Here is a 58,265-nt window from a genome sequence, read left to right as displayed (position 1 = left end):
CCCGTTTGAATACTCATTTCATCTCTCCTCATCTCATCTCATCTAATTTCAACTAATAATCTCACTACTATTCACAAACCATCTCAACTTATATGATCATCTCATATCACTATCTAAACGGGTCCTAAATGTAATCATTGCAAATGTCTTTTTAGTATTTGTTAAAAAAAACTTCGTTACACTTTTTTTTTTTTGAAGAGACGAGGTCACATGTCCATGAGTGACCCCTTTCCAAATTTATTAAAAGCTCTCACTTATGGTGGAGGAAGACCGTGGTAACATGGTAAATTCCAATAAAAACCAAAAAATCAACAAACTTAAATCAAAGAATGACAAACCAGAAAAAAACCAGCATAAATCAACACTCTAATCAACAGACCAGAAACAATCTGCTCCAGATGAAGGAAAAACCGCTACAGCCCTCATCTTAGGCGTACATAAGTCAGAGACCATTTATCAAGACACAACAAACCCTTAAGTCTTCGAGAAAGATGACTATGAGCCCGAAGATCCATACACGAATTATAGGCTCCTTCTTTGCCAAAATAATCCGCCACCATATTACATTCTCGAAAAACATGGCAAATACTAGCATTAACATTTTGAAAAAGATCAATAACCTCTTTCCAAAAATCCCATAAATACCAATGAGAACATGCCCCACGTTGAATCCATGAAACCACCATCAAGCAATCTATCTCCACCATAATTCCCGTAAGCCCCAATTCATTACATAACTTTAGACCATCCCTTGAAGCCCAGAATTCAGCAACTATATTCGTCTGATGTTGATAGTGGTGAGAAAATCCTGCCACAAAATCACCTCTATGATCCCGAATCACACCACCCCCCCCCCATCCAGTCCAGGATTCCCCAACGAACATCCATCTGTATTTAGCTTCCAATACCCACGCGCTGGGTGTTTCCAAGCAAAAGCTCTAGCGGAGTCCGAGTAATAATCGGACACCTAATACTCTGCAGCATGCTTTGGTCCCGATATGAACATGCCTTAAGCTTCAACGGCTTCAAAAAAAATATTCTGAATCTGAATTAAAATCGCCGACACAATCTTATCCCAAGAAACAATCTGATCCTCCATAGAAATCTTACATCTAAACAACCATAAACCCCAAAGAACCAGACACGGCATAATCCCACATATAATCCCCAGTTGAGAAGAACTATTAGCTTTCGACCACCACAAAGAAGCACGATCATAAATACTTTGCCCACTTCTATAATTAACCTTTAATCTTTTCGAGAAGAATTCCCAAACTTTTTCTGCCAAGAAACCAGCGCCAAATAAATGCTCCTCTGTCTGAACCTCACGTCCATCCATACAACAATAACATCTCGATGCTAGATGAATACCAACTTTTTTAAGATTCCCATCAACCTGCAGCGCATGATTCCAAAATTTTCAAGCAATATAAGAAACTTTACTAGGAAGACCTCTAAACCAAGTCCATTTTGTCCACTGGGGCTTTATCGAGACAAATCTCAAAATATGCCACGCTCCTTTAGTCGAAAAATGTCCATCAGCCGACGGAGACCAAATAAATCTATCTATACCCTGTTTCAGCCGAACATCAGTTTGAAGAATTTCATTACACAAATCCTCCCCTACCAAGCTTAACAAACAAGGGATATTCCAGCCAAGTGGAGTAAGCAACTCACAAATTTGAAGCAAAGGAGAGTCACGCACTTGCACTTTATCTGCAATCACACCAGATGGAAGCCAAGGCTTAAACCAGAAATTGACTTTACCTTCCCTTAATTTCCATAAACCGTGTTTAAAAAGCAATGGAATTCTAGCAATCACACTCCTCCAAAAAGAAGACCCATGAGGAGACTGAGAAGTTTCAAAAAGGGACATATTCTTCAAATAACGACTTTTAAAAAAATTTGCCCAAAGCGAATCATTGCCAACCAATTTCCATGCAAATTTAAGCAAAAGCGAATCCTGCACTTCCTTAAGACACCTCACTCCCAAACCACCTTCCATTGTCGGCCTACATATTTTCCTCCAAGACACCCAAGCTCTTTTTTTCCTCCCATCCTTAGATCCTCATACAAATTCTGATAAAATACCTTAAAACTCTCTAAACACCAATAAAGGAATTTTCAGCACCGATAGAACATGAATCAACACACTATTAAGGACATGCTTCAAGAGCACCAACCTTCCACCAGACGAAAGAAGATTTCTCTTCCAACCTGCAACTTTCTTCCGAACTTTCCCAACTAACGGCTTCAACATAGATACAGAAAGCCTTCCTTTATGCAACGGAACACCAAGATAAAGAACAAGGAAAACTTCCCTCATTAAAACCCAAAATCTGCAGCAACTGATTTTTCCTCGCATAGTTTAATTTGTTAGAGCAAAACAAACTTGATTTTTCTGCATTCATCTTTTGTCCTGAAACCACCTCATATAACTTCAATGTTTTCTGTAGCCCCCACATGGAACGAGTATCACCTCTCAAAAATAGCAACAAATCATCCGCATAGAGAAGATGTGAAATCTTTAAACAAGAAGACGACAAGTGATAAGGCTTAATAGTATCCAAAACAAATTGTGATTCCAATAATCTAGAAAGGATATCTTCTGATAAAATAAAAAGATAAGGGGAGAGCAGGTCACCTTGTCGAATACCACGCGAAGCCTTAAAAATCCTTTGGAAACACCATTCAACATAATAGAAAATGAAGGAGAGGAAATACACTGGAGAATAAGATCACACCACCTTGTCGAAAAGCCGAAACCCTTCAACACTCATAGAAGAAAACACCAATTAACCCGATCATACGCTTTCTCCATATCAATCTTACAAATCACATTTCTACCATGAACTTTTTTATCCAACCCCATCACCAATTCTTGAGCAATGGAAATGTTCTAAAAAATACTACGATTACTTAAGAAAGCTGATTGTGCCGGAGAGATCAACTTACTTAAAATAAAAGACATTCGATTTACCAAAATCTTGGAAAAAATCTTATACACCACACAACATAAGCTAATAGGCCGGAATTTAGTGAAAATATCCGGTTTCTCCACTTTTGGAATAAGCACTAAGTTTGTAGCATCATAGAAAGTGGGCAAAGCGTAACCATCAAAGAAGTCCATCGCCGCCTTCCACACATCCATATGAACAATATTCCAAGCCACTTTGAAAAAACAGCCGAAAAACCATCCGGTCCAGGACAACTATCATCCAAAATGGAATCAAGCGCCACTTTAACCTCCTCCAAAGAAGGAGGCTAAATAAGAGTTGCATTCTCCTCTTCCGATACCAATTTAGGAATGAGGGAAAAAACATTCTCATCCCTGACCACTGGCTCGGAAGACAAAAGCTTCTGATAGAAATTAATAGCGCCATCATGAATCTCCCCAGGAGATTGTAGAGAAGATCCATCATGTAGAACTAAAGAAGTTAGGAGATTCCTTTTCTTCTTTTGCAGAATACTCACATGAAAGAACCGCGTATTTGCATCACCCTCCTTCAGCCATTTAATACGCGATTTCTGCCTCCACAAAATCTCTTCTCTATCTACCTATTGCTGATCTTCCGCAGTCATAGAATAATTATTAGAAACTTCATTCTCCAACCCAACCAGTTGGTCTTCAACCATTTGAAGTTCCTTTTCCACCCGCCCAAAAGTTGACACATTCCATATTTTAAGGGCATATTTAAGCTTAGATAAATTTCTGGCCATCCTAAGCAAGGCATTACAATTCATATTAGAATCCCACACCCTCATTACTAGCGGGATGAAGTCATCATGAGAAGCCCACATTCTTTGAAACCGAAACTAACTTGGACCCAAGAAACTCCTTTCTTGCAGCAACTGAAAACACATAGGACTATGATCAGAGGAAGTCCGAGGAAGATACTTCATAGTAGCATTCTGAAATCTGTGCATGAACTCTGGATTAACAAGAATACGATCCAGCCTAGCCCAAATATGTCGTCGCCCCGATTGCCCATTGCACCATGAAAATTTAGATCCCGTAAAAGGAACCTCTAACAAACCACAATTATGAATAAAGGAATTAAAATCTTGCTTAGCTCTAGCAGCCCGATATGCACCTCCCACCTTCTCGCCATCCTCCCGAATAATATTAAAATCACCTGCCAAAAACCATGGCTGCCCTTCACTATCTAAACTACTAATATCTTTCCACAAATCCAACCGCATCCTCCTAAAACAACTTGCATACACAAAAGTAGCCAATATACGGTTACCCCCACTTGAAAACCAACCTGATAACATCTGATTAGAAACCAAATCTACAGAAAATTAAATGTCCTCATCCCAAAAAAGCCAGATTTTACCACCCACATCTACATTCAAAGTACAGTTAAAAAGCTTCATACGACGTGCCCAAACTTGCATCTTTTTAACATCCAAAAAAGGTTCCATAATTGCTACAATACGTGGTTTAAACTGCTTCATGATACGGGATAAACGACTATGAAAAGTACGCATACCCCTAATATTCCACGCAAGAATGCTAAACATAACTTAACGCTATTTTTTAGAGCGGGTAGTGACCCCGCACCTCACCCAACCTTTCAAGTTTCCAGCCTTCAAAACTTCTCGAATTGTTACCCCCATCTCCGGATCCGACTCATAATCCTTTCGAGCAATTTCCCCATCCTCAATCATGCATTCAGAGTCAGACAGAACCACATCAATGTGCACATTCGAATTCTCAGCATTTTCCCCCTCTAACTCATCAACAACATGTTGCGCAACACGACCCAACTCATATTCCAAAATTTCGTCCACCATTTTTAAGGAGCTACGTGGAGATTGACGTTTTTGAGCTAAATTCAAATAAGCTTCCCGAGGTATTACAGCCCCTGCATCCTCCACATAATTTTCAACAAGACCCTCCTTATTAACACCATCTATAACGTCATGCCCTTCCCCAAAATTCCTCAAGAGACTGTCACTGGAAGCATACAGAACTTGATCACAAATCACCCTGAAATTTTGCCTCGTTTTATTGTTTTTCAAGATTTCTTCCCCTCGTTTATTTCGTTTTTCTTGTTGATCCACTTTACGCCTCTCCACCTGAGACCATATAAACTTAGACTTCTTCAAATTCACATGAACTCCCTCCTCTCTTACCGTAGCTTTTTTCTTACAATTAGTCTCAGTGTGCCCCTGAGTATGACAGTAAAGACAAAAAGCAGGGAGCGTCTCAAAAATAACCTCCTTGTATCGACTACCAGGTTCACCAGGGGAACCAATCCAAAATCCCTTTTGGATCGGTTGAGAGATGTCCATCACAACATAACATCTAGCCCCTTCCGCCCGAGAGACACATGCCATGGCATTGTCTCTCCTCAAAAACTTTCCATAACCCCCAGTAAGAATTTTCAGCATCAAAACGTGATAAAAATTTGGGGGTAACCCCGGCAAGAACATCCACACTGGAACATTCACAGGTTCAATATTCTCATCAAAATCAGGGGACCAATGAAAAATGCGATAGGGCACACCTTCAATGTCGAAAAACTCCCGTGCCATAGCTGTGCAAAAATCTTCCTCATTGGTCAGTCGCACCATCACATTAGCCGCTTTCCTCATCCCGCCCACCACTGGCTGCGTCATTAAACCCTAACGCATCTTGATAAACTTCCGAATATGGTCCAGGGAGGGACTCTTCGCAGAAATTTCAGAACCACTGTAAACCGAAATGGACAGGCGGAGCGTTCGATTTCCTCTGGAGAGAAATGAAAGAACATTTCTCCATTTCTCCATTTTTAAAGCCAGGTCGACACATAGGAATAGCAACCTCAGGGAGAGGCTTCGGAGACTCCACAACAATATCAACAAAGGAAGGGCGAGCTGCCAGAGGTTGAGCGTCCAGCGGAGCCTCCTGAGAGGCCATGCGGCCAGGCAAGGGAACACGCGATCGCAAAATAGAGAGAAAAAAGAAACCTAGTATTTTTCGAAGTACAGTTACCATTTCTTTGGTTGCAACAATAAATGAAGTTGCTAGTATTTTTCATGAAAAATTTCGTTGCAATTACTATCTAATCATATTTTGTAGCAGCTATTAGTTGTTGGCAAAACTTGTTATTTGTAACGAGTTAAAGAAATTTTTATTTACAACGATGAAAAAATCATTGGAAATACCTACTATTTACAACAAAATTATAATTGTCACAAAAATCTTCGTTGCAAATGGATTAGGATTGTTCATCCGGGTTCTGGCCTAGAAACTCGGACTAGAACCTAGGTTTTAAACTTGGACTAGAACTTGGACTGTGTTAGCCCGGATCAGACCCAGGTTGGAACCCGGATGAATCCAAACTTTTTAAAACCTGAATTCTGGGTTCCGAGTTGAACTTGGTTTTTTTTCTTCTTCAGTTTCAATGTTTTGAATATTTTGATGTTTCAGATGTACAACTTATCTTCATTGTCCATTGTCCCAAATGAAAACGTTTGACTCTAGTCCATTGTCCATTAACTCTAGTCTCTAGCTCTCTGCAAACTCTCTGCCCAATGTGCCCATACTGCATTCATTGGGGCATTGTACACTAGTCTCTAGCACTTTGCAAACTCTAGTCCATTGGCGCATTATACCTGTTTTGGGAAGGAAAAAACCCGCATGGTGTTGTTTCCAAGTAATGACTCTTGAATCTTAATGGCCTCTCATGGTACCATAAAAGATTGATTTACAGGGTGACATTACATTATATAGAGAGAGTTACAGATTGTTTAATCAGACGATTTAGACTAATTCAGAGCTCCTGCGCACAATATCTTTATTTCACTTTCATCCTACCTATATTTAAGAATAATCCAAACCATTGTAATTAAAAAAAAAAAAATACCGGGTTCAACCTATATAATATTGAACCAAAAAAAAAAAATCAAAACATTCAAATTGGAAAAAAAAGGTACTGGGTGTACCAGCGTTTTGCAATCCGGGTTCCAACCCAGATTTGTTCCGGGCTGGAATTTGGAACCTGGATCCGATTTTCCAGATTCCAGACCGGACTAGGAAAAAACCCAGGTTGGATGAACAATCCTAAAATGAACATATCTAGATGATATTGCAATACAGTGCGATACCAATATGATTTTCAAACTATGGGGGAAAGTTTACCAATCATATTGCATGCAATCAGTATTCATCTTACAATTAGTTTATTAATTTGTACACAAATGAATGCTAGTTTTTGCAATTAACTCTTATTTAATTAAAAGAAAAATGATAAATTAACAAACATTACTTTTCGCAACACTTTACATAATAATATTTTAAAATGAGAGATATTTTTATAAAATATTATATAAAAGTAACATCATTAATTTACAAACTTTATTTTACAACGTTGTATAATGTATTGTGTTGGGAACCAACAAAAATACCATTTTTTTAAAATTCTAAGGCTCAATATAAAAACAATGGTTTTTAATAATGGGTTTTAAGGTTATTAAAATGTCCCAATGTAATAGCAGGGATGGATCGCCAAAATGTATGCTAGGGGGCTTTGGCTGGCTGGCCAAAATTGTAAACACAGATTTTTATAAGATATTTTTAGGTCCCGTTTGGAATTTAGACAACTCAATTCAGTCTAATTTTAAGCTGAGTCTAACATCCAAACACATAACTCTCAAATCACTAAATACATCTCAACTCAAAACCTTTTTAGACATGGGACACCATAACTTTTTTTAACTTCTCATAAATATATCTAAATTCATCTTGACATCTAAACACATCTAAATTACTTATCTTTGGTGGCTGCACAAAACTCACTACTATTCATAAAGAACTCAATTCATCTTAACTTAGTTTAATATCCAAACAGGTTAGTCTCTCTAAGAATCAAGTTTTCTCTAAATTAAAGATCTTTTCATTATAATCTTGCATCCAAACTAAATTTTCTGATTCCTTCCTGGTGATAATCGGATACATATCCAACGAGCCCATTAAGCAACTAGCTAGGAAGACAAAAAATGGCAACTAGACAAGAGAGATTGATCATGAGTAGGGGTGTCAAATCGTGTTAACGGATCGTATTCGTGTCGTGTCAAGGCATGCATATTATACTATATAGGCCAACTCGTTTTGATTTGTTAGTGAATACTACAAAACAAAATAGGTTAACACGACTCAACACATTTCAACCCGTTTATGTAAAGGGGTTGAACAAATTCGAAATTAACTCGTTTGACCTGATTTTAAGTTTAGTATAATTTTATATAAATGTTAAAAACACATTAATATCTATAAAAATTATAAAACTAACTACAAGTCCAAAATTACAATCTAAACAATAAAAATATCAAAATTAAAATTTCAACAATTTTACTTTTAGATATAAGGGTATAATTGTAACTTTAACTTTTTTAACGGGTCAAAACGGGTTAACCCGTTACTAATCTGTTAAGCAATCGTGTCTTAAAGGGTTAACCCGTTTTGACCCAAACCCGTTAAGATTAAACTCAAATCCGTTATTATCGTGTCGTGTTCGTGTTGAGTTAACGGGTCATGTCACATATTGTCACTCCTAATTATGAATGCATACATGCATGCATGCATACAATCATTGTGATACTATTGCATTACAGCTCATGATCCTCTTTCATCCTTCTCAATTAAATAATGTTCATTAATATATATATTTGGTCGATCATCCCTAAGCTAGAGGTATGGCTACAAAGTTGAAATTACTCCTGCAAAATATCAGCACGCATGGTGCAGTAGTACGTACGTACGTAGAAGGAATTAATTAATAACTTAATTCTTTCCAACGTTACCATAACAATAATGCATCATTTGGAGACAGGAGGAGGATGATTACTCAATTCCATCATTTTGCCCTGTCAAAATTACCACTAGTATAAATTAATTTTTTGTATATTTTTTATTTTATTTTTTTAAATATTAAAAAAATACATAAATGCACTAACAATAACATTTTTAACCATTTAAATAAAAATTAAAATACACTGGTGATAACTTTGAGGGGTCAAAATGATGGACTGACTAGCATTATTCTTTGGAGCTGACATGAGGCTACTGATTATGCAGCATGGATCCTGATGATGATTTGTGGAGCATAGTACTGATTGCCAAGCCGGCCAAATACTGTCCACAATGTGCTACAAATTAATATTAACGCACATCGATTTGCTGACTAAAGAAGTTCCTTAGACTACAACCATGCATGCATGCCGGCAAATGCATGCGCCATATGTACAATAATATTGATTATGACAAAGTTAATATTGAGTGTTGAAGATGCCGCCATGCACCCATTTCCAATATCTGTCTGTTTAGATTTCAGACGGCCAACTAGTACTGCATTCTTCTAACACTTTCTGGTTTAATGTACACATGTCATGAGTACCGCCATATTCTTCTCATCATGTTCATGATATATATTCAGAATTTCAGTCAGTATTTGCGTGCAAGACTCCAACTTCCTTAATTTTCACGTACGTACACTTCTTACTTCTCACATACATGCAGCATGTGGGTTTCCAGTATCTTCTTTTTATTCCTTCTGTTTTTCTTCATTTTTATTCATAACTAATAAGCAAAACCACAGAATTCAATTCGCTAGCTTGGGCTGATATATATGATATCGTTTTATTTCATCCCTCCCTTCCGGCCTATATAATATGTATCAAGCATATATATGGGCAAACGAGATCTTCTCAGTCTCTGAAGGCAGATCATGGGCATTGGCCTGTCTCATCGACAAGGACGTTCACAAAAGGCAGAAGTTTTCGTGGGACTAGTTCACTTCCAGAAAGTTTAGACTACAAAAACAATGCATTCCTGACTCTGTTCTTCATTGAGCGGCCTGATTAACCATGCATGTTGATGTTTTTTCCAGGAATTAATTTCTGCATGATTTACATCATGATGTACAACTAGCTAGCTGGGCATAATGCATGGATTTCCTTTGATGACAGGATGGATTATCAGTATCTAGCTAGCCGATGATAAAGAACTTTTTCATGAGACATTTTCAAGTAGTTTAATTTAATAAAGCTAGCATCTCCATTCATTTGGATTAATTTGGCTCATAGGTTTTCTTATATGAAGTTTATTGTCATTTGCTTGGACCGTAATTCCAATTTTCAAGTTGATGGCCTGCATATTAATTGATTTTACACAACATCTGCTAGCCGTGTAGCTAGCGTACGTAATTGAGATCGAGGATGCTTATAAAACTCTTATTATAATCAAGAAAATGAACCCAAGAAAATTTATAAAATTAAGAAACAATCTCAAATTATATGATTAAGCATTGCATGACGTACTAGTACTAGAAGTACTTCTCTCTCTGAGAGTTTGTATCATATGGTGATCATCATGTATATATTATCTGATCAAGATCATGTATATATATATATATGTTTATAAATCTCATTTTTAATGATAAGATAGAAGAGCCGAAATACAATATATACCTTTATGAACTTACTTAATTAATTAAAAGAAAATGCTAGATCTCTCGCTGGGGCTCCTGTTGGGGTCTAGCAATGTATTTCTATATGTTTTTAAAAATTTTTTTATTATATAAATTTTTTTAACAATTTTAAATATTTTAAAAAATTAAAAAAATCATAATATTATTAAAAAGTATTTTCTTAATTTTAATTTTACTTCATAATTAAGGAAGTATTTTTTAATAATTTTTTTTTTTTACTTTCTGATTAAGGAAGTATTTTTTTAATAATTTTCTAAATTTATTTTATTTTTTTAAAATATTTAAAAATATTAAAAAATCTATATAAAAAATAACTTAAAAAGAAAATATACGTAAAACAATACTACACCCGGAGCTCCAGCGAGAAACGTAGCATTGTCTTTAATTAAATAAAAAACCAAAATTTAGGTCTGGTCGTACGTCGATCAATCGGGCCGTCTCAGCCTTGGTTTTGTTTCAGAGGGAAACACGGGGGAGTACTTGAAGGGTTAACTCCAATTGATATATAGCTTTGAAAATGATGATATACTATATATTAACGGAAGTCAAATATATATAAAAAACTTGTTAATAATTTTTCATGGTAATTAGTACTTTAATTAATTAGCAGCACCTGCATGGCATTGCATGCCTATTGAATAATAATGTTGGAAAATAGCATATCATCGTATTTAGTGTAATCGTTTTAAAAAAATAATAAAATATAAAATTTATATAAAAAGAAATTAATTAATTTTTTAATGACAAACTTTACTTATTTTTAAAACGATTGCACAATATTTTTAAACTTCAATACGTAGAAGTGCATGGCTGACTTTATGATCATACCTGATGCCATTGAATTGAAATTGCCAAACGATTAAAGATCATCAGCAACCTTGAAACTAGCTAGCTAGCCTGCAGATCACTGTAATATTATATGTGATTAAATTAGACTAAAGACAATGTTATACAAAGGAAAGTTCTTAGTTTTCACATCATCATCATCATGCGTGCAGATTATTGTAATAGAAAAATTATATTCATTATTCGCATATTACACATTATATATAATTTTTTAATTTTTAATTTATTTCTCTTATTAAATTTATGATATATATATATATGATAAGTAGAATAATTTAATTAGCTTAAAAAAATAAAAAAAAAATAGTACGTAAAGATGATGAATAACAAAAACTGTAATATTCCGTGAGACATGAAGAATAGCGATCCATGTGGTAATATTCCGTGAGGCTAGTCCTCATGTTTTTCCTCCCTGCCAAGAAAAATCACTACAATTACTTGAATTATTCAGAAAACCATCAAATTATGAACTCATTTCCTTAATTACCAATTAAAGTCACTGGGGACCATGATTCATGGGGCTTGATGGGACCAATTAAAGTCTCTGGGACCATGTTTCAGTAGATAATTTGAGGAAAGTGGGAGGGAGCCAGAGCAGATAAGTTTTTTTTTTTTTTTCCTTCTAAGTGTCATTATTTAATACTTAGTTGTCACGTCATGTCCTGATCGTGGATGAATGATTACCAAGAGACAGATTCCAACGTTTTGCTAGGGCATACCAGCCATGCATAACCTGACCTTTTCAAACCCAAACGCACTAGGCCTGCATTCTGGAATCTGGACAATAGAATTTATCCAAAATTCAAGAGATAAGTTATATTTACAGGTCAATTAAGAGAATATACCTTCTCGATTTGGCATGATTTGATTTATATGTAATTTTAATTTTAAATTTTATTAGTAAAAATTATTTTTTATGTTCTACTTGTGAGCCAATCATTTGATGCCACATCAAGTAATATTAATACAAAGATGATAATTAAATAAAATTTTTTGGCCAGGGATTCATTTTTGCATATCATATCATATTGGAAATGGTTTTGGCTACAAATGGCTTAAATTGAGAATGCTAGACTATTTCCCAGCATCTGTTGTTAGGACAGCAGGTTGTCATGCATTGAGGACGATTCTTCTACATGCTATTCAAGCTCTATCTTTACTCTATATATAAACAGAGTGAATGCAAGGATGGCTTCACATCTGAAACTCCTTGAAGTAGTTCAGTTTGGTATATTTCTTCTTTGAACTTGAGAAAATTCATAGAAAAGAAAAAAACGAAAATGGAGATAATGGCCAAGTACCCCATTTTTGTATTGAGCTTGCTAGCCTTGGTTTGTGCTCTTGCCTTTGCATCTGAGCCTAGTCCTTTGCAGGACTTCTGCGTTGCAGACCCTACTAGCCCAGGTTGCAGTCCAACTCTCACGTTCTTAGTTTTAATCTGCATTATAAAATTTTATTCTTCTTCTATAGTAATTTGTATTAGAATCTCACAACTTGTTTTATCATCATGGCAGCTCTAGTCAACGGCCGTGCCTGCCTGGACTCTAAGCTTGCACAGGCCGACCATTTCTTCCTCAGTGGACTAAACAAAGCTGGCAACACATCTAATGCTCTTGGCTCTGTTGTAACCCCAGTGACAGTGGGTCAAATTCCTGGACTGAACACATTTGGCATAGCACTGGCTCGCCTAGACTATGCACCCTGGGGACTCATCCCTCCTCACTCACACCCTCGGGCGACCGAGATTCTGACAGTCCTTAAAGGCAGCCTCTATGTTGGTTTTGTGACATCTAATCCTGAGAACAGGCTCTTCTCGAAGGTCCTCAAGAAGGGTGATGTGTTTGTCTTTCCAGTGGGACTTGTTCACTTCCAACAAAATGTGGGTAATGGAAAGGCCATCTCCCTCTCTGCTTTGAGCAGCCAAAACCCTGGTGTCATTACTGTTGCTAGTGCTGTTTTCGGATCAAAACCGCCCATTGGGGATGATATTCTCGCCAAGGCTTTCCAGGTGGACCAGTCTGCAATCAATCGTTTTCGAGCACAGTTCTAGCCGTCGAGTTGATCAATACTCGGAACTTCTCAGTTACCATAATGCTCTGCATCTGTTTTCATTCTGCTATTTTAGAGGAGTTATGAAATTTACTTGTCCAAGTCTATGTCGAGTTTCATCGATGAAGATTGCATCATATGTTGTTTGCCATGTCTCCAGTGGAATCTATTTAAATGAAACATTATTTTTTTATGTCTCTATCTTGACGTACAGAAACTTGTTTGACATCTAATGAAAATGTTCTGGAATCAAGCAACTGTAATTTGACAACGAAGTTATATCGTGAACAGAAATTTCGCAACCAAGTGATTTAGAACTAATTGCATGAGCTGGAATTTGACACAGAATCGGCATAAGACAAGCACAAGCCACGCTAGAAACCGTGTGCGAGCAACAGAAAGAGCGTTTCAATCAACTGTATCCAGACATCGCTGAAGTGAGACTGGATTATTTCATAATTCCCTGAGAAAAGTGTATTACTTTGACACATGCTTGAAACTGATGAAATCACACCTTCATTCAGTTGGGATTTCATGCACCATTAATTTGGATGATTTGGGCGGGGCTCTAAAAGCTATTACTATTACTAATTTGCTCTTGCTTTAGATGCCCAAATCTGAGCATCTCAAAAAAGTGTGTTTGATCTATTCAAATATTAGTAATGGGGATGCTTCACCTAACTCAAAAACAGCAATACAGAAGTTTATTTTGTGTTCTTTGAGATGAAACATACAAGCATAATACGTTGTAGTGTAAATATTATTAGATATTGATTCTACCATGCTCTGAATGATCATGATCATGATTTAAATACTTCCTTGAGGAAAATGTATGCGAAACTTATTCATATGATAAATTTCATGAGTGAATTGTCAAACCTAGATATTTTAATAGGTCTGAATCTTCTGTCACCATGTATGTATATCATAGAAGTTCTATTTGAGCATATAGATCTACAAATAAATTCTAAATGAACCCAAAGAATATTTTTAAAATTCTGTCGGTAGTTTACTGCATGGGGAGCTTGAACAGACCCTCTTGCCACTAAGCCATAGGTGTTGGTTTACACTTTACTGGGTGGGGGAAGCCGCTTACTAGAAGTCAACAGATCTCAAAGTTGAAATTTCTTCCCAAGAACCAGCAAAAGGCAGGATGATAACACTACCCATTAACATTACTATTACTCATTACCGAATAAGTTTTTATTTATATATATATATATATAAGTAGAAATATTATATATATCAAAAGAGTAACCAAGTACAAGGAGTGGTTTAGATTTAGATATGAGTTAAGATGATTTGTGAATAGTAAAATAAAAATTAAATTGTTTATTATATTTTGTATGAGAATTTAAAAAAATTATTTTGAAATTTGAAAAAGTTGAATTGTTTATTATATTTTGTGTGAGAATTTGAGAAAGTTGTAATGATAAGATGAGATGAATTAATGTGAATTTTGAAATCAAACGAGACCTTATGTATACAAGAGAACACCTTACTCATAATAGAAAACTCCTAATAACCCAAAAAACTTGTGAAAAACAACAAAAAATACACCAAGAATACCTTCCCGTAGAACTAAAACTCTACCCAAAAACCTCAACCCTTTCCGCGTCTTCACAATGCCTTCCCTCTAGATGAGCTACCATCCTTAGAGTCTTAGTTGATTTCCGAAAAAAAAATGTTGTAACTCCCTATTTTTCTTCAAACTTGATTTGGTTTCAAGCGCATGGCTTGCCTCCGTCGCAATAATTAGTTCTTCTAATTGGTCTTTTCACATCCTCCATGTTCGGTAAGTTATTGGTTGGTTATTCAGAAGTTGGCCATTTCAGAGAGTAAAGAATCTTTCTTATGAGAGAAAGCAGCCAGGCATTGGTTCTACGGAATCAAGGACAGTGTAAGAAGAATCAAATGCAGAAGAGGTAAAGAAACAAGCCACAGAGCTGAGAAGAAGAACTGAAACAGTGCCCAAGGAAATAAAAGGTGCAGAATAGCCCCAGATGCCACTTCCTTCAGAAAAATGTGTACTGCAGAATGTGATGAATAATAGGTGAGATTTTGCGCACTCTGGAAATACAGAGGACTCCAACACAACTATGAGCTCTGTTAATTTTTGGGTCGAATTTTTCTCCTCAAGGCTTTCTACATCAGTTTCAGTATCATCTCTGGAGGGATTCTGAAAGAAGACACTTGGAACCTGAAAAGTCTCAATTCGATCCCAAATTACTGAAAGTTTTCAGGCTTTGTTTCTAGTTCAATAAATCATAAGCAGAGGGGCAAAGATAAAAAGGCGTTCACTGAAACAAATTTAGGTTAAGCAGGTACAATCATGCAAAACAAGATTGCAATGAGAAATGGAAAGAAACCCAACTTTTGGCACCTCTGGTTAGTGTAGAATGGCCAACTTGGTAACAGAGAAAGACGAGCAAAGAAGATTTGAACTGTGAGCACTATAATTTGTATCTATAAATTTACATTTCAAAATACAACAGCTCAAGTTGGATTTTGCCAACAAAATGGTTGGTGTTTCTATCATTCTGAGCATTCAGAATTTACTTTGGAGGCTTCACTAACACTTGATCAGATGCAAAGTCACCAACACTATCCCTATAAATGGAAAAGGGCGAAAGAAGAAGAAGCATTTTTTAAACCCAAACTCTAGCTTGAGATTGGAACAGGACACCTGATCATAGAGGCACATTTACAGATCTGCTTCGGGTTCCAGTCAACTTCATCATGAAACACCATGAAATTGTGACTACCAGAGCCACAACTCGACCTCCTGCAAGTCCAGCGAGAGCAATTACCAGGAGAGTTACATACCCCAGATTCCCATCTCTTTCCCTCCCCGCTCCCTTATCCCGTGATTGTTCATTGATACGAGGATTTCCATCATCAACTACTTGCTCTTCTTCACACCTTTCTTCTTGTAAAAGCGACAGCGATGATCTGTCGTCACTTTCTTGAACTTGTTCGTTCCCATTCTCTTGCTCGTCTGGCTCCACAAATCTGGTCGACCCATCATCACCCAAGATACTAGATACCTCGCTGCTCGACTCCCCATCGTTCTTCCCCTTACTCTTCCTATTTTTGTTCAAATTACGCAACTTCTTCGGCACCAATTTCTTCACAAGCTTTGATTTTAGTCTAGCACTCCGGCTACGTTGATTCCCACATACCAATGCGTGACCATCTTCCATATGTTCCTCAACCTCGTTTTCCTTATCCAAACACCCCCATCTCTTGTCACGGCTAAGAGATTCAAGCTCTGGTCCGACAATAACAATCTCCTCTTCATTCGTAATACAATCAGTTCCTGCAATTTGAGTTTCAGGAACCGAAGAGTTCTTCGAGTTCAATTCGTTCCCAGTAATCTCTTTGGCCACAATAGTCCCTTCCTCTCTATCAAGACAAACCTTAGAAGTTCTAATATTCTTCAATAACAACACGAACTTTTCGATCCAAACAAGTTGCGTAACCCTTTGGAGAAAATATTCCAAGGCCGCTTTCGCGGAAGCACAGAGTTTCAAGAAACGAATGGAACGTATACAAACATACTCCGCAAAAATAAGCAGAAACGCGGACATGGTAACGCCAAGGGCAAGCATTTTGGTACTCACCGCCAATACCAAAACCACCATCACCACCGCGAAAACCGCTCGGGACTGATCGCGATGATTTTCACGCGGAAACTCGGTACCTTCATCTTTGCTACGATGATCTTCCTCCTTGATTTCATTCCACGGCGCCGGATCACTGTCTTCGCCAAAGCTAGGCGACCCAGAAAGCGTCGAATCGTCTGGAACCGAAAGTGGGCTAGTGGGTTCGTCGGAGGGACTGCCTTGGATCGGGACGGGGTTTTTATTTCTGTTGATCTTCAAGGATTTCTTCTTCAATCGGTCGCGGTTCTTGACGAAGAGGTCGATGAGGGAGGTGGGGAAGCCAGTCTCGACCACGAGCGAGCCGCCGTGCTTGGGCGGGGACTGAAGGTCGGCGACGATTCGGGATATCCGTGTCCTCCTGTGCTTCTTCCACGGAAGCGGCATGATGTCCCAAGACCAGTTTCTACTTTCTTTCCTTGGTTTGGTCGGGGAATTTGGAATGCTTGGAAATAAATTTCCGAGAGAAATAGGAATTGGCTGACAACCGAACTGCTCGGATATTTCCTTCCCTTGTATTCCCCGAAGCGGTCGGTAGAGAACAACTACACGGAAATTGGAGAGGGATTTACATGTTCTTATACATTGTTTTGTTAATGGCTATTATTTATAGTACTATTTATTTATTTATTTATTCATTTTTTAATTGGGAAATAGAACCCTAGGAAACTAAAGAAGAAAGAGGCTTTCAACAGATTTTTATTTTCCTTTTTTCTTTTTATAGTTCTTAAATTCTTTTACTATTTATATAATTAGGGTTTTAGTTAAAATCTTGTTCACTATTTTTTTTTTTTTTATTGAAGATATCTTGTTCACTAATTGGATTAAGGTAAATGAGGTTTCTTTTGTTTGTGTTATGTTATAAGTTCTATTTTTATCTTATAATAATGTTGATGTGACATCGTCTATTAATCTTATATGAGTTCTTCTGTAAAAAAATTCTTATATCTGTTCTTATTTTAAAATAATAATTTTAAAGATTGATAGACAATATTACTTTTAAAATAATGGATAAAAATGAGATGAAAATATTTTCATTTTGTTCTCTAATTTGTGGTAGAGAATGTTAAGCGGGAATTGAGGTTATGATAGGCGTTTTTGCATGTTAATTTTAGTGTTTTTCTTTATTTAACTTGGGTACTTGGGCAGGTACTAGTTCCTACAATATGAAATTTATTTTTATGATCCAAAACTATCAAAAAAATAAGGGTTTATTTGGATAGTGAAATGAGATGTGCTGATTTTAAATGAGTCGAATAAAATATTATTTTTTAATATCATTATTATTTTAATATTTAAAAAAATTGAATTGTTTATTATATTTTATATGAAAATTTTAAAATTATAATAATAAAATAAAATAGATTGAGAGTATTTTTATATTTAAACAGTAATAAATAAAATAATATCTACCATGAGTGACAAAAGTACTGTAAAAGCCTATGCAAAAGTTGATTGAATTGCAATTGAGAAGCATGAACGGCGTGTATGAATTGCACTCGAGAAGTATGAATATTGAATAGGGGTGGTTGGTAAAAGTATGTTCCTTTTGTTTTGTATTTAAGGTAAGTATCAAAATCATTCTTTTCGTTTCGATGCCTTATCAAAAAGGTTCCCCACGTTTTCATTCTCAAACTTATATTTAATCCCTTGAATTAGCAAGCATCCTTTTGTAATGAGATTTGCTAATTACCATGGTCCCTCTTTTCATTGCTAGTCCACATATTGCTTGATTAATTAGCAACCATTTTCCATATTCAAGTTCTTTCTAATCTTACTTTTTTATAAAAAAAAAAAAATGTAGAATGAGGCAATTAAATGTGGCTTTTTTATTTTGTCGGGACTATAGTAGCATCCTACTCGCTGGGAATTGGATTGGAGGTTGCATATACTCTCTCAAGTTGGGTTTGAGCTATAGCTTACATATCAGTCGTATTAAAGAATTCAATAAATTCTTAAGCGGTTAATTCTAATAGTTTAAGGTAAGTCCATATTCGGATTCAAACCAGAACTTTATACATGTCAAATAATTTGGGAGATAGTTCTTCCCTATTCTTACATTCACAAAGTTTCATAACTACCGAAGGAATCTATGCCTTTCCAAAAGCACATTAATGACAGTTGAAAATTAGGTGAACTAAAGGGTGTGCTTCATGTTTGTTTTAAATCCTTGCCAACATAGTTTACCATTTAACATACATTTACTTCCTCAAATCTCATGCCTATCAAATCATTGTTCTCCTTTCCCCCCACTAAATAAGCCTATGGGCTTGAATAAAAATGCTCAAGCAATTAGAGCAGCTCAAATTTCACTTCTTTGAGATGGCGTTTATTCCATACGACAATTCTTCAATTTGGTATTTCCTTAGCAAAATACTCGATTACCATTTCTCAAAAAAAAAAAATTTTTATTAGTCACTATTCACCATCTCACGCTTCATACTGTATGAAAAATACTTATACACCCTATAAAAATTTATAAGTGCAGAGTGTGTGATGTGAACAATTGTTGATTTGTAGCTAAACTCTTCCTCAAAATGGTGTTCCCTTAGACTTACCCTACCTAGCTTATCATGTTCTCTTTACTTCCTTCCTAATTTCGTCCTTGTCTACATTATCAGGAATGACCATATTTATTAAACCTTCTTTTTACCTCTGTAGTATAATTAGGACTTATGATATTGAAAAAAAATAATGTTAGATACAGTTTTAAAGAGTGCAAATCTAACTTATTTTTTTTGCAAAAAATAAATTGGATGCGGGACTTGAATATTATAAAACTACCAATATCATTTTTCTAAAAATAATATTTAATTCTTTAGAATGATTTGTTAAACTTTACAAGAAATGGGAAAATTCAAAATCAAAGTCAGACACAATGTGAAAAATGAGAAAATAATTTTTATATATAATTGTTGCAGGAGTCGTGACCCATTTTCTCTCTCTTTTTTCTTTTTTCTTTTTATTTTTTTTCATTTGAAAAGGAGCCTTGTTGTGGACAAAAAAGCCAAAGCTAAGTGCACTCCAATTTGTATTTAATTTGAGAAAAATCTTGCAAACAGATCTGCTATAAGAATATTCCATATAACACTTCAAAATCTTTATTGGGTGCCATTAAAATTATATATACGTATAGCAACGTGGGAACAACATCCTTTTCATGGGTTGTTTTCTGTTTGGCTAATAAGAAAATTTTAATTGGCAAACTTTAAAAAAAGAAAAAAAAAAGAAAAAAAAAAAAAACAGGACAAGAATTTGATTGGCTTCAAATTAGCAGACGACACGGCAAAGCAAAACTTTTTATTTTGGCAGTAACCACATTGGAAGGTCCCCATTGTGGGACCTCAGGTTCTTCTCATTATCACTATTTTTTTTCAGAAATGAAATTAAGATATTTCAAAGATGGGGGAACCCATAGACAGATCTGATTAGATCAAAGGGTGGAGAATGCTCTATCAAGAAGAGATCATATATTTATTTGATTATTTGGATAAAGACACAAAAGATTGGAGAAGACAAAGCTGCACTTAAGCGTGAACAGAGAACGTCACTGTGGTGGGGCCATGGATGGGTGGGAGGAAAGGGGGGTGTGGGAATCAAAACAATAAGGTTTTGTAAAAAGGAAAAAAAAAAAAGGGAACAGGAAAGTTGAAAGCGTAAGACACAAGTGATGGGACAGTATTATAATGAAAAGCACGTGGTATGATAACGTTTGACTGACATCTTCTTCTCATCTGCCCTCCTCATTTGTTTTCCGTTTTTTTTTTTAATTTGATTATATTGTTTTCCTCCGGCTTTTTCGGTGTTTACCACTCGTGAAAAATGAAAATACGAAGACTATATAAGTTCCGTTTAGATATTAAGTTAACTTGAATTAAATTGAGTTGAAATGATAAAATAATATTAAAATATTATTTTTTAATATTATTATTATTTTAAGATTTAAAAAAGTTAAATTATTTTTTATATTTTATATTTAAATTTAAAAAAAAATTATAATAATAAGTTGAGATGAATTTAACTTCTAAACGAAACCTATATTAAATTAATTGATTTGAATTTGATATTAATGGATTCGTATCAAAATGAATTAATTTGTTAAGACATAATTCATAAATAAATCAATAACGGATTAATTCGTTTTACTCGAAATCAATAGATTTAATTATTGTTTACATTTTAATTATGTTTTGCTCGGTATATATTTTGTTTCAAAATCACAATTTAATTATTGTTGAGTTATAATATTAATATTTATTAGTATGTCTATATTTTTATTATTGAAATTGTAATTCTGAACCTATGCTTATATTTATTATTATAGAATTTGTAATATTAGTTATATTATATTTTAAATTTGACAAATATTGATATTTTTTATTAATAGGTAGTTTTATTGTTTTAAGATATTGTAACTACTAATAAATATAAATTTTAATTGTTATGTGAAATTATGTTAATAAAGTCAAATGGATTATGTATGTTAGTTCAACGCATTTACATGAAACATGTTTAAATGAGTCCTGTTTTGTTAACCTATTTTTAATTAATTATCAAACAGATCAAAACGGATAACACAACATGCCTATTTATCTAAATGAGTTGGGTTAAGATTTAAAAGTTTGACATATTTATCTTAACGGGTTGGGGTCAGATTGACCTATATTATCAAATGTTCATAGATTGACACGACACAAACACAATTCGAAAATACGAATTGCTACCCTAGCTTTTTGTTCCCACCAGGGGAGTTTATTTTCGCTCATGGGGAGTCTATTTTCTGGGTTTGAGAGAGCTGTGAGTATTGATATGTTTTTGAAACTTTGAGGTTTAGATTAAATTTAATTTAATATTTTTGATAAAATGATTTTATTGGGTTGGTTAATTACAAAATGGGTTTTTAGATAGTTAAAAAAATATTATTATTTAAAGAGTTTTATTGAAGTAGATTTTTGCGTGGTCAAATTAGTAAAGAACTTCTGCAGCATGATATGAAAATTGTCACCGGACTTTGTTGGGTCATGAAGGATCGGGGGATACTCCAATAATTAAATTAGTCATTTTCTTTATCTCTAGAAAAATTTATGAGAGAGTGAGAGTCTTTCTTTTCATCCATTCATCTTTTTCTTTCTTATGAAATGACCTTTTACAAGATATCATAAATAAAGCCTATAGATAGATACTTTTCCACATGTCAAGCTTTGAAACCCCTTAAATAATTAGAATTGGTGGTTATTTCGTAAAAGTGAGACTTTGAGTGGAGATTACTAACTATTTTTATCCTCCATCGGTCACGTTTTAATCAAAGTTATTTGTCTTTTTTGTGAATTAAAAGACACGATTCATATGTTTTTTTTATTTTTTATTTTTTGTTTTTGTTTTTGTCTTTGTCCTTTCATTCCTTGGTCCAAGAATGAGAGTGTCCAAGTACCCTATCTTCCACCCTAATTCTTCCTCAAATTTTTTCCCTATGTTATTAATTAATTTGGGTTTCTTCATTTTCTTTTGCAACTCTAAGCTTTTCAAACAATATTGGATTGCCACTCACATTCTTTTTGCCATTAGTGAGATTTGTAGCGTTAATTCTTTGTTTTAATGAGTGTTTTGGTTGGCGCACAAAGGGTCATGTGTTGTCGTTAGTAAGCGTGGCTCTTACACTCCACCTCCCACGGATAATAATTAAGCAATGGAAAATACTTTAACGATTATATAAAAGTAATTCTAGAAACTAATATGATTTGACGTAATTTTTTAGATTATAAAAATTATTTTTACTGTAAAGTAAATTTAATAAATTACATAAAATCATAAACGTCAATAATTCGTCTGATAATATTTTTTTTTATGATTGTAGCCGTACTTCTTATATAAGCAAATAGTCTTCTTTAAGAACTAACCAATTGGACTTGGAGCAATTAGTCTTGTGCGAAAGCGTTAGGCGAAAGATTAGCAGCTCAAAAGTAAGAAGGTTTTTACAAGTCTTTAGGCAACTAGAATTATTGATCTAATCTTTTTATATAGATAGATATATAATATTAATATTATAATACTATTAAGCATTTAATATTGCATAAAAAAATTAATGAAGTAGTAATATATATTGTATGACTCGCTTTATAAAATATATCTCTCTCACTTAAATTTAGAGTTTGGAGTTCATTTTCTTGTCCGTCTCGAGAGTTCGTTCTCCGTCAATCTTGTCAAATTCTTCACCTTTCTTTTTCCTCTTCTTTACAATGAAGTTTCCCACTCTCATCTACTACATCTAACAACCCATCAACGCCTATATGGCACCAAGATGGCTTTCCCGCCTATATCTATCGCTCCTCCTATTACCCTAGTCCCCGACCTACAAACGCTTGCACGAGCTGCCTTAGGCACACATGGATCTCATAGGGAGCCACCGGACACACCATTTTAGAGGCTTTTGCCTCACCTCTTTCTGTCAAGACCTCTTAAGTTTTAATTAACAGCAAAGCGAGATGAGAACTGATCAATAAACATGACTTTGCTTCAATCTTGCACGGTGCCAACTTACCAATTAATGCTGCCTCCTAATTGTCTCATGGTTCTAGTGAAAGAACTCACATTAATAAGTCCAAATATAAGATTGTTGCAAAAATCACCATGATGTGACCATTTATATATTTACCTTTATATATTTTCAAGAAAATATGGGACATGCAGGCTCAGCTAGCTTGTTGACACAATTTTCCTCTTTATTTTTCATTTCCATCTCGATTCTGATCTTAATTAGGATGTCTATAATTGGAATTCACATATCCACATTTTATTACAGATACTATATTCCAAAATATTTTTTTTAAAAAAAAAAAAGAAAATTAAAAGTCAACGATATTTCATTTTCATCATCAGCAATTAACTAACGGTTTCTCTACACCTTCCTAAGCATGCAGTGGCAGCTAATCACTTATCATTCAAAAAGATAAAACAAAATGCTGACAATTGGAACTATTTCACACTTCTCATGAGGTCCTACATTAACCGCGTGAGAGGACTCTCTCTCTCTCTCTCTCTCTCCTGCTTTAAGCAATGTGCGTGTATTATATATTGATCACTTCTCTCTCCTTTGGAAGCATGGACTGCTAACCAATCAAGGAGGTACGGCCGGGAGGATTTGCCTAGAAGCAGCCATACTCATTACAAAACTCTCTTAAAAAATAAGTGGAATGATATAATAAAAAAAAAAAAATCTTGTAAAAATAAATTTATAAATTGACGTAATTTGATGTAGTACGTCAGATTGTAAAATTATTTTTATTATAAAGTAAAACTAACAATCACATTAAACAATATCAGTTTATAAATTTATTTCTTTTTGTGATTGTAACACTTCTAAAAAATAAAACTGTTTACTCTTTTTCTGTCACACGTCTCGTCTAAGAAAATTAGGCTGGTGATGTGGGGGAGAGGCTCTATTCAAGATCATATCAAAACATTGTAAAACTTATTGGCTCCTTGGTCTTCTTCTATCCGAGTACATTCATTGGACTCTTCAAACTTGAATATCAATTATTTCTATTTTACTTTAAATGAACAATATCTATTTAATATAAACTACTATTCATGTTTTACTTGTTTAAATATTAATGTTTCACACAATGTGTTGTCAAATGAAGAGGATTATATTCCGTCTATATTAGGGCTGTAAGTAATTTGGCCTGGATTGGCAAAATCGACGAGACTAAATTATGGATTGGTCAGTATCGATCTCAAAATATGTGAACTGATGACATTTGGTCTGGTCCTGGGTTCTACAAATTTTGAACCAGATTGAATTGGACCAAACTCCTATATATATTTTTTAAAAATATTTTTAGTAATTTAATATATTATTTTTATATAGTAATTATATAAGTTAATGATGTAATTTTTATCTAATTTATTATCATTGACCATATAATAATATAAAATAATATATATTATCCCTTAATTAATATACGTTGATTTGTGATGGATTAGTGATATCAATTATAAAATTGTTTTAAATTTGAACAGTGTTTTGAGACAAAACATTAATACAATTTTGTAATATTTCTACTCATGAATTGATTTTAAATGTTTATTCATTTTGGAATTTAAAGTATATGCATGTTTTTGGAACAAAATAAAACTTATGAAATTTTAGTTTATGGTTTTATAAAAAATAAAAAATAAATAAGGACTCGTTTGCAACTATATTTACGTGCAGTGTATGCAAAGGCCGAAAGATTCGGACTGGTGAGAAATTTGGACGAATAAAAAAACTTGGTCTTATTGGACTTTCACTTGGTATTGATAAGTTTTTTAAACTTTGAGATTTAGATTAAATTAACTTTGAGATTTAGTTAAAAAAATAAAAGAGATAATCTCTTGGATGTTTTGTTCATAGAGGTTAAGTCTTCTCCTCTTGTGGAGGGTGGTGTATGAGTCTCTGTTTTAGGCAGAATATTATCTTTTGGACGGTTTTTTCTTAGATAGCTACAATATTAGTTAAGATCATATCAATCACAAAAAAAAATTGTGTACTGGTGGAGTTCTAAATATAGTAATTAGCTTATGATTTAGAAATTTTTCTGTATATATCTGGTCATGAATGTAACTTTTCTACGATGAATGAAAGAAGTCAATTTCCAATCTTAAAAAAAAAAAATAACTTTAGCATTTTTTATAAAATGATATTATTGGGTTGGTTGATTGCAAAATGGGTTTTAAAATAATTGAAAATTTTATTATTTAAAGAGTTTTATTGAAGTAGATTTTTGCTTGTTCAAATGAGTAAAGAACTTCTCCAGCATGAGAAGAAAATTGTCACCGAACTTTGATGGGTCACGAAGGATCGGCGACACTCCAATAATTAAATTAATCATTTTCTTTATCTCTAAAAAAACACAAAAGAGAGTGAGAGTCTTTTACCGGACTTGTAGATGTTTTCTATATGTACTCAACTTTGAAACCGTTAGATAATTAGAGTGAGTGATTATTTTATGTGTTTACTAACATAACACGTCAGTTTGTATGTTTATTTTTAAAGATTTTTTTTCATAATTAAATCATTTCTCTTTTGTAAAAGTGAGACTTAGTGATCAATATATATATATATATATATATATATATAAAAGAGGATATTTTTATACTATTATTTAGTATGTAATGAACCTCTTTGAATGGAGATTACTAACTATTTTTATCCTCGATCGGTCATGTTTTAAATTTTAATCAAAGTTGTTTGTCTTTTTTGTAAATTAAAAGACACAATTCATATGTTTTTGTTTGTTTGTTTGTCTTTGTCGTTTCATTCCTTGGTCAAAGAACGTGTGCGTTCCGCTCCCCACTCATCTTCCACCCTAATTCTTCCTCAAATTTTTTCCCTATGTTATTATTTAATTTGGGTTTCTTCATTTTCTTTTGGAACTCTGAGCTGTTGAAACAATATTGGATTGCCACTCACATTCTTTTTGCCATTAATGAGATTTGTACCGTCAATTCTTTGTTTTAATGGGTGTTTTGGTAGGCGCACAAGGGTCACGTGTCGTTCGTATGTGTGGCTCTTGCACTCCACCTCACCTAGTGATCCACCTTTTGTAGATTTGCCTTCACGCCAATCTGTCCACATTTCACCAACTCCCACAGATATTAGCAAATGGTATTCTTTAATAACTAACCAATTCGACTTCGAGCAATTAAAGATTTCAAGATTTTAAAAATCAGATTCTTTAGGGTATCGGGCCAGGTTATAACCCGGGTTAATCCGAGTAGATACCTAAGTCGCATTACACGATTAGGTCCATATCCAGATATAATTAGGTATTTGAATCCGTACTCGAGTGGACACCACAACTTTCATCCTAAAAATGCTCTCTATTTAGATCAATGTTTTGTTCAACCAGGCTAGATTTTCCTCAGACCAGTATGAACTCGAGCTTCTCAACATCCCATGCTTACCAGATCCAAAGCTAGAGTGTGAAAGCCCAACCCAAAATATGCACAGCTTCATCTTGTTACTCATATTCCAACGGAGCCTAAATCAATCAATGAAGCCAAATGCCATCCCGGATGACCTATTGCTATGGAAGAAGAATTGGCTGCTCTTGCTACCAACAAGACATGGATTCTTGTCCCACGACAACCTGATATGAGTGTTGTTGGCTGTTGATGGGTTTACAAAGCCAAGCTGCAACCTAATGGGGCTCTCTTGAGCGTCTCAAGGCCAAACTCGTAGCCAAAAGCTTTACTCAGGCAGATGGAGTGGATTTCATAGAAACCTTTTCTCTTGTCATTCGACCTGCAACAATCAGAATTATTCTATCCATTGTCACTATCAAACACTGGGAGCTTAGACAATTGGTTGTAAAAAATGCTTTCTTGCATGACTTCCTAACTACTCCTGTGTACATGGATTAACCACCTAGGTATAAGGATCAGGACCATTCCAATTATGTTTGTAAACTTAGTCGAGCTCTTTACGACCTTAAACAAGCTCCAAAAGCCTGGTTTGATCGACTAAGAGATTTTCTGCTTCAACTTGGTTTTTTCTATAGCATCACAGATCCAAGCCTTTTCATTTGTAGCTTTTCACATGGCATCCTTGTGCTTCTGCTTTACGTTGATGACATGATAGTCACTGGAGATAATCCTGAGCATATCAATTGGCTTATCTCAGAGCTTGGGAGACAGTTTTCTATCAAAGATCTTGGTTTTTTGCATTATTTCCTTAGAATAGAAGTTCACAAGCTCGACAAGGACCTGTTCCTATCTCAACATCACTATGCTTTTGATCTTCTCAAAAGGTTTGACATGCATGCATTGTGGCGCCCCCAATCCCCCTTATATAAATACACAGGGATCGAGACGCCAGGATGGTGACAACACGGTCACACATCCCAACGAAGTGCCAGTGTGTGTACATGCAATAGTGTACAAATAAAATAACGCAGCGGATAGTCAACTAAGTACCAGAATTTATTTACAATCAAACATCAGTAAAGATTTAAATAGTAGTTATACAGTAATCCATAAAATATATTACAATAGTTTCAGATAAACAAACGAGTGATCCCAGATCACTTCTCAGGCGGAGCCGTCTCCTCAGGCTCGCCCTCCTCCTCCTCATCTGCATCAAAATCTGCATTACCACAAAATGGTATCGCAGGTAAGTATGACCTCAAATAACAACGTAATATAAAATGCATTAAATGCAACTAACATGCATGCACATGATGAAATATGCATTTTTCCACAAACATCATTTTCCCCGAAAATGATAATTTTCCAACACACGCCAAAATCCCATTTTGACCCAAAATATCCATAAAACATTTTCCCAGAAAATGATTTACCCAGAAATCCAACTCGCACTATTTTCCCAGAAAATAGTGAAATAATTCCAAATGCACCATGCATTATTTCCATATGCACCATGGCCTCCCCTATGGACCATCCGCACGTCCTGGCTTCGTAGCGGTGCTCAGTTCCGCACCCAACGCATACATGGCTAAGCACCCACACTACGCAACGAGCGATGCCCAGTTCCGCGCCCAGCGTACATGGCCAGACATCCTCTAGTCCCCGCCAGCAGAAGGACCACGGAGTCGGCACGAGACCATCTCGTCCGATCCCATTGTCGCCCGGCGACAATCCAGGGGACGTTACTCAGTATATTCCGCTCCCGAGTAACCAGAGGAGCTCCACCGAGTTAATGCCCCATCTCGGCTTGGGGTCGTGATACACACGCACCAAAAATCCATTTTCACATGAAAACCCAGTTTTCATAAACACATGAACATGAATGCAATACACGAAAACCCAGTTTTCTTTTACAAACATGATCATGCATGAAATAATGAAATGCACATGTACCAACACAATATCCAAACCAACAATTACCAATCCAATCAAATCCAACCAAACAACTCCAATCACAAATCCATCCGACCCCCGAACTCCTCGGACTCAGTCCGGCATGCCAAAAAATACAGTGAAATGGGTTAGTGCAAAAATACATTTAAATTACGAAAGTTCTTTGGAGAAATACTTACAGTGCAATATAATAATTTTCCGAGGATCACGAAGTTGAAAAAGGCGACGTTTTGAGCAACACCACAGTGTAAAATACACTGTGGCCGTGGGTCACAATACCAACTTTCAAACGGAGGCAAACGAAGACCCAAGATTGATAGGGTAGGGCCTAGGGAGGTCGGTGAAGCTAGTGGTGGTGGTGGTTTGCCGTGGGTGGCGGCGAAATGGGCGGTAGAAGACCAAAATGTCCAAATCGAAAATGTAGATGGTGGAGCTTCACCGGTGGCGGATCGGAGCTGGGGTTGGGTCCAATGGGTTGCCAAGAGGTCGATGATGATGTGGTAGAAAGATGGTGGCCGGAGGTGGCGCGACGGCGGCGCAGTGGTGCATGGAACGCCGCGGCTTCAATGGGTTCGTGGTGGTTAACGGCGGCGATGGAGGAGCTGGAAATGGAGGGGGTGATCGCCGGCGGCAGGGGAGCGGAGGAGCCGAGCGGTGTTGACCACCGCTGGCGCATGGCGGCAGGCTGGGGGAGAGATGAATGCACGGCAAGAGAGAGAGAGAGTCGCGCACCGGGGAGGAAACCAGGGAGAAGAAAAAGAAAAAAAATGAAAGAAAAGAAGAAAAGAAAAAGAAAAGGAAAAGAAAAATAGAGGGAAAAGAAATGAGGTCCAATCCTCATAACTTGGGTCACAAAAATGATCCAACGGAAACGATTTCAAAACCTCAAGTTAAATAAAATAATTTAAACGTAATGGTAAAGTCAAATTGAAATAATTAAATCCCACAGTAATTAAATAAATGTTAAAAGCAATTTAAATGCATAACAATAAATAAATATTAAGAAAGCACATAAAAATAATTTTCACCAAATTAAAATCATAGAAATAAACTCATTAAAAATCAAACCAATTTTAAAATACGAGAATAAAATTTAAATAAATAAAAATAATCCTTTAGTAAAAATACACTAAAATGCGGGGTGTTACATCCTCCCCCCTTAAATAAAATTTCGTCCTCGAAATTGGCAAGGTCAACATTAAGACTAAGACAGGAATAAGATTCAACTAAGAGCAAACTAAGAACATACCACCAAAATAGTCTGGCAAGGCCACTCTATAAGCAACAAACCCAACCTTCTCTACGATCTGAAAATAGCCAACATATCTTGGACTAAGCTTTCCTTTCTTACCAAAGCGCTTAACCCCTTTCATAGGAGAGACTTTAAGATAAACCCAATCACCTACTTCAAAGGATAAGTCTCTTCTTCTTGTATCTGCGTAACTTTTCTGGCGACTTTGCGCTTCAGCCATCTTCTTCCTGATAAACTGAACTTGATCCTTCATTCAACCAACTAGATGCTCAAACTCCAAAAGAAAGTATAGCCTCAAAAATTTAAATTCCTAGGTAACCTCAAGTCACAATTAATTCCTGAAGATAATCACAATAACTATTCCCAACCATGATTCATTGAGTAACACACTTCAATTGCACACTTCGATCGACTCACCAAAAACTCCAAGCCAAGGTCTCTTGAATTACTACTATTGTGTTGACTCCTCTTCCACACCAACCAAAACCACTTCTTCCAAACCAAATGAGACTAGGACCTATACTCTCCGAAATCCATAACCACTCACCACTACTATACATCAATCTTACGCACCCTTAGCCAAAACCAATAATCCTCCAAACGTGCAGGTGATCATCATTACCATTTCCATCACTAAACCTATATCCTCGAAATCAATAAGAATCATTTCTTAAATCATCACCATCTATTATCCTTAAAATTGATATAGATTAAATCATTAACCTGTCACTGTAACCTCAAGCTAAAAACAATTATTAACCGAACTAGATCAACATCCTCCATCTCCAAAGAAATTCTCCCCTAAAAAAATTCTCATATCAGTAACTCAACTCAGATCAATCCTATTTTAATTCAGCCATTTAACTCTGCAATTCTAAAACCTTAACCCAGATATAAATCATTTCTTGAAATCCTCAAGATCGATGAACTCAAATCTAAAACATTCGCCTTATAAAACTTGTAAATTCTAAAACCCCAAATGTTATCAAATTGCTTATCGAGGTCGGCAAGATCAAAAACTTCTAGTCTAAGTAATCTCTTAATTGCTTGTTGAACCTACCAGCTTAAATTCCATTAACTTATTTTCTAAAAAACTATGGGGCCACAAACCTTAGATGAACTTCTCATAAATCTAACATTGACATTCGTTGAACTTACAACCTCCTACCCCAAAGACTCATTACCTAAATTCTACGGAACCTAAATCCTCAATTATCCTAAGCAATTAAAAATTATTCCCCTCCTTAGCAGCAACTTGAGTACCTAATCCAAAGAGTTCACCCAGACCCTGATGTTCAAGCCTTGATATTAAAACAACCAATCACCAAGAGTTCAGGCCTACTATACCAATGTTTAAGCCTAACAATGGCCTTCTCAGTCGTACCATCTTCCTGTCATAACATAACCCTTAACCCGCCTTTCAATTTCGAACAAAACAAAATAAAATAAAATTCCATAAATAAAATAACATACGACAAAATGCATAAAACCAATGAAGTAGTTCACCATAAAATAAATATAACAATAAAATAATCCGCCATAAAATAAAACAATTAAATTAAAATGACATACAAATAAATAAATAAACAACAAAATTATTATACAATAAAATAAATAAACACCAAAATTATTATACAATAAAATAAATAAACAACAAAATTATTATACAATAAAATAAATAAACAACAGAATTATTATACAATAAAATAAATAAAGCCAATAAAACCATACTCAACCAAAGGTAAACACTAATTAAAGCAATAAAATCAAATAAATCAAATAACATCAATTAACATAAAATAAAATAGCAATAAACTCATAATATAAAATAAATAACTTAACTTACACCACTTAAACAAAAATTTTATTATTTTAAAATAATAATAAAAATAATTTTCTGGTACTATCCTAAGGGACATGTGGTTTTACCCAGAGCCGAACTGCTCTGATATCACCTGTGGCGCCCCCAATCCCCCTTATATAAATACACAGAGATCGAGACGCCAGGATGGTGACAACACGGTCACACATCCCAACGAAGTGCCAGTGTGTGTACATGCAATAGTGTACAAATAAAATAACGCAGCAGATAGTCAACTAAGTACCAGAATTTATTTACAATCAAACATCAGTAAAGATTTAAATAACAGTTATACAGTAATCCATAAAATATATTACAATAGTTTCAGATAAACAAACGAGTGATCCCAGATCACTCCTCAGGCGGAGCCGTCTCCTCAGGCTCGCCCTCCTCCTCCTCATCTGCATCAAAATCTGCGTTACCACAAAATGGTATCGCAGGTAAGTATGACCTCAAATAACAACGTAATATAAAATGCATTAAATGCAACTAACATGCATGCACATGATGAAATATGCATTTTTCCACAAACATCATTTTCCCCGAAAATGATAATTTTCCAACACACGCCAAAATCCCATTTTGACCCAAAATATCCGTAAAACATTTTCCCAGAAAATGATTTACCCAGAAATCCAACTCGCACTATTTTCCCAGAAAATAGTGAAATAATTCCAAATGCACCATGCATTATTTCCATATGCACCATGGCCTCCCCTATGGACCATCCGCACGTCCTGGCTTCGTAGCGGTACTCAGTTCCGCGCCCAACGCGTACATGGCCAAGCACCCACACTACGCAACGAGCGATGCCCAGTTCCGCGCCCAGCGCGTACGTGGCCAGACATCCTCTAGTCCCCGCCAGCAGAAGGACCACGGAGTCGGCACGAGACCATCTCGTCCGATCCCATTGTCGCCCGGCGACAATCCAGGGGACGTTACTCAGTATATTCCGCTCCCGAGTAACCAGAGGAGCTCCACCGAGTTAATGCCCCATCTCGGCTTGGGGTCGTGATACACACGCACCAAAAATCCATTCTCACATGAAAACCCAGTTTTCATAAACACATGAACATGAATGCAATACACGAAAACCCAGTTTTCTTTTACAAACATAATCATGCATGAAATAATGAAATGCACATGTACCAACACAATATCCAAACCAACAATTACCAATCCAATCAAATCCAACCAAACAACTCCAATCACAAATCCATCCGACCCCCGAACTCCTCGGACTCAGTCCGGCATGCCAAAAAATACAGTGAAATGGGTTAGTGCAAAAATACATTTAAATTACGAAAGTTCTTTGGAGAAATACTTACAGTGCAATATAATAATTTTCCGAGAATCACGAAGTTGAAAAAGGCGACGTTTTGAGCAACACCACAGTGTAAAATACACTGTGGCCGTGGGTCACAATACCAACTTTCAAACGGAGGCAAACGAAGACCCAAGATTGATAGGGTAGGGCCTAGGGAGGTCGGTGAAGCTAGTGGTGGTGGTGGTTTGCCGTGGGTGGCGGCGAAATGGGCGGTAGAAGACCAAAATGCCCAAATCGAAAATGTAGATGGTGGAGCTTCACCGGTGGCGGATCGGAGCTGGGGTTGGGTCCAATGGGTTGCCAAGAGGTCGAGGATGATGTGGTAGAAAGATGGTGGCCGGAGGTGGCGCGACGGCGGCGCAGTGGTGCATGGAACGCCGCGGCTTCAATGGGTTCGTGGTGGTTAACGGCGGCGATGGAGAAGCTGGAAATGGAGGGGGGTGATCGCCGGCGGCAGGGGGAGCGGAGGAGCCGGGCGGTGTTGACCACCGCCGGCGCATGGCGGCGGGCTGGGGGAGAGATGAATGCACGGCAAGAGATAGAGAGAGTCGCGCACCGGGGAGGAAACCAGGGAGAAGAAAAAGAAAAAAAAGAAAAGAAAAGAAGAAAAGAAAAAGAAAAGGAAAAGAAAAATAGAGGGAAAAGAAATGAGGTCCAATCCTCATAACTTGGGTCACAAAAATGATCCAACGGAAACGATTTCAAAACCTCAAGTTAAATAAAATAATTTAAACGTAATGGTAAAGTCAAATTGAAATAATTAAATCCCACAGTAATTAAATAAATATTAAAAGCAATTTAAATACATAACAATAAATAAATATTAAGAATGCACATAAAAATAATTTTCACCAAATTAAAATCATAGAAATAAACTCATTAAAAATCAAACCAATTTTAAAATACGAGAATAAAATTTAAATAAATAAAAATAATCCTTTAGTAAAAATACACTAAAATGCGGGGTGTTACATGCATGTAAGCCTATCTCTAACCCGATGCCTTCAAAAGGACGAGCTCTTCTTCACTCCGATAACTTTTTCCATGACCCCACGAAGTATAGAAGCATTGTAGGAGCTTTACAATTTTTGACCTTTACGCGGCCAGACATAGTTTATTCAATTAATTATGTTTGTCAATTCATGCAAACTCCAACTGTTGCGCATTTTCAGTTTGTCAAAATGAGATATGTAAAAGGCATTGCCAAGCTTGGTTTGCACATCCTCAGTTACAGTACTCTTGATCTATATGGTTTCTCAGACGCTGACTGGGCTTGATGTCCAACCACACGAAGGTCTACCTCTGGTTTTTGTACATTCCTTGGAAGTAACCTCATTTCATGGAGTGCTAAGAAATAACCAACCGTGACCCGCTCCAGTGCTGAAGCATAGTACAGATCAATGGCTGCCACAGCTGCTGAGCTCACCTGGGTATCCTCTATTCTACGTGATCTTAGCATCCTCTTGCATCGTGCTCCTGTATTGCATTGTGACAACATGAGTGCTCTCTATATGACGATTAATCCTATTCTTCATGCTCGGACAAAACACATCGAGCTTGATTATCATTACATCCGTGAACATGTAGCTCTTGGATGTTTGGAGACTCGATATGTCACCTCTGCAAACCAGTTAGCTGATACCTACACAAAGCCACTACCCAAAGCCCTTTTTCATGTCTTCTACAGCAAACTTGGCCTCTGTCTTGATCCTCGGCCATGTTTGAAGGAGAGTGAAAGCATTCATGCATCAGTGCCTGCATCAGAGGAGAAGATATTCACGCAGCAATGTGATCCTGGCAGCATTAAAACCTAACAAAGGATCTCTCATCGAGAAGAGAATATCACGCATCAAGACTTAGAAAATAGATAGCATATCTGTTGTAATTTTCCTAGCTATAGTTTCCTTAAGTTTTACACGTAAATATGGCTTTCGTTTTATGTAATTGCTCTGTAAAACATTATATATAGTAAAATACAGTCTTCTCTCTATCTCATCCCGTGAGAAAGATTTTCTCAAACTCTATTTTCTTCAATATCTACCCAATACCTAAGGTTTATAAAAATAAAAAAATAAATAAATCAATATCAAAACAACGTCATATTAGATTATCATACGAAGTGGTTTTACGCCTAATGGCATTCTTACACCCCCTCCCTCAAATCTCCCTCTTTGATTATCTTAGGATGCTTATCCTACAGTTGTATCTTGGTTACTATTTTATTAAAATACTATATTCCAAAAAATAAAATAAAAAAATATAAATTAAAAGTCAACGATATTTCATTTTCATCGTCAGCAATTAACTGACGGTTTCTCTACTCCTTCGTAAGCAAGCAGTGACAGCTAGTCACTTATCATGCAAAAAGATAAACAAAATGCTGACAATTGGAGCTATTTCACACTTCTCATGATAATGTCCTACATTAACCGCGTGAGAGGACTCCTTCTCTCTCTCTCCTGCTTTTAAGCAACGTGCGTGTATTATATATTCACTTCTCTCTCCTTTCTAACCATGGACCGCTAAGCAATAAAGGAGGTAGGCCCCGGAGGATTTGCCTGGAAGCAGCCATCATTGTTGAAAAAAAAATATATTAAAAAAGAAAAAAGAATATTTTACTCATAAAAAAATTTTATAAAAATAAATCTATAAATTAATGTGATACGTCAAATTATAAAATTATTTTTATTATAAAATAAAACTAATGTATCATATAAGAGTACGTCAGTTTGTGAGTTTAATTTTTTAAAATATTTTTGTGACTATAATATTTCTCTTGTTGTGATATTAGTTTTCTAACTTCTATCTCATGGATACATTCGTTGGACTCTTCAAAATTGAATAACAATTATTTCTATATAGTTTACTTGAAATGAACAACATATTCATGTTTTACTCTTTTAAATATTAATGTTGTAGACAAGGTGTTGTTAAATGGAGAGGATTATATTCCCTCTATATTGGATTTTAAACAGATTTTGACAAAGAAATACAAAACTCTATCCACATGATCTGCTTCTTTAAAATTATAGGATGGTCTCTTAAGTTTAGAGAGCAATTGTTGCTATTCCAAAATATTACTGCATGTTATGATCATCATAATTTGTTTGGTATATTCTTGTTGCGATACATAGTCTAACTAAGCTGTAATTGATTTGGGTTGAGTCTAGATTGAAATTGAAACAAAAAGTTAAGGGTGAGTTCGCTAGACTCTCAAAGAAGCACGGTCAACCGAGATTTATACAGAGAATTAAGAATTTGCTTAGTGCCTGCTCAACACCCACTCAATTGCTCTTGAGGTCCTACATTATCCGCGTTAGATGATTCCTTCACCCCCCCCTTCTGGCGGGGCGCAATGTGCGTGTATTATATAATCACTTCTCTCTCCTTTGTAAGCTTTGTAAGCATGAACCACTGAGCAATAAAGGAGTAGGGCCGGGAGGATTTGCCTAGAAGCAGCCATCCTTCTTACAAAACTCTCTCAAAAAATAAGTGAAATGATATAGTAAAAAAGAAATTTCACAAATGTCAGTTTAAGAATTTACTTTTGTAGAATCGTTTCATAGTTGTAATACTTTCGATAAAGAAACTACTAACTCTTTTTCTTTTGCACGTCTCATCTAAGAAAATTGGGTTGGTGATGTAGGGGAGAGCTCTGTTCAAGATCATATCAAAACATTGTAAAACTTATTGCCTCCTTGGTGCTCTATCTGAGTACATTCATTGGACTCTTCAAACTTGAATAGCAACTATTTCTATTTTACTTTAAATGAGCAATCTCTATTTAATATAAACTACTATTCATGTTTTACTTGTTTAAATATTAATGTTTTACACAATGTGTTGTCAAATGAAGAGGATTATATTCAGTCTATATTAGGGTTGTAAGTAATTCGATCCGGACCAGCAAAACCGATCGGAACGAATTATGGAGTATTGGTCGGTCTTGGTCCCAAAATATGTGGACCAATGATATTCGGTCTGGTCTCGGGGTCTATAAATTTTGAACCAGACCGAATTGGACCGAACCCCTATATATATTTTTTAAAATATTTTTAATAATTTATTATATTATTTTTATATAGTAATTATATAAGTTAATAATGTAATTTTTATCTAATTTATTATTATTGACCATATAAAATCAAAATAATATATACTATCAATTAATAATAAATCATAAATCAAGTGATAATTTATGTCATTATATGTAAATAACTAATACATCATAAATCAAGTGATATTCATTAACGTTGGCTCAAGCGGAGTGTCGAGCATGGCTCAAGAGAACACTGGGGTTTGTGTCTCAAACACACTGTCACGTGAGACTCGAGCGAACTCATGGGTTGAGCTTTGCTCGAGCCCACTATCAAGCGCACCTCGAGCGAATTCAAGTTTTAAGCTTCCCTCGAGCGCTAAGTGGAGCGACAGTCCAACGAACTCACTATTTCTCGATTTTTCAGCTCCAAAACCAGTCTCCACCCTAACAATTAATAATTATGCATATTAAAAAGTAAAGTCTAAGTTAGTAAATATAACTATCAACATCATAAATATAATTATAGTAAAATATTTTTTTAATGAGTTAGTTACATAACATACACTAATAATTCACTTAATTTTAATTTAGTAATTTAAATAATTTTTTTATTAATTTATTTGAAAAAAATAATAAAATAATTAGGCACAACCAAACGGACCGGACTGGACCGATAGCTACTGGTCCCTATGGATGTTCAGTCCAGTCCAATCCAGAGAAAATGATGGACCACCGGTTTGGACCGATTTACACCCCTATTCTATATTGGAATTTTAACTAGATTTTGACAAAGAATTACAAAACTCGGTCCACATCTAATTCTTCAAAATAGGATGGCCTCTTAAATCTCTCAAGTTTAGAGAGAAACTATAGCTATTCTAAAATACTAGTAATTTTATTATTAACGTCGTGTTTTGTATGCCCTTAGACCAGGTTCCAGCAACTCAGGTTTTCAAAAATTTTGAAAATTTGTAAATAATGAAAGAGTATAGGGATCAGAGAGTTTTTCTCATACTTGGAAGTTGCTATTTAAATTAGGAGCTTGGGGGCGAGATGGGGGGGGGGGGGGGGGGCGCAGGGCGAATTGCCTCCGTGGAGTCTGTGTCCTTTTACTGCTCCTTTTGTTAGAGTCATTTAATGCGGCATGCCTCTGCGACGGCTTCATTGATGTGGTGTGTAGCTAAGATAGTGATGCCATTAATGTGGCGTGATTTCTCAATTTGCCTTACCATGTTGGTGTCCTTAGTGGTCTGTTAATGTCTCATTGTCAGAGGATCGAGGATCACCCTTACTTCCCGCTTGTTTACGTGGACAAGTACTCAAGGACTGAACACTATTTGAGGGGTCTCTAATATGGCGAGTCTCATCCCCCTGCAGTATGCTCCCTCATGGCGGTTGCGTTCAGGGGGTCTACCCGTGAGTCGGGTCAAAGAGTCTACTTGTTCTAGGCTGGGTCTTCTTTTCTTATTCCCTTAGTTGTCATTCTTAGGCCCACTAAGACAGAGGGGGGGAAATCTCTTACAGTAACCCCGCTAATTTTCATCGGACTAGTACGGTGGGAATTCTTAATCTTAAACCCGCATTGATGTCAAGGCCAGGGTCCCTCCACTGACGTGTGCTCGCCTTTGAAGTCTGAGGTAGTTCCTTGTTGCTTGGCAACCCTAGTACCATTTTCCTTTCTACCTTTGTTGGCACGTCTCTCGATAACTATGTTGGCATTTGATGATGTCTTTTCAATTGTGTCAGTATCGAGGGCATTAGGCAGCTCTTCGCCTTCACTTCGCTTCGTGGTGCATATTTCCTGAGATTCAAAGCGTCTCATACCTTTTCCTTCTGCCATGGGGTGTGGGAGTTTAACCACTGCCTTCCTCCTTTATAAGTGCGATTAGATCATGGTCTTGTCTGCTTTCTCCATACTGTAATCCTCTTCCCCCCCTTTTCTCCTAACCCCCCTCCTTTTCCCTTATACTCCATTCTCCTTTCTCTGCTACATTCTTCATCTTTGTCAATGGCCTATGAAAAATCCACTCACCCACGGCTTCTAGTTGGGGAGACGAACCAGAGGTTGGCAACGTTGGACCGTATTTCTTGGGCAACACTTGGCGTTCAAACGTCCAAGCGGCAATGTTGGCATCTCTGGCCCTTACCTACCAAGTCCCAAAATCAGTGGTCAATATAAAAAAAATGGATATTTTTATACTATTATTTACCATGTAATGAACCTCTTTGAGTGGAGATTACTAATTATTTTTATCCTCGACAGGTCACGTTTTAATCAAAGTTATTTGTCTTTTTTGTGAATTAAAAGCCACAATTCATATGTTTTTTGTTTGTTTGTCTTTGTCGTTTCATTCCTTGGTCCAAGAATGAGAGTGTTCCGCTCCCCACTCATCTTCCACCCTAATTCTTTCTCAATTTTTTTTCCCTACGTTATTTAATTTGGGTTTCTTCATTTTCTTTTGGAACTCTGAGCTTTTCAAACTATATTAGATTGGCACTCACATTCTTTTTGCCATGAGTGAGATTTGTAACGTCAATTCTTTGTTTTAATGGGTGTTTTGGTAGGCGCACAAGGGTCATGTGTCGTTAGTATGTGTGGCTCTTGCACTCCACCTCACCTAGTGATCCACCTTTTGTAGATATGCCTTCACGCCGATCTGTCCACATTTCACCAACTCCCACATACATTAGCAAATTGTATTCTTTAAGAACTAACCAAATGGACTTGGAGCAATTAAAGATTTCAAGATTTCAAAAACCAGATTCTTTAGGCTATCGGCCCAAGTTATAACCCGGGTTAATCCGAGTAGATACCTAGGCCACATTACATGCTTAGGTCCATGTCTAGACATAATTAGGTATTCAAATCCGTTATCAGCCCAGGTTATAACCCGGGTTAATCCGAGCAGATACCTAGGCCGCATTACACGCTTAGATCCATATCCAGATATAATTAGATATTCGAATCCGTGCTCGAGTGAACACCATGACCTTCACCCTAAAAAAGCTCTCTATTTAGATCAATGTTTTGTTCAACCAGGCTAGATTTTTCTCGAACCAGTCTTGAACCTATGTAATTGGATTCCAATTATGGGTATGATATATACCCAGTACCTTAGGTTTATAAAAATAATTTAAATCAAGATCAAAACAACGTTGTTTTAGATTATCAACACAAAGTGGTTTTATGCCTAATGGCATTCTTATACCCCCTCCCTCAAATCTCTCTCTCTATATCTACTCTCTCTCTTTCCCTTGCTTCATCTTTGATTATCTTAGGATGCAGCTTATCCCACAGTTGTATTCTGGTTACTATTTTATATTAAAATAGTATATTCCAAAAAATAAAAAAATTGAAAATTAAAAGTCAACGATATTTCATTTTCATATTCAGCAATTAACTAACGGTTTCTCTACTCCTTCCTAAGCATGCAGTGACAGCTAGTCACTTAAATGCTCATGACAATTGAAACTATTACACACTTCCCATGAGGTCCTACATTAACCGCGTGAGAGGATTATTCCTTCAATTTTTTGTTTTTTTTTTCCTTTGAGCAATGTGCGTGTATTATATATTCACTTCTCTTTCCTTTGTAAGCATGGACCGGTAAGCAACAAAGGAGGTAGGGCCAGGAGCATTTGCCTAGAAGCAGCCATCCTTGTTTAAACAAAAAAAAAAAAAAAAAAAAAAAAACTGTTAAAAGAGAGATTGTTTTACGCACAAAAGATTTCACGAAAATAAATCTATAAATTGATATAGTATGTCAGATTATAAAATTATTTTTATTGTAAAATAAAACTAATGTATCATATAAATACACGTCAGTTTATAAATTTACTTTTATAAAATCTTTTGCAACTATAATATTTTTAAAAAAATAAAAACCGTTAAGCCTTTCTCTTTTACATGCCTCGTCTAAGAAAATTAGGCTGGTGATATGGGGGTGAACTCTGTTCAAGATCATATACATTGTAAAGCTTATTGGCTACAAACTAGTGTTCTAACTTCTATCTCATGAGTACATTAATCATTGGATTCTTCAAAATTGAATAACAATTATTTCTATATATTTTACTTGAAATGAACATTAATATATTCATGTTTTACTCTTTTAAATATTAATGTTGTAGACAAAGTGTTGTCAAATGGAGAGGATTATATTCCCTCTATATTGGATTTTAAACAGGTTTTGACAAAGAATTACAAAACTCTATCCACATGATCTGGTTCTTGAAAATTGTAGGATGGTCTCGTAAGTTTAGAGAGCAATTGTAGCTATTCCAAAATATTACTGCATGTTATGATCATAATTTGTTTGGTATATTCTTGTTGCGATACATAGTCTAATTAAGGCCTCGTTTGTTTTTCAGGAAACATCTCATCTTATCTCACCTCATAATTACAACTTTTTCAAATCTTCACACAAAATAAAATAAACAATTCAACTATTTCAAATCCTAAAACAAAAATAATATTAAAAAATATATTCTAATAATATTTTATTCAACTTTTTAACTTTAATCTCAACTCATCTCATCTCATATCTGAAAACAAACGAGCCCTAAGTTGTAATTGATTTGGGTTGAGTCTAGTTTGAAATTGAAACAAAAAGTTAAGTCGGGGTAAGTTCGCTAGACTCATAAAATTAACGCACGGTCAATCGAGATTTATACAGAGAACTTGCATGCTGAATGTCTGCTCAACGCCCACTCAATTGCACATGAGCAAGATATATATGCTATTCATACTTATATTAGCTAGACTTGTGCATGGGACACACGTACGGGTGAGTAAACTTCTACATTAATGATGTCTACGTACTAGACGCTCGAGATACATATTTCATAGTCGAGTGCATGAACGTGTTGAAGTAATTTTTTTACAAACTCTCGAATCTTGTTTTAACATGAAGTAGTTTCTTGATGATCGATCATTTATTATTTATTGATGATCGATCATCGTGTTCTTGGGGTACTATATGTGTGAGTTCGTTGGCGTACGTGGTACGTATACTGCTGGAATTTCAATAGATATCAAACGAGGTTTGTTCATCGTTGATATTGTAATATAGAATAGATTTTAATTAGGTGGTTCTAGCGAAGCACTTGGAGCGGTTTAATTTAAATTATGAAGAATTTTTTAAACGAGTTTTCGTTTCATCGACAAGTTATTATTTACTTTTTTGCTATACTTGATTAATATTTGTTAATTTGTGATGGAATATTAGTGATATCAATTATAAAATTATAAATAATTTTTCTATTCATGAATTGATTTTAAATGTTTATTCATTGTGGAATTTATAAAAGTATATGTTTTTGGAATGGAAAAAAACTTAGTAATTTTAGTTTATGGTTTTATTTAAAAAAAAAAAGGACTCGTTTGCAACTATATATATATATATATATATATATATATATTTACGTGCAGTGTATGTAAAAGTAAAAATTAATTGTGATTAAATTCCTTCTATCTTTTTATATTTATATTTTTAATTTTTTTTAATACATCACGTCATGTAGATGATATAAATGAAGGATCATAATAAAATCTCAGTATGCAATAATAATGTTGTCAACGGGTGTTTGAATTGCTTTCAAACAAGCCAGTTGGAATTCTGACAGATGTGGATGCAATCATTTTTTTGCCCTGTTTGGAGATAAATGCCTATGAATTATGATGGTGTTGTGGAAAATATCAAAACGTGTGGCCTCTACTGGCTGTCTACCAACCCATGCACTCCTATTATTAATCAAACTAAAAGTCATAGCTTTAAGTTTAAGTAGTCAGTCCAATTGTAGACAGAAGACTCCACCACCCTGCATTTAATTTAAACATACTCTCAACTGTTCAGAGCAAATGGGTAATCAAGAAAAGCCATATGACCAACCTGAATGCTGCTTGTTTTTTAATGATGATTGTGGGGGCATGTTGGAATACTGCATAATCTTTGACTCCATCTACATTACATATGCAAAATCACTGATCATCAAGAATATAATCAGATCATTTGGTTCTCTCAATTGATACTTCTTGAAAGTTAAGATATTAGTAATCCCTTAGGGCTAGATCTTTTAATGTACTTCAGTTTTACTTCGGAGTTTCTTTTTACGAGTTCTTCTATTTACAAGTTAGTGTATAGAGCATACCATCCATATCACTTAAATGACAAGATTTTATTTGTAAGATTCAAATTTAAAACTTCTTTTACAAATCAAATCATGTTATATAAGCGTTTTGTTAAGTGTGTTATCTATACTGACTTGTAAATAGAATTTTTCTTTACTTTAATTACAAAGTGATGCATATATATATATATATATATATATATATATATAAGAAGCGTATAGGAATCATCACTCTTGCACTTGATTTATAGAAAACCAAGATAGTATGACGATTTTGTGTAAAAGATGGTCATATGGATATTCTAATAAGAGAAATATTTTAGTCATAAAGAAATTACACAAAAGTAAATTTACAAACTGACATGATTTGTTGTGGTATGTTATATTGTAAAGTTACTTTTAGTATAAAATAAATCTAATGCATCATGTAAAGTCACATCAATTTATAAATTTATTTTTATATAATCCACAAATTCTCTTCTAATAATATTGTTTTAAACATCATATGAGCCAATTATCCTCGCAAGACCTTTGAGATTTCCTCCTAAACCCAACCCAAGATTTGGGTTTGGGCTCAATACAGAATCCATAACACTAATAGCGTCCTCTAATGCATGGATCGAGCCACAGCACTAGTCCAAGCAAGTCATAGGAATTTTTTTTTTTTTTTTTGAAAGAGCAAGTCATAGGAATTTATTTTTATTTTTATTTTTCAAATAAGCATTTCATCGGTTAAAAAGGAGTAAGATAAGTTAGGAGGGGTGTAAATCCTCAATAAATATCCTATTCCAATTACTATAGTGCACGGCAATATAAAAATAAAAAGGGATTATTTAATTAATAAATGGATCTCCACTCATTCCTACTATTTGTTACTGTTTAATTAGCATAATTATTTATTATTGAATAATGATAGATATATTCGTAAAGTGCACAAGTGCTGCACAATCCTTTTAAAAAAGAGTGAAATGTATTATTAAAAAATTAGTTTTTCATGTGGATCCTTCATATTTGCTCATTTTTTTCAAAGATATTACATATCGCTTGTGCACTTTACAACTGCAAATATCATTTATCTTAATTATCACGTGAGATCATGGTAAATTGTGCACCGTATTTCATTACTCTATGTTATAAGGTAAGAGTTTGAATAAACCGCTTGTGTAGTGTCCAAAAGGTTAATCAGAATAAACAACCTCTATAATTCTTCTCAAATAAGAAAATATATACCCAGAGCATTAGTATTGGATTGGCCATCCTACTTCATATTTTGACTAATATATAGTTTTTTTTACTTTTAGCTAATCATTCAAAACTTAAAGTCTACATTGGATTAGTCATCACACTCTCTATAATAAAAAAATATTATTATTATTATTTTTATATTTTTTAATTAATTTTTATTTTTTAATTACTTGTTTATTTTATTTTCATAATTTCAACAATCACAATCACATTCATTTTCATTTTCACAATCCAACAATCTATAATATAATAATCTCATATGTATATAGATGGTAAAATTTCATATATAAATAAAAATATCATATTTATCATATAATAATCTCAAAAAATATTTTTAGACTTGCTATAGTTCTTTTTATATTTGAAAAGAAGAATAAATTTACTGTAACTTATATTTTAGATAAAAATAATTTAATTAATTCAATATGAAGCAAATATGAATTATATTCACTAAATTTATTAATAAAAAAATATTTGACTAATCCAATATCAATACTCAGTGCCACCTTGGTTAAGGGAAAATTGAACCCCAGCCGTACGTCAACTGGCACATATTGCAAGATATTTACCTTCACCTTATTTTATTTTATTGAAAAATTATTATTTTATTTTATTCTATTGTGTTGGATTTGAAAATCAAAGATTGTCATGAATTTCCATGCTTGGTTTGTAAAACTTTTTTGAGATTATTTTAAAAAAAAATTATTTTCAAATCCAGGCTTATTTTAAACACAAAAGCAATATTTCATCTAAAAAAATTATCTATTTATTAGTCTTTTAGTGAAATAAAATAGAAAAAGATAAATTAAATTAAAATGTACCTGCCTTTTTTACTTAAATGGTTTTAAACATTTTAAGAAAAATTGATTGAAACATAAAAAGATTCTTAAAAATATGAATTGACAGGGATGAAGATTGAGCGACAAGACAAATAGGCTACTTTTTTCCTAAGGCAGACAGACACCTTTGCTGTCTTTATCCTTACTACTCCTGTTTGTGATTCCATTGGTTTGGTGGTCCGCTTTAGCATGATTTCCCAACTCTCTCTTCATCCAATGGATAATATAAATAAAAGGAATAAAATACACATAGAAATCATGCATCACCATTAGCAATAAAAATGAGATTGTGAGAGGGATTGGTATTGGATATTGGTTTATATATATATATATATATATATATATATATATATATTAAAAAAATTGTTTGTTTTGAACTAACTATTTTCCATTGAAATTTAGTTTAGAAAAATTTTATTTATTATTTTATACACTACATATCAACATGTAATTTGTTATTTTTGTCATTCTATTTAAACACATGTAAATATGTATGTTTAAAGAGAATAACAAAAATGATAACTCACATATTGATATATGGTGTGAGGATAATAAGTAACATTTGTCAAAATAAATTCATTTTTAATGAAATAATGTTAATGTATTAGTTGATTGTAATGTAAGTTATAAAATAATTATAAAAAGATTGTAAGTATATCATTATCCAAACTTACAGTTTGATAATTTTAATTTGAGTGGCATTGAGTCTTAATAATTTCATCACTCTTACCATCAGGGAAGGAATTCCACCATACATTGATGTCAAATACATTTCATGCATTTTTAGCAAGTTTATGAACTGTTACATTACCAATCCTATTAACATGTTGAATACTGTAGTTTTGAAATCTGCTCATCAGTTCCTTTATATCCTTAATAAATCAAAGAACTCGACTCACCTTTCTCTTAGATCTCATTAACAAATATCAGGAAAATTTTTATAATTTTTATTTAACTTTTTTTCTTTCATTTTTTAAAATTCTATAAAACATATTAATTCAAATTATTTTTTTATTATTTAATATTTAAATACTATTTTACTATTATTTACAAATTCATCGTCTCTACATTGAAATGGGACTAAGACTCATTAGCCAAAATTAGTTATCAAAAAAATAAAAAATAAAAACTCATTAGCCAAAATTAAAAAGAAAAATAAATAAATCCCCTAAAATATCAGTACATTGGTTAATCTCATTTTCAGATATACCCCTAACTAACTCTCCATATTTACACACTAGACCTTTCCTATATAATTCCACCCACACTCTCTTACCTCCACCTTTCTGTTCCAGCTCCATACAATTCCCAAACCCATCTCGCGGATCGCTCCCAAACTTTCCCGAGAAAAAGCAGAAAGAAAATCGACCACAATGAGAGAAATCCTGCACATCCAGGGTGGTCAGTGCGGCAACCAGATTGGGGCCAAGTTCTGGGAGGTTATCTGCGACGAGCACGGCATCGACCACACTGGCAGGTACAGCGGCGACTCGGAGCTCCAGCTCGAGCGCATCAACGTCTATTACAACGAGGCAAGCGGCGGACGCTACGTCCCGCGTGCCGTGCTCATGGATCTGGAACCGGGGACCATGGATTCTGTCCGATCCGGTCCGTTCGGCCAGATCTTTAGGCCCGATAATTTCGTCTTCGGGCAGTCCGGAGCCGGCAACAACTGGGCCAAGGGCCACTACACTGAGGGCGCTGAGCTCATCGACTCCGTCCTCGATGTTGTCAGGAAGGAGGCCGAAAACTGCGATTGCCTGCAGGGTAATACGTTTTACGCAGCATTTTTTTTTTTTTTTTTTTAAGCTTCGCATTAGTTTTTCTTTCTGGGTTAGGTTTGGGAACAAAATATTTTAGTAAAAACTCAATTTCCCCACTCAAAAATTTCACCTTTAATGTAAATTATCATTCATTAATTTCGTTGGTTCTGATCACATTTTATTTAGCTTTCTAGCTCTTTTTGTTGTTTCTGATTATATTTTTATGGATTCTGGATTTGAGGAAATTTGGATCATTTTCTGATCTCCCATTTGTACTTATTTATTTGGTCATCAAATTTTCTCTCTTTTGCTAGTCAAAGAATCTGATGGTTCTCAAATTGTGGTAAATTCAGCTCCTAATGGTTCTGTTGTCTACCTCATTTTTTCATTGCAGTATATTGATAGTGTTAAAAGTCCATGTTGAATGTCTTCGTTGGTTGAATTGTGGTGTTTTCTCATGGTAGTTTCTCATTGCAGTAAATTGGTAGTTCTAGCATAGATGATCACGAATATAATCTTTGCATGATTCGCTTTCTTAATCCTGTGAGCTGTTCTTGGTTGAATTAATAAGGTTTGTAGATGTAGGGTAAGCGGATTATATTTTCCTAGAAACTACCATTTGCAATTATATATGTAGACTGAATATTTTTACTTTGATTGCATTAGACCTAATGGTAGGTTTGAATTGCTTGAATTGTAATGTTTGATCAGATGATACAGTCCGTATGAAAGATGCTAAAAAATCCATCTTTTGCTAAAATATTGAAGTATCTCGCAGTATATGTTTTTATCGGGAAGTAGCTCAATTATAATTCATGAAGCCTAGTTTTGCATGAAACTGAGTGTAACTCTTGTAATCGTGTGATGGCAATTTTTTATTTTGTTTTGTAATGTAATGTGTTCTAACCCCCTTGTTTTGGCAAATAATATATTTTTTCTTGCACAGCAAAGTTGTGCTTTAGTTTTTGCTTCTATGCTTTGAGATTTATGTTTACGGTGCTTAACAAAGTTGCACTTATTGTCCTCTATGCTGCAGTACTGCAGTACATATGGAAAATCTTTTTTTTTTTGTTTTAATTGGCACCAGGTGTCCGGGACAAGGTCCTATCCGTAGTACATAAGGAAAATCTATTGCTAGAAAATATAACTTTTGGAAATATTGTTGTCAGATATCCTGACTTGAATTTTATTCTGTCATGACCCATGTGGTGATTGTACTTGGTATTCCTTTTACGGCCCATTTGAAATCTCTCTCTCTCTCTCTCTCTCTGAGCTTATTAATGGCTTAGAATTGTGCTAACTCCATATTTTTTTGAGCAGGATTTCAAGTTTGTCATTCTTTGGGTGGAGGAACGGGCTCTGGCATGGGAACCCTTCTTATTTCTAAGATTAGGGAGGAGTATCCAGATCGCATGATGCTTACATTTTCCGTCTTTCCTTCACCTAAGGTGTCTGACACAGTTGTTGAACCATACAATGCGACCCTTTCTGTGCATCAACTTGTTGAGAATGCTGATGAATGCATGGTTCTGGACAATGAGGCCCTATACGACATTTGCTTCCGTACTCTGAAGCTTGCTACCCCTACTTGTAAGTTCAAAGTTCATATCTCTAGTTCTTGACACTCATTGCGTACTTACATTGAAAATGTGTCCTTATCGTGAATATTGTTTACCATGTTATTACTGCAAGCGTTATGCATTTATTCTAAAGAATCCATGAGATGGATATGATTTGATAGCATGGCCTACCCTTCCAATATATTAATATAGATTTGATAACATTGCCTACCCTTCCAATATATAGATAGGTCCTAGTGTGTCTCAATAATCATTGGTAATGAGTCACTAAGTAGTGGTGGTTATCTGAAAGTAGAAGTAGGTTGCTTTTATCACTAATGGTTGATCTTTTATAATCAGTTGGTCCCTAATCTCTCTCCTACCTAATTAACTACCTACCTGTTGCTTCTTTATTTCTTTCTTTTTTCTTAATCAAGTGAACAGTTGATGAAGACCTCGTCTTCTCTTTTCTTATGTTTTTTTTTTTTTCCCCAAAACTAGATAACTTTTTTCATTGTGTACGTATATTATATATATATATATATATATATTATGGGAAGATCATAGCTGACCCTTGACCTTTATTTTTGAATGATAGTTGGTGATCTCAATCATCTCATCTCTGCTACCATGAGTGGGGTCACATGTTGTCTTCGGTTCCCTGGACAGCTGAACTCAGACCTTCGGAAGCTTGCAGTCAATCTCATCCCATTTCCTCGTCTTCATTTCTTTATGGTTGGATTTGCACCCTTAACATCAAGAGGATCGCAGCAGTATCGTGCCTTGACTGTGCCAGAATTGACCCAGCAAATGTGGGATGCTAAAAACATGATGTGTGCAGCTGACCCACGGCATGGTCGTTATCTAACTGCTTCTGCCATGTTCCGTGGTAAGATGAGTACCAAGGAAGTTGACGAACAGATGATCAATGTACAGAACAAGAACTCCTCCTACTTTGTTGAGTGGATACCCAACAATGTCAAGTCTAGTGTATGTGACATCCCACCCAAGGGTCTGAAGATGGCATCTACTTTCATTGGGAATTCAACTTCGATTCAGGAGATGTTTCGGAGGGTTAGTGAGCAGTTTACTGCAATGTTCAGGCGCAAGGCTTTCTTGCACTGGTACACCGGTGAAGGAATGGATGAGATGGAGTTCACCGAGGCTGAGAGTAACATGAACGATCTGGTGGCTGAGTATCAGCAATACCAGGATGCAACTGCTGACGAGGAGGAGTACGAGGAGGAAGAAGAGGAGATTGCAGCTTGATCTGTGTTTGTAGGTTTCAGTCAGTTTGCGTGAGAATTTTTTTCCCTGTTCTGGGCCAGTTTGCGTGAGATTGTTATGTTGTGATGATGTTTCCATTCTTGGGCAGGCCAGTCAAGTTAGATTGACATGTGAATTATGTATGGATGTCTGCAGTGGCAGAGTCTAAACACTTCCTTGAAGTACCGAACTAGTCTTATAATAATTAAATATGATTATATATATATATATATATATATATTCACGATGTATATAATGTTATGGAGTTTAACTTTTATCTAGCTCGGGTGAAAAACAATGGCTTTATTTCCAACATGAACCTAAGATTTTTTAAAAGAATAATTTCAATTTGGATGTGCAAATCAGATCCTGATTCAAAAAAAGACGTACATATGATCCCCACCTTTGGATTCCCTCTTTCCTCTTCATTTTATGCTCTTTCCTTTTTGTCTTGTTTTCTCTCTCAGCTACTTGCTTGCTGCTGTGCCATAATATTGCCCTTCACCGGCCCCTGGACACGCTGCCAAGTGCCCAGCCATTCTCCGGTCGCAACACCCACAATTTAACGTTCATATTTTTCATGTCTCTCTTTTATGTCCCTTTCATGTTGTTTGTTTTTTTAATTTTTCTTTTATGAGGGTGTGATCTTGTTTTAATTCAAGATCATCTCCTCCTTAGATCTTTGTTATAATCTAGATCTGACTTTGATATTCCCAGCTTTTCTTTGGTGAAAAAAGAAGAAGAAGAAGAAGAAGACAAACAGGTTGGTTGAGAAATGCCAAGCAAGAATATTAGAGTGTACGACTCCAAGAGATTGTTGAAGCATCACTTTAAGAGACTGTCTGATGGTGAAACTACCCATTTAAATCGTCACAGGTGAGTGCGTTTCAGAATTACCCCAATTGAATTATATGAAAATCATAGCCAAATGATGTTTCAGAAAATTTCTATCTTGGCTGCTCTTCTGTGAGTTTTTTTATTTATTTAATCAGGAATATACATATTTTTCATCAATTCCTTACGTTTTGAAATTGAGATTATTTTTTATTTTTTATTTTATTTTGATATTCATGCCTCCCATCACTCAAGCAATTGAGAGAGAGGAGAGAGCAGTTGGTGAGAAGAAACAGAAAAATTGATTGTGGATATTCATCGTTTTTCTCCTTTTAGTGAAAAGTTGGTGCAAGGATACTTTTTTTGAAAGAGAGTTATAGCACTATATAAACTTTCTTCAGTTCTTTTTTTTTTTTTTTTTTTTTTTTTTTTTGATACATTTGGGGAGGTGGGTTTTGAACCCAAAATCTCTATTTTGGAAGCCAGGGTTTATACTTTATACCAGTCAGGCCACATGCCTTTGGCAGCAACTTTCTTTAGTTCATAACATATCACTAAATAATAATAATAATAATAATAAAGAATCATACATATTTATGATCTCTCCCCTTCTTCAAACATTTAAAATTTGTTCAATGAAAAAATCTATTTGTAATTCTTATTTTTTATATTACCAATACATTATTGATGTGGAAGTTTACTGTGCTAAAAATGATGAATAATTCTAAATATAAGTCACATACCCAGCACACCACTTATGCACATGATTTTCCTTTTTTTTACCTTCCTATTTAAATACACATTTCATTCTCCCGTCTTTGTTTCCCTTTTCGATCTCTCTGCTCTTCTTCCCCTTTCCCCATCCCCCTTCTCCTTCTCCCTCATTTCTCATTTCCTTTTTTTCCTCCTATCTCCTTCTCCTCCTTCACTTTTCTCCTTCATGTCACTGTCATTAATCTCATTATCATTCACATCCCGACGGGAAGAGAAGTTAGGGTGGGCAGCAAATACAAATATTTTGGCTCCTTAACTTAAGCATTTGGTGAGCAAGACCTGAAGAGGGTTTCATTTTTACTTCCATTTTCTCCTACATTGTTCCTTCTGAGTTTCGGAATTCAATATTTAATCTATTTCGATTTTTTGTGGATTAATTCCTCTTTGTTTTAGTGTATTAAAATTGCTCTTTGTTTTAGTGTATTATGTGTATAATCGACAACAAAATGATGAAAATGTTATGCACCCGAGCAGTGCCGTGTGTTTTCATTTATATAGATAAGTGGTACAACATTACATAGTGTGAATCAAAGCTGTATAAATATGGAAAGAAATAAAGCTATATAAAGTATGGTCAATATATACTGCATAATATTCTCTTATGATCACGGATCAAGGTTTCCATAATCAACCAAGCCATCCCTTAGAATCAGCCTTGTTTGTAATATCCAATATGCGTTGATTACCTTTTTTCACAATTTCCTTAATACGCCCCTACAAACTCAACCGGGGGGGCCAAGGGGGAGGGGGGGTGTGTGGCGACAAGCAAGCTGGTCTTTGTTGGATAGGAATCGAACCTCCATTGATTTTTGATTGACATTTTCCCTAACAAAGTGGTAGTCAATTTTGACATGTTTAGTCCGAGCATGGAAGACTGGGTTGGCAGCGAGGTAAGTAGCATCAACTTGTAACACCAAAGTAATGGGCGACAAGGAAGATAAATACCAAGTTCACGAAACAGTGATTGAAGCCACAGGGACTCGACAGTGGCATGAGCTACAACACAATACTCGACCTCTGTACTAGAGCGAGCAACCGTAGGTTGCTTCTTAGAGCTCCAGGAAATGGGGTTGGGGCCAAAGTAAATACAATACCCAGAGGTAGACTTTCTGTCATCGGGGCACCTTGCCCAGTCAGTGTCTGAGTAGATTGAGAGTTGAGTGGAGGAGGTGGGGTGAATAATGAGCCTGAAATCAATGGAGAACTTTAGGTACCTTAAGATGCGTATAACTGCAGTCCAATAATCATCAGTGGGTTTGTGCATGAACTAGCAAACCTTATTGACAACAAAAAAAATATCTGGTCGGGTCAAACACAGGTATTGTACGGCCCCAACTTTGCTGTGTTAGAGAGGAAGATCTTCGAAAGGAGCACCAATAAATAGAGATAGCTTCTGTGACCAAGACATAGGAGAAGATACTGGTTTTGCTTCAAGCATGCCAGTACTTTGAAGGATAGTCATTATATATATTGCTGCTGTGATAAGAACAGACCAATGTTGTCACGATGTGCCTCGACTCCCAAAAAGTAACTTAAATCTCCAAGATCCTTTATTGCAAACTCTCAGCTAAGGGCTGTAATGAGTTGAAAGATGGCAGTAGAGTTGGAGCCGGTGATGAGGATGTTGTCCATGTAAACCAAAACGAACAAGGTGATGGAGTCATGAATAGGGATGACAAAGATGTGTCTGAACTGGAGTTGACAAAGCTGAGGGAGAGAAGATGTTCACTAAGTCTGCAATACCAAGCTCGTGGTGCTTGTTTCAAGCCACATAGAGCTTTGTACAGTTTGCAGACATGAGTAGGAAAGTTGGGATGAATATATCTCACGGGTTGACTCATATAGACATCTTCAGATATAAACCTGTGAAGAAATGCATTCTGGATGTCAATTTGGTGAATAGGCCATTGATTGCAAACAGCAATATTGAGAACCAGCCGCACAGTAATTGGCTTGACAACGGGTGAGAATGTATCATCAAAGTCGATGCCCAACTACTGGTGGTACCCTTTAGCAACGAGCTGAGCCTTGCGTTGGTCAAGGGGTCCCATCCGATTTTTTCTTTAACTTATAAATCCACATGTGGCCAAGAACATTCATACCTGGTTTGGCGGGCACCAAAGACTAGGTTTCATTCTTCATTAAAGCTAAAAACTAAGCATCCATGGCATGGCACCATTTTGTATGTTTGTGAGCCTTAGTAAGCAGGTAGGAGAGTCAGGGACGGAGCTTATGGTGAGAAGTGCTCATGGTAAGGGGTACCGCACAGACCCATCGGTGAATTGCAGTGGTTTGGTGATGTTATTTTATGAGCAAGTTCTCAACGGGTAAGGACAATCCGTGGGAACATCTGGAATAGCAGCAAGAGCAGAGGGTGTTTCGGATGGGTTTTCATGGCTGGATGAGTCATTGGAGGTCTCAGGAGGAGAGAGATCGTGGGCAATGGGACTCGAACTAGTTTCAGTGGGATGGGACGTTGAGGAAGAAGGAGGCTTACGTGAATGTGTAAGAGAAGGAGACTGAGTTGACGTGCTAAGGATGGGGGGCTTAAAAACGACGATGTTGTATAGAGGTAAAGGAAATGGCAAAAGAATCACAACAGGTGGGTCTGTGTAGGTTTGAGACGTAGAGAAACGATTGGTTTTAAAGGGAAAGTGAGCTTCATCAAAAACAACGTGATGAGATAAGAAGATCTTGCCCGTTGAAGGATCCAAGCACTTAAAGCCACGATGCATGTTACTGTAGCCTAGAAAAATGCATAGCTTGTAGCCCAGAAAAATGCATAGTTTGGACCGAAAGTCAAGTTTATCAGAATTGAAAGGACATAAATAAGGGAAGCATGCACACCCAAAGACTTGTAAATGAGACAAATCAGGCGGTTTACCATAGAGTTTCTCAAAAGGTGACATATTAAGGGGTGCAGTTGGTAATCAATTAATGAGATATGAAGCCATCAAAAAAGCATCATCCCAAAAATCATGTGATATGGAGCTATGAGAGAGAAGGGAGAGACTGGTTTTGACAATATGTCGATGTTTTCTTTCAACAGATCCATTTTGTTGTGATGTGAGTGGGTAAGTCACACGATGTTAAATACCAATGTTTCCAAATAATTTGTAGAGCGAGTGGTATCCTCCTCTCCAATCAGTTTGAACGGATTTGATCTTGCAATTGAAAGTACGTTCAACAAGTTTTTTAAATGAACAAAAAACTTGATAGACATCTGATTTGTTGGGGATAGGAAAAATCCAAGTGTACTTACTAAAGTGATCCACAAACGAAACGTAAAGTTTATTCCCATCTGTAAACATAATAGGGGAGGGTCCCCAAACATCCGAAAAAATAAGTTCAAGAGGATGGGGAGAAGAAAGTTTGCAAAAACCAATATTATGTGTTGTCAAACCTGCCCCATCACCAACTTGAATGTGCTCGCTTCCATTATAAGGCTCGGAATGGAGATTTAAGTTGTGAAAATCATGAGTCAGATGGTTGGTAGACCCTGTATCAAGGTAACAATTGACATCGACAGTGGATTGCTTGCTAGTTAAATATGCTGCCATGTTTGGTGAATTGCCTTGGCAGGCTTGGTTGAAGCGGTGGTAACATTGTATCATTGTGTGACCATGTTTCCCACACACTTGACAAAGAGGGCTTGAGAATGAAGAACCAAAAGAAGATCGAGATAAGGAGTTAGGTCCCCCCCCCCCCTCCCCACCCCTGACTTCTACCATGCCCACGATCCCTGGAAGAGCCATTGGAGGGAGCATAAGTTTGTTGTGAGCCACGACGTTAATAAGACTCCTCAATTTCTGGAACCTTCATTACGTATAGCCATGTTTGTGAAACCAATAGAAGTTTCAAAAGCATAAAGGTGTTGCTCAAAGCGAAGTTCAAAGTTGAGTAGATAACTGAAGAGATCTTCTATGGACATAGCATTAGGTCGAGTGGTGATACCATATAATCGACAACAAAATGATGAAAAATTTATGCGCTCGAGCAGTGCCGTGTGTTTCCATTTCTATAGACGAGCCTATAACCCGCGTAATGCGCGGACAGTTATTTATGCTGGATTTTATAGATATATATTTAAATATTCGTCTATTGTACTATATTTGCTTCGTTCACCATCAATACACATATTCTTGATGCACTTCCTATATCATCCACTATCATTCATCTTCTACGTCGCACAACTATGTCATCACTTATACTGTCACTACTTTGTTCACCATCATGACACATTCTTCCTCCACTTCTTATATAATTTATAATCATTCGTCTTTGACGATGTGCTAGTCTAGCATTTTTCTTTTTTAATTTTACTGAAGAATAGAAATAGTCACAAACTTAAAACTATTAAAACTATCACAAAATATTAACTTTCATCCTGATCTAACTGGATATATTTTTCTGAATTAAATGCATGGGACTTTATTGGTTTTTTTTTTTACATGTGAGCCTCCATAACCCACATGCTTGACAAATAGAAAAGAATGAAAATTGAGACGGTGGCCAAGCGACTTGAAATCATGACATGTATTTTAAAAAAAAAAAAAAAATTCATGGGATGGAAAAACAAAATCGCACTAACTTTTCATTAAATGTCTTCACTTACACTACACATTTCAACCGAGCATAGTAGAGTCCTTGCTGGTAATTATAATAAAATGGTAATACATTGATACATTACATATTCATCAAATAAACTATTGTCAGGAAATTACTAACAAACATAAAATTAAAAAAATACATAGTTTTAATAAAAAAATATATATATATATATCATATGCCTTCACTAATCTGCTAATCACGGCTCCATTCCTCAAAATCATTCCAACCCTCAAAATTATCCCAACTAATCCAATTCTTGTCAATTGCCCTGTTCAATGCAATTTCATATTTGTATTGACCTTGTAATGAAGGTGAATAGCTTGGAATAGTTGGAATATAAAGTTCTGGATCATTAAAAGGGTCTTGATATATTGGATTTGATTGGCGGCCTTCAGACTTTATATTGAGCATGGAAAAATCATCTTGTGTATTGCTCATTAACCTGGATTGGTAGATTGGACCAAGGTCAACCACTGCTTTTCTTTTTGGAGTTGGACTATCATCAATGGGTATGTCAAAATCAAAACACTGGATAGGTGGTATAACATGCATTCTTGCTTTGGTCTTGATGCACGAATTAAATCGTGTAGAGTGAGGTACGGTACCATATTGAGGATTCCTTGATTCATTTACTGCAACATCATTCATTATAAAACCATGCTTTCGTAAATCAATATTTGATACGCAATCATCCCATTTATGTGCATTGGATTCCCATGATAATGTAAATGCAGTACCACTTCGATGGTTATTTAAAGGCATTAGAAAAACAGAACGTCGTTTAGTGTCACACACATCATAGTCAACATCATGTTGTGTAGATGCCACCATTTTGACCACATTTTTTTGTATGACCAACTTCTTTGATAATTGGTAAAGGGGTATTTTGGTTGTCTATGTCATTACTGCTTTCATCCGAATTTCCCTCTGAGATTGCATAACATGAACAATTTTGTCTCTTAAGAATACTTTCTTCGGTATCTTTCTGTTCAAAAATCTTTATCAGACTTTTCACATTTCCAGTATAGTGGATTCCACCCACAGTAGCTTTCAGTGGTTTATCATTTGGATGTTGAAGGGATCGGTGATAATTGTGCAATGCAACTGTTGTTGATAAACTCAGAATCTGTCTCTTTAAAGTTTTCCCAATGTCTTCTAGATTGGATTTATTTTTTCGCTTTCCCATATCTTGAGAAGAATACATATACTGGATATATCTTAAAATTCAAATGCATATCTAAAAAACACAGTGTATAAATAGAAGATGTGACAATTAGTTTAACTTAATATATGCAAATTATTCAACTTAGAAATAAATACATGATGTCAATGATCACCATGTAACGTATTCTACCCATCTCTCAAATCGGAAGCATCAAGAGTAGCGAATAAAACTATGAACTATTAACCTAAAATGGATAGCTATAAGAGCTTTCCAAAGTCCGAGATTTGTAATCCCACACTAATTCACGAAGAACCCAACTTAGCTCGAGATCCCAAAAAATAAATATTTAAACACGATCTTTATGTCACTAAAGTTGTAAAAAAAACGTGTCACTAACTAAATATATCGTAGAAAATAATTTAAAAATATTTTAGAACTGATAATAATATTATTTAAATATTCTTAATATATCTTATTTTCGAGTTATAACTTAGTGAGTAGTTATATTTTATCTAAATCTATTAAAATAAGTAGCAGAATGTATAAATCAAATCATTTACAATTTACTACAATAATCCAAACTAAAACAAATTCAGGTGAAATCAAGCCCAAATCGTGTATGCAATCACTTTTTTGTCATGATTTTGAATTCAAGAGCAACAAATACTAAGGTCTTCAAAAAAAATAAAGTATTCACTTTTGAAAAA

General features: G+C 35.4%; 3 protein-coding genes across 3 annotated transcripts; 2 read left to right on the top strand and 1 right to left on the bottom strand.

Annotated features, from left to right (window-relative positions):
- The first annotated feature begins 12,607 nt into the window (after window positions 1–12,607).
- On the top strand, window positions 12,608–13,435 carry LOC121264557 (putative germin-like protein 2-1). Its single transcript, XM_041167798.1, has 2 exons — window positions 12,608–12,734; window positions 12,839–13,435. Exons 1-2 carry the CDS (start codon window positions 12,614–12,616, stop codon window positions 13,372–13,374), a joined length of 657 nt encoding a protein of 218 aa, XP_041023732.1. The 5' UTR covers window positions 12,608–12,613; the 3' UTR covers window positions 13,375–13,435.
- A 2,371-nt stretch (window positions 13,436–15,806) lies between these two features.
- On the bottom strand, window positions 15,807–17,619 carry LOC121264556. The gene has a single exon (XM_041167797.1). The coding sequence runs from the start codon at window positions 17,420–17,422 to the stop codon at window positions 16,064–16,066; it is 1,359 nt and encodes a 452-aa protein (XP_041023731.1). The 5' UTR covers window positions 17,423–17,619; the 3' UTR covers window positions 15,807–16,063.
- A 29,211-nt stretch (window positions 17,620–46,830) lies between these two features.
- On the top strand, window positions 46,831–50,400 carry LOC121264550 (tubulin beta chain). The gene is made up of 3 exons (XM_041167790.1): window positions 46,831–47,353; window positions 48,670–48,939; window positions 49,507–50,400. Exons 1-3 carry the CDS (start codon window positions 46,960–46,962, stop codon window positions 50,175–50,177), a joined length of 1,335 nt encoding a protein of 444 aa, XP_041023724.1. The 5' UTR covers window positions 46,831–46,959; the 3' UTR covers window positions 50,178–50,400.
- Window positions 50,401–58,265: the final 7,865 nt, after the last annotated feature.

Source organism: Juglans microcarpa x Juglans regia, chromosome 5D (genome assembly GCF_004785595.1).
Source record: "Juglans microcarpa x Juglans regia isolate MS1-56 chromosome 5D, Jm3101_v1.0, whole genome shotgun sequence".
NCBI lineage: Eukaryota > Viridiplantae > Streptophyta > Magnoliopsida > Fagales > Juglandaceae > Juglans > Juglans microcarpa x Juglans regia.
The sequence above is the reverse complement of the archived record's forward strand: the minus strand, read 5'-3'. Positions and strand labels throughout refer to the sequence as shown.

Coding starts and splice junctions, on each gene's coding strand:
- LOC121264556 (XM_041167797.1), bottom strand. CDS start 17,422: ATGCCGCTTCCGTGGAAGAAGCACAGGAGGACACGGATATCCCGAATC.
- LOC121264550 (XM_041167790.1), top strand. CDS start 46,960: ATGAGAGAAATCCTGCACATCCAGGGTGGTCAGTGCGGCAACCAGATT. Junction 47,354..48,669: donor AAACTGCGATTGCCTGCAGG/GTAATACGTTTT, acceptor TTTTTTGAGCAG/GATTTCAAGTTTGTCATTCT. Junction 48,940..49,506: donor GAAGCTTGCTACCCCTACTT/GTAAGTTCAAAG, acceptor TTTGAATGATAG/TTGGTGATCTCAATCATCTC.
- LOC121264557 (XM_041167798.1), top strand. CDS start 12,614: ATGGCCAAGTACCCCATTTTTGTATTGAGCTTGCTAGCCTTGGTTTGT. Junction 12,735..12,838: donor CCCTACTAGCCCAGGTTGCA/GTCCAACTCTCA, acceptor TCATCATGGCAG/CTCTAGTCAACGGCCGTGCC.